The sequence below is a fragment of the Pipistrellus kuhlii genome, unplaced genomic scaffold (assembly GCF_014108245.1).
Source record: "Pipistrellus kuhlii isolate mPipKuh1 unplaced genomic scaffold, mPipKuh1.p scaffold_m20_p_24, whole genome shotgun sequence".
Classification (NCBI taxonomy): Eukaryota; Metazoa; Chordata; class Mammalia; order Chiroptera; family Vespertilionidae; genus Pipistrellus; species Pipistrellus kuhlii.
Window position 1 is genome coordinate 8426177 of NW_023425523.1, and position 70011 is coordinate 8496187.

Consider the following 70011-nt stretch of genomic DNA (forward strand, 5'->3'; position numbering starts at 1 on the left):
CAGCTGCAGTCCTACTGTGTGTTAATTTAAATTCTGGTCGCTGGGTGTCAGTGCAGTCCAACCTGGAACAGGGCCCGTCTCATGGCAGAGAGGAGAAAGAACGTGCTAGACCAGGGCTCTTCCCATTTACATTTATGGGCAAAGCAAGTCATAGGCCAGCGCTGCCATCATCAACTGGGCAGGGAAGGGTACTTCCTGGGGGAGAAGGCCACAGGCAGCAAAAGCTTTATGAACGCAACACAATCTGCCTCACTCACCTAAGGGAGTCTTGGAAAGCTACCCCCTAGAATTATTGATCCCCATGTTGTCTTCTTTTGAACAACCCAACCAACCTTTATCAAGTCCTCTACACAAAGGACTGCTAAGGCCCATAGTAAGAGGAACAACCACAGGAAGAAAAGCATGGGCTGCAAACAAAGCACACAGAGGCCCTATTTGACCGAGGCCAACAGAGAGCAAGGAAACCCATCAGGAAGAGGACTCCTAAAAGAAGAAAGTTAATAAATACTTGTCCATCTCATAAGATACTCTTCTTAGGGGTGCTTACACAGAGCAATCTCTGTTTCATACCATTAGTCTCATGTCCCCAATTGGACTTTCTTTGCTCTATTAAACCAGACCCTGCTTCCCAAAATTACCCATCAGCCAGCCAGCTAACCAGTCAGTCAGTCAGTTGACCAACCACTAAACTAGTCAGTCAGTCGTTTAGAAAACTAGCCAATCAGTCAGCTTGTTTGTTAGCTCATTTCTTATTTATACATTCACTTACTCCTTCCTTCTTTCACTCACTCTCTGACTCACTCACTCAGCAACATCCTTTAGTAATTGGACCACCCACTCACTGATTAGCTAGTCTATCAGCTGGTCAAACATCGATTTTTACAAGGATATAAGTTCTGTCCTGAACATCCTTCCTCCCCTAAGGAATCTAGCAGTTTGGGTACATAGACACACACACACACACACACACACACACACACACACACACACCAGTACCAAGTGCTCCTCTATGGGTAATGGTTGATTTCAACACAGGTTTTCAAGTTTGAGAAATATAAAGACAATGGGTGTGGTTGGGATAAACTGGAAGAGCTAATTGGAGAGGGCAAGCATCAACTTGAACTTGAAAAGATAGATTTGCCAAGAAAAATTCTTGGTACTTCATTGGTTCTGATTATAAAGCCAAAATGTCTAACAGTAGGTTTACCATTCGATTCAACTCATTCATTTATAAATCATTCACCATTTGATTTTTGTTTATTGTTTTTATTTTTTTTTAATGTTTGAAGTATTACACATGTCTCCTTTTTCCCTCAATGACCCCCACCCTTCAGGCACTCTCACTCCCCAGGATAAGCCCCCACCGCCCCAGTGTCTGTGTCCATTGGTTATGCTAATATGCATGCATACAAGTCCTTTGGTTGATCTCTAACCACCTCTACCACCTCACCTGCCTCTCTCTGAGGTTGACTGTCTTTTCAGTGTTACTTGATCTCTGGATCTATTTTTGTTCATCAGTTTATGCTGTTAATTATATCCCACATATGAGTGAGATCATGTGCTATTTATCTTTATCTGACTGGCTTATTTCACTTAGCATAATGCTCTCTTTTTCCATCCATGCTGTTGCAAATGGTAAAGGTTTCTTCTTTTTTACAGCAGTGTAGTATTCCATGTGTAGATGTACCAGTTTTTTAATCCACTTATCTGCTGAAGGGCACTTAGGCTGTTTCCAAATCTTAGCTTTGTATTATTTATTTATTTATTTATTTATTTATTTATTTATTTATTTTTAAAATATATATTTTATTGATTTTTCGCAGAGAGGAAGAGAGAGGAATAGAGAGTTAGAAACATCGATGAGAGAGAATCATTGATCAGCTGCCTCTTGCACACCCACTACTGGGGATGTGCCCGCAATCAAGGTACATGCCCTTGACCAGAATCAAACCTGGGACCTTTCAGTCCGCAGGCCGAAGCTCTATCCACTGAGCCAAACCGGTCCCAGCCAAATCTTAGCTATTGTAAATTGTACTGCTATGAACATAGGGGTGCATATATCCTTTCTGATTAGTATTTCTAGTTTCTTGGGATATAGTCCTAAAAGTGGGATTACTGGGAGTTCCATTTTTAACTTTTTGAGGAAACTCCATACTGTTTTCCAAGTGGCTGCACCAGTCTGTATTCCCACCAGCAGTGCAAGAGGGTTCCTTTTTCTCTGCATCCTCGCCAGCATTTGTCATTTGTTGATTTGTTGATGATAGCCTTTCTGACAGGTGTGAGATGGTACCTCATTGTTGTTTTGATTTGTATCTCTCTGATGATTAGTGACTTTGAGCATGTTTTCATGTATGCCTCTTGGCCTTCCTTATGTCCTCTTTCAAAAAGTGTCTATTTAGGTCCTTTGCCCATTTTTTGATTGGATTGTTTATCTTCCTTTTGTTAAGTTGTATGAGTTTGCTGTAGATTTTGGAGAATAAATCCTTATCTGAGATAGCATTGGCAAATATTCTCCCATGCAGAGGACTTTCTTGTTTTGTTAATTGTTTCTTTTACTGTGCAGATTTTTATTTTGATGTAGTCCCACTCATTTATTTTCTCTTTAGTTTCCATTGCTCTAGGAGCTGTATCTGTAAAAACATTGCAAAATATTGTAAAAATACAAAATATGTCTGATATTTTGCTGCCTACAGAGTCATCTAAGATTTTTATGGTTGTCCATCTTACATTTAAGTCCTTTAACCATTTTTAGTTCATTTTTGTGTATGGTTTAAGTTGATAATCTAGATTCATTTTTTTTTAGCATGTATTTGACCAATTTTCCCAGCACCATTTATTGAAGAGACTATCTTGACTCCATTGTATGCTCTTGCTTCCTTTGTGAAATATTAATTGAGCATAATGAGTTGTGTCTATTTCTGGGTTCTCTGTTCTATTCCATTGGTCTATATGTCTGCTTTTGTGCCAGTACCAGGCAGTTTTGAGAACCGTGGCCTTGTAATATAGCTTGATATCTGATATTGTGATCCCTCCAACTTTGTTTCACCCATTTGTTTTTTGCATTCATTTGTTCATATTAATTGAATGAATATAGTATATCTTTGGCTAGTATGGCTAGATAAATAATAAGCACATGAATATATATGATAAAGGTTTAATAGCTCCTACCATCATGGAACTTATATTTAATGCTAAAATAAATAAATAAATAGATAGATAGATAGATAGATATTTTATCATTTATATGTATACCAAGTAACTCAGAGCTCTCGTTTTTGTCTTTTTTTGTATCATTCTTGAAAATAGCATAATAAACATATTCCATATGTTTCCAGATGAAGCCATCAACAACCCTTTTCCCCTGCCCCCAATGCCCAGAGAAAAGGTGCTCTGGCAGGGATGTGTCTAAGTGGGGAGATAGATGATTCCTCCCATTGTCTCTGGCAGGGTCCCCTCCCAATGTCAGGTCTCTGTTGCCCCGTCACCCCATTGTGAGTATGTAGGGTGGGGCTGAGGTTTCTCAAGCTTTGATTCACCCTCAGAAATGAGTCTTGCCTGTTCCCTCCCTTCCCTGATGGAGTCACGGGAACACACCTGCTCTCAGGTGTCTGCTTCCTAGGGATGGACGATGCAGAGCCTGGCCTTCTGGTTTTAATACACCATGGCCCTCAGAAAATGAGAGAGCAGGTGCAAGACTCAAGATGGCCAGGTGACAATCCTGAGGACAGACTGGGCGTTGGGGGTGTGAGCAGGGACTAGAGTCACCATTCCATACCTGCAGGAGTTGTTTACATGTGGTGATTGACTCCAGGAGTACCAAGAAGTCTTCCCTTTTTCGTCCTTCTTTTAAAGAACAGTCCACTCTGTCTGGAAATCAGTCATGGCAGATTTAAAAGACTTGACTTGGTTCTATGGAAGAAACAAATAGCTTTCTTCATAGAGTATTGTGAAAACTGTATATGGAGGTGTTTTATGAGGTTTAATGACTAATAAAAATGCACCTGTGCCTGACAGTGTGAGGACCAGGGATCCGTTTGGGTGTCTTAGAGCAGGGAGGGAAGACAAACTTGATAGGAAAGAGAGCACCTGAGTGCCAGGGAAGAGGGCATGAGGGAGACTTGTATAAGAGATGGGAACCACTAGAACCAACGCCTTAATTTTGTCATTAACTTAACCTCTGCTATGAAGCAGTCCAGTGGTTCAGTCACTTCAGCTAACTGAAAATAGCTGTGAAGTCAGGAGACCAATGAGCCAACCCTGGCTTTGACATTAGTCTCTCTGTGACGTTGAGCAGAGCATATCTCCATTCCAACTCTCAGTTTCCCCCTCTATAAAATGGGGATCATGTAGCCAACAGGAAAGCTGAGTGCCAGCTTTGAAAAGTTGAATGTGTTGGATGCAGACCAACTTGATGTTGTCTTAGATATTTATGACCTAGAGGACACTGCCTCTTCGAGGCCAGCCATGTTTAGGTCTCTATCCCAGCCACCCCTGGAGTAACCTCTGAGATGATAGTTGTGTTATAAGCCAATTTGTATCACTAGCTCGAATTCTTAAAATTAAACAGGGGTTGTTTACTGATCAAGTAAGAGGCCAATGAGCAGATTGGGAAGAATAAAGACTCGAGTGTATTCCAGAGAAGCTATGAGATGACTGAGATATGAGGGAATGGCACCATTTATTCACTCATACCCAGCACACCTCCACTCATGCATTCTAGAGGCCAGGCACGTGAAAATGCCTTGATTTATGTCCACATCAGATCTGTCTTGCTGCATGTTTTCCTTTTGGAGATTCTGAGTGAGGATGAACATAATAGTGTGGGAGCATGGAAGTGAGGGGCACAGGCAGAGAGGGTGTTCATTTCCAAGATGGAATAGAGATCCTGGAATCTGGAGCCATTCTTAAAGTTGATAGGCCTGGGAGGAGGTAAAAGAGGAGGCATGGCCTGGAAGGGGAATTAAGGCTTAACCTCAAAGGTTTAACTGGCCCTGAAAAATGAGCAATATCCGGTCTGTATATGACAGAAAGCTCAGGCAAGATCATTAGTCTTGGTCCCCATCCAGTGACAGTCTCTTGTCCACCAAGGAGATGCTAGCCACTGTGATACTGTGGAAACAATCTTGGAGCAAAGGTTCCCCACTCAACTCTGCCCATTGGTTGAGCAGTCAGTTAACTTTCCTGGGTCTACTTTTTTAAACTGTAAAATCTAATTTAAGCTACCTAACAGAACTGCTATGAAAATTTGGAAATGGTTTAAAAATTACTTTCTATCATTTCTCAGGCAGCCTTACGCTTTGCTCAACAATAATGGAAAAGAGCACATTGGTCTTTAGTCGGCAGGATCCTGAGGCTCTGGGCAGTGGTCCAAAGGGGATCAGCCTTCTAGAGCACAGGGAGTAGGAGGTCAACTGGAGGATCAGAGCTCTTTTTTCCCATCTGAATATGGTTGCCAGATTTAGCAGGTAAAAATACAATCTGCCCTGTTACAGGTGATAAACAACAAGTGCTTTTGTCATATATTTCATGCAATATTTGGGATATACTTATACTAAAATCAAAATCTGTTGTTTATCTAAAATTGAACTTGCGTACTCTGTATTTTATCTGGCAGCCCTAACCCAAAGGTCAAACTCTATCCCACCTTCTTTGACCACCATTGATACCCATCAGTCCCTGATTCCAGTCGGGGACACAGCACCACGATGTTTAAGCATAGGGGCACCACTCACATTCTTCTGCTTGTGCTCAGTGAGAAGATGAATAGAAGCTTATGCAAAAGGTCCTTGCTAGATTGGGAAGCCCACAACATTGTGCAGTGGGGCAGGGCTGGGGGACTTCTCCCTCTATAATGTTTAAAACTATAGATCTTCCCATCTGAGTTCAAATCCCACCTCTGCTGCTTACTACTTAAGGGATCCTTCCCAGCCTCACTTTTCTCACCTGTAAAATGGGAACAATGACATTTGCCTTAGAGGGGCAATAAAGACAAATTGAAGCAACAGCTTGAGGGTTGATCTCAGCACAAGGCACCAGGGAGTGCTCAATGAATGGCAGCAAGGATGATGTTCATATTTTAGTAAAAGGTGCCCCAAGGCACTCCTCTTTCTCCTTCTTTCTTGATGTTTCTTACAAACCCTCACATTTGTTCTATTTTCAAAAGATCTTGAGTCACTGAGTTTGAGCAAAGGCCTTACGTGGGTGACGTCAGCTCTGGAAGACGGGGACCCACAATGCTAAAATATCTGGTGGGTGTTTTCCGTCAAAACAGTCTAGTCTAGTAAAGCAAGTCCCTAGAGGAAGTGCAGGTGGGAGAAGTGGGTGAGGAATTGCCTGGGAGGTGGTGATCAGGGCCACGCCAAGTGCCTGGGGCAGCTTGGGGGCCTTTATAAGGTTGCCAGGAGTGGCTGGCCATGAACTTCACTCAGCCTTCTCTCCTAGGGTCCAGCTTGCGGCTCCGGTAAGTGGGAATGCATTTATCCTCCTGGGATCTTCGGGGTCCTTTCCTCCTTCTTGAACTATTGGGAGCCGTTAGGCCACTCTCCTCTTCTTTCTCAGGTAGTCAGAGAAGCGGCCTGAGCCTTGTGACAGTTAAGGAAATGTCACTCTAATTATTGCTTAGGAAATTCAGTCTCCATTCTCCATTCTATTATATTCTGATGCTAGGTGCGGCTAATTTTCTGATTCTGGGTTTTAACTCCCTGGCAAGAGGATTTTTCCCATTGAGGGGATATATTTAGGGCTGTAGCATTTTTGTGCCAGTTCTGGTTTGTCTTCAAAGCTTTCTCCTGCTCTTTTGGCACTATCAAGCTTTGCTTTTGGTTTTACAGAAATCATATTTTATATATCATATTTTATACTATGAGCTCCCTTGTCTCACTATCATGTTTGCCTGCTGGGATCTATATTTCCCATTTCTCACTGATCTCAAATTCAGAAGATGAGGATTGCTGCCTACAGAGAAAACCAAAGATGCATGTCAACACCACGAAGGCCTCAGAGGCCTTTCTGGTCAGCATCTTCCAGATAAAGGCATGGGGTCCAGGTTGCCCAGAGATGTGCCTGGCCAGTGAGGAGCCAATGCTTTTTCCTCTGAACCAGCTGCCTCTTGGTGAAATATCTTCCTTTTAAGTCTCTTATCTATTTGGCCTTAAATAACCAAGTTTTCCTTGAAGGGCTAGAACCACAATCCCACAGCCAAGTTAAGTGGGGAGTCAGGGATGGAGCTGCGATTAGAACTCTGTCCTCTGAGTACTTGGAACAGGGTTTGTCCAGTCCATCATGTACACACATTTCCCTCTGAGACCAAGACTGCCTTTTCTTTCTGCCCATCTATCTTGCCCACATTCATTGCCCACTACCCAAGGCAACCAGCTGACATTACCAACCCATCAGCTAAGAGTTCATGCCTTGATCTTACAAAATGTCTAGGCTACCTTCTGATCATCAGTTGAGCACCCGAACATATTTTCTGGTAAGACTTAGGAATATACTATGTATTCCATTAAGTCAAGAACCCATGGAGAGATGAAGGAAGATAAGATATCAAAACAACATAGAAGAGAAAGAAAAGGAAAGAGGAGGATGGCAACAATGGGTGCATGCGAATAAATCCACTAACCAATTTGAGGCTGTTAATCACTTATCACATTCTTGGCTGGTGGATAAAACACTCTTCTCCATGTCAGAAGGGAGAAGAGATAGGGGGAGTGCTTCTCATGGTACCCCGTGCCCGGGTTTCTTTCAGGTTCACCTGTTCCTGCAGCAATGTCTTCCCAGCAGCAGCAACAGCAGCAGCTGCCCCAGAAGACCCAGCAACACCAGGTGAAACAGCCCTGTCAGCCACCGCCTGTCAAATGTCAAGAAACATGTGCTCCCCAAACCAAGGATCCATGTGCTCCACAGGCCAAGAAGCAATGCTCGCCTAAGGGCACGGCCACCCCTGCCCAGCAGAAGTGCCCCATGGCCCAGCAAGTCCCCCAGTGTAAACAGAAGTAAGGATCAACTGGAATACCACCTGCTTGACATCTAGGCTACCAGATGGGGCCCTCTTTCTTCCAGCTCCTCCCCCGGGTTCCAGGATTTCCCCTTCTCTCCCACTTCCTCCTACCCTGGGTCAAATGAAGCAACTGTTGGAAGTTCTTCCCACTGAGATCTTCACACACCTCACCTTGCCTCCAAGTTTTCTACCTATCACCCTGATACGCTCTCAGGTGGATATGAGAAGGCCTCTTTCTCTCCAACCTCCGGCTTGACCACAGCCATGGTACATCCATGGGCCAAAGCAAAGAGTGTATCTGGGCTTCTTCCAAGCTTCCAACCTGATTAGTGTGGATACCAGAGGCCAATGCACAGCTTCGGCCTCCTTTTCCTTCCCAGCTCTCCTTCCCCTAGTTTTTTTCTTATTTCCTCCCCTAATAAAACTGTGTTTCATGTCATTATCTGTTTCCTGATCTTTCATTTATTCAGAGGGGATATTTGGGGGAAGTGAATGTGTGAGCAGACTCATGCCTAGACATGCATCCTAATGGGCAGAGTTGCTCTCCAATGACTAATGACAGGAAGGTCAGATCTTGATGCAGCTCAGGTACAGAGAGAAAGCCCAGAGACTAGCTGACAAGAGTCTGGGACACTTGCCCTGACTGGGTAGCTTAGTTTGGTTAGAGCATCATCCCAATATGACATATATGTGTGATATCATGTGATATTTGTCTTTCTCAGACTGGCTTATTTTGCTTAGCATAATAATGTGATAAGGGGGTAATTTAAAAAATATATATATAAAGAATTCATACAACTCAACAAAAAGAAGACAATTCAATAAAAAATGGGCAAAGGACCTGAATAGACACTTCACCAAAGAGGACATACAAGTGGCCGATAGACATGAAAAAATGCTCAATGTCACTAATCATCAGAGACATGCAAATTAAAATCTCAGTGAGATATCACTTCACACCTACCGGAATGGTTATCATCAATAAATCAACAAACAAGTGCTGGTGAGCATGTGGAGATAAGGGAACCCTAGTACATTGCTGGTTGGAATGAAGACTGGTGCAGCCACTATGCAAAACAGTATAAACTTTTCTCAAAAAATTAAAAATGGAACTGCTGTTTGATCCAGCAATCCCACTTCTGAGAATATATTCTAAGAATCCTGAAACATCAATCAGAAAGAATATATGTTCACAGCAGCATTATTTACAACTAAAAGCCCAGTGCACGAATTCGTGCATGGGTCCCTCTGGGTGGCCTGCAGGGATCAGGCTGAAACCGCAGTCCAATGCTGCCTGCAGCTCCTACCTGCTGCTCCTGCTCATCCTGGCCCCACTGTGCCTGCTGATGGCTTGTGCCCAATCAGTCCCAATCAGGAGAGGCTGGTGCTGCTGTAGCAGCGGCCAGCCATGAGCCCCAAGTCTGGCGCCCTCCCAAAGGGAATGGCCTGCAGGATGGGGCTGAAACCAGCTCTTAGACATCCCCCGAGGGATCCTGGATTGCAAGAGGGCACAGGCCAGGCTAAGGGACCCCACCAGTGCATGATCAGGCCCAGGAAGGACCACAGGAGGGTTCCAGGGCATGTCGAGCCCATCTCTCTCAGTCCCTATGGGCCCGGATCCCAGGAGCAAGCTAACCTACAAATTGGAGCATTTGCTCTCTGATGGTCAGTGCATGTCATAGCAACTGATCAACCAGTTGACTGTCTGCCCCCTGGTGATCAGTGTACATCATAGTGAGTGGTTGAGCAGCCTAAGCATATCATTAGCATATTTTGCTTTGATTGGTTGTTTGGTTAAGATCTGAAAACAGCCCAAGTGCCCATCAGCAGGTAAGTAGATAAAAAAGGGCTGCAATACTTTTATACAATGCAGCTATAGTTTTAACCAGCATCTCAAGTGATTCTTATGCTTAGGTCAGTCGGAGAAAAGCTCGTCACCAATGGGTATTGGGTCTCAGAAACTCACCAATTGCTTCCTATTTCTCTGCCAGACTTCAAGCTTAACATTTGGTTGTCACTCAGCAACATGTGTTAGACAAATGACTGACTACTTCACAAACCAAGGAAATGAGTTTTTAATAATTCATGCATTTCTGATCCTAAAGAGATGAAATGCACTGACATCTTGTATCCATCGAGTATGCTCTAATCACTGTAGTAGTTACTTCACATATGTAAACCCATTGAATAATGACCTGGAAGCCAATATTATCATTTCTAATGTATGGGCAAGATAAACTGAGATGCATAAAGGCCTTGGAGTTATAGTACTGAATTTGCATCTTGAACATGACACCTATTTGCCACATAAACTTGAGCAGGTGTCTTATTTGTGCTTCAACTTCCACATCTGGAGAGCTATTGGTGGTTGAAATGAAGACTGGTGCTTAATGATCTATTTCTAGCACTGCTCTTGTGACAATTAGCATCAAGTGTTCAGAACAAAGTCTAACACCTGTGGGTATCAATCAAATGGGAGCTATTGTTATTTAAAAACTTTTCCAATATCATACACACACTGCTAGGAAGGATCAGGGGCAGAATTTGAACCCAGGGCTTTATGTTTCCACACCTGTGATCTATAGAGGCCATGCTGTACTCTGGAGGTGCTAGCTCTCACAGGTGGATCAGGGGAGCTGGCACAGCTGAACAAACAAAGGCCAGACCAGCACCTACAAAGCGTAGTTACCTACAATAGGGTTCTGAACTCTCTGTGGGAAATGCTTAACTGTGTGCTTGCCACTGTGGCCTTCCAACAGCCCAAGAGGCAATGAATGATTGAGGGGGAGCACACCTATTATATAGCCTAAACCATCCCAAATTCCATTTCAAACTCAATATCCTCCACTAAAAAATAGTTGTCTACCTGTGTCTTTCAATCATTCATACCCAGGGAAACTTTATGTCTAATTGTTAATAGATAAGCAATTGATCACTTCAGCTGTGCGGGACCATCAGGACCCAGTCAATGTCTCTTCTGAGAATAGTCCCTCGGCCTATAGAATGGCCCATGCTTTACTAGGATTGAGAAGCAATGTGGCAGAGTTGCTCAGGGACTGTATCCTGGTTCATTCTATCTTTGTAACCTCTTGGGAGAGTTACTTAACATTTTTCTGACTCAGTTTCTTTATCTAGAGCATGTTCAGGCCATTGTATAATCACCAGAAACTTTAGCCACTCATATAATGGACTTTGCAGTCATTGCCACTATCCAATAACTCACGGTAAAATCTGACCAATATGTACTCCTAAAAGTTTAGTGGTAAAAGAGAAGGTAATTATAAAGCGCTCTTTTCTCTCTTTCTCTCTCTGTCTCTCTCTCTGTCACACTCTCTCTCTCTCCTCTGTCACTCTCTTTCTCATACACATACACACAGCTGAGCAACCCTGGGAGATGGCCTTCCCATTAGAGGCCATTGCTTCCCCCTCCCTTTTTTTATTTTATTTTATTTTTTTTATTTTTTAATGTGGGGAGTTTGTAGGACTGGATTCACCAGCTTGGCCAACCCTGATAGTGAATCAAAGCTTATCAGAAGAGGAGAACAGACTTAACACCAGCCACTGAGTGCATGTCAGACAAACAAATGGAGGTCAAGGGAAAGTTCCAAAGTCAGAGCCGGAGCCAGAGCAGTGTGGAGTGGAGAGAAGGAAGCCCTGGTGGGGACAGGAGAGCTTGGCCAGTGCGGGTACTGGGTGACTGGAAAACTTTTATCCAGAGCCAAGGCCAAAGAGGGTACAGGGGACCCAGCTTCAGAGCAGGTTCTGATCCTCAGGGCTGAGACAGCTGGGTGGGGACAGCAGAGGAGCAGAAAGCAGCTTCTTTGGGGCTGAGAATTACGCCAGGCTTTTCCGGCTGCTCCTCTGATAACAGATAAGCAGTTGACCATTTCACCTTATAACCCAGGTGTGTGGACAGTTCCTCCTCCTCATTCCTCTCCACTGTCACACTTACATATTTGGGGATCACCTGCTGGCTGCCCAGCTGAGTCACCTCTTGTTAACTGCAGTCATGGGCCAGCCTCCCACTGTGTCCCCACAATCATTGGTCCACATCCATCCGTACACATGGTGCCCAGTGGGCAGTAGCTGCACAGTGAACTTGTGATTACAGAATGACTGACTGACTGAATGAATAATTGAACAAATAAATTAATGAATGAGGCTCCTGGGGGGCTGTTGGGTGGAGAGAGGGCCTGGCTCATGTCCAGAGAGGAGCTAATGTGAGGGGAGAGGCTTGGAGCTCTGTGTGGCCATGGTGCTGGTGGAAGCCTAGAGAGAGGCGGGTTGTGAAACCAATGGACAGTGAAGCAGATGTCTGAGGAAAGCAGTGGAAGGGCTGTCCTTGTCTGAGACCCCTTTTCTCAGCTCATCCCTGAAGATGAGACTTTCCAGCCGTCTCTGGGCCTCTCTTTACAAATAATGTCATTCATTAATTTATTCATTCAATCATTCATTCAGTCAGTCAGTCATTCTGTAATCACAAGCTCACTGTGCAGCTACTGCCCACCGGGCACCATGTGTACGGATGGACGTGGACCAATGGTTGTGGGGACACAGTGGGAGGCTGGCCCACCACTGCAGTTAACAAGAGGTGACTCAGCTGGGCAGCCAGCAGGTGCTCCCCAAATATGTAAGTGTGACAGTGGAGAGGAATGAGGAGGAGGAACTGTCCACACACCTGGGTTATAAGGTGATTTGGATTTTCCTAAGACCACACCTAGTAATACATTGTGTTTTGAAGGCAGCTCTGAACTTCCATTTTAGTTTGTGTTGATCAAAGGAAATTGCTGGTGTAAGGTCTCAAGGAATCCCCATTCTTATGGCCTCAGAAAAGAGATCATGGCAAAAAATCTTCTGGACTTGCCCCGAGTGAAGGGAAGTTGCACCTGGGCAGGTGCTCAGAGGCTGCTCACCTTCTGCCACCCTCAGTGTCACTGTGGTCAGGGCACCCGGCCCCTGTCACTATGCCACCCTGGGACCTCCTACAGAGTGAAAGCAACTCTGATTCAAAACAGGCATTTTAGCCCTTTTGTTCCTCTCAGACCCTCACCCATGAGTGGGGAGGAACTTCATTAGTACCTTATTTCCATCTCTGTTCATTCATGTCCCCTCCCAGTTTTAGCAGAGCTAGAAATGCCTTCTATTTATCCCCACAGTCACTTCAAACATTAAGCAGATTTATGACTACTTAAGCGCATTCGTCCTGGCAACGATTAAGGGCTTACCCAAATTCTGGAAGCCTCTTTATGTCTTTTCACATTGCCACACACGCAGACTTTCCCAGGACTCTGAGTGGGCCCAGGTCCAACCCAGAAGTCTGGGCTCCCCCTGACCTCCTTCAATCATGTTCCTGCTTCATTCCCTCTGTAGGCATGAGGAGGGGTTAAGGCAAAGGAGAACAGAGGATTTCTGTGTAGAAGTCTTTTTCTCATGGGGTTTGTTGTTTGGATTTGGAGGAGTTACTTCACTTCCTGTGGCCTCTAACTCTCCATCACCAGGTGAGGAGTGTAGCCTAAGGATCCCTGAAATCCATTACACCAGAGGCTGTGTCTCTCACCCCAGGGAGTTCCCGATCTGATGAGGAAAAGTGGTCTTTCTATAGCGAACTCCTAGAATGAGCCAGGACTGATGTGTACTCAGGATTCTGAATGAATGAATATTTATTGAATTACTATCGTTTTGAGCAGGCACAATTCCTACACTCAGAAAGCCCCCAGGAGATACGGAGCCAGAGGGAGGCGAGGGAAGCATTGCAGCCGGCAAGAGCTCCAGGAATTGAGGCTGGAGTTGAAAGGGAGCAAGAGTTGAGGGGAGGGTATTCATCACTGAGGGCTCCATGGATGGGCTTGGGGTGCAGGCAGTTAGGAAGTGCTTCCAGATTTTCAGGTGGGGGATAGGGGTGATGTATAGTTGGGTAAGGAAGGAGGAAAGGGCCATGGCCAGAAGACTGGGTGGAGTAGAGGGGAAGTTATCCCAGAAGATGATTAGCCCTTGAAAATCTCTTAAATAGGAAAGAGGTGAAGGTGTGGTTGGTGAAAGCAAAGCAGGTTTACCCAGGTTAGCAACCAGTCCGGGACGGGTGGGGCTGGGGGAAATAATCATTAAGTAATTCTGAATGGGTGTGGCTCAGTGAAGTTAGGAAAAAGATGGGAGACAGGGATGTAATGGTCTTAAATCCTCCAGACAAGGGGTCTTCCCTTCAGTCAAGTCTATAATCTCTAGCATCCATCTACCTTTATAAGACAGGCAACTGGTGCCCACCTCCACTCCTCTGTTCCTCCACTCCCCTTCCCTTTTCCACTTGTTCATGTGCCCAAATGGATTCTATCCCACAGAACATGAGAAGCAACCATCTCAAGAAAAAAGAGAGCTGAAAGGTGGCAAGATCACAGAAGCACTCAGATATCCTTCCAGGGTTAACTTATAAAACTCCTCAGGAAACCTATGGCTCACCCCACACCAACACGAGTCCTATACTTGGGTACACGGGGGAGGGTGGCCTTGGGAACTAGGCCCAGGTGACATTGTTGGCAGGCAGCCAGTGCCAAAAATTACCAAGTGGGTGGTTTTCATCACAAAAGATGAGCCAACTGGTAATTGAGGGGAGTGGGGTGAATCATCGTTGACAAGTAAGGAATGAAAACATAGGGGCCTGGGATGATCCTATTTTCCAAAGGCAGGGCTCAGTCATCTTATAAAAAGCCAGCTGGCCATCGATTTTACACCAGATCAAAGGGACCAGGAAACCGAACCTGTTCTTCACTGTACCAGGTGAGTCTCTGATTGGAACCAATGTGAAATTCTTGGTTCTTTTTTCATTATTAGAAACTGGGCATAGGCAAATGTGTAAGAGGGCTGGTACAGGGTATTGAATAGCGAGTGAGGTATTTGTATTTGTATTTACTATTGGGGTATTTGTATTTTAAATTAAAGCATTAGCCCTTGAAAATCTAGTTTGAGTTTGAAGAGGACTTAATAGGTGGTTAAGTCAGTCATTTCAGTGGGCAGCTTTGAAACGGGGCTCAGGGTAGGGGACAGACCAGTGTGAGATTCCATCATAGTTAAAAGCAGGTTTACAACTAGAACTCAGGCCCAGAGACTCAGAAACACCACTGTCCTCTCTGTTCATGAAACTTATTATAACATTTTGATTCATATTATAGACCTCTACAGAGCCTTAATTATATTTAAGCACTTCGGGTAACACATACCCATAAGAAATTACTCAACAAACTCACAATCTAGTGGGGGGGGGTGGATAAGATAGATAGATAGATAGATAGATAGATAGATAGATAGATAGATAGTGACTGGTATGAGGAGGGGACAGGGAAGGGCTGTGGCAGTTGGGAAACTCCACTCATGAAGAACTCCAAGTGATGGCACATGATATGAGCTACAATGGAGTAGCATTTGGACAGCAAAGATGGGAAGGAAAGAATTTCAGAGAGGGCTGTGTAAGCAAAGGCCAAAGTCAGGTTGCAGGAGCTAGAATTCATATAGAGTCATCCTATGAGTGACAGTGCTGTGTAGTACTAGGAATGGGTAGATTTCAGTCATTTCTAAGATATCATTTTCCAAAAGACCCACTTGTCAGTAGGAGTGTGACAAATCCTGGGGAAGAAAGGGAGCTGAGGAAGGAATTCCACCGAAATGGAACCAACAAACTGCCTTTAAGCTCCTCCCCCCGAGAAGGTCCTGACATTGCCAAAGCATATTTTACTCTCAAATGTAAGAGGGCAGCCAGGGGAGAGATGAGGCTCACTCTTGTAAAATTAATCCTACTTGGCATTGAATTTGACTTGTTCTCTAACTAATCCCTTTTTAAACCAACTATTCTGTCTCTAGGTCCAGCCTCCTTTGAACCATGAGTTCCCACCAGCAGAAGCAGCCCTGCACTACACCTTCCCAGCTCCAGCAGCAGCAGGTGAAACAGCCCTGCCAGCCTCCACCCCAGGAACCATGTGTCTCCAAAACCAAGGAGCCATGCCACACCAAGGTTCCTGAGCCATGCCACACCAAGGTGCCTGAGCCATGCCATACCAAGGTGCCTGAGCCATGCCATACCAAGGTGCCTGAGCCATGCCATACCAAGGTGCCTGAGCCATGCCACACCAAGGTGCCTGAGCCGTGCCACACCAAGGTGCCTGAGCCCTGCCACACCAAGGTGCCTGAGCCCTGCCACACCAAGGTGCCTGAGCCATGCCATACCAAGGTGCCTGAGCCATGCCATACCAAGGTGCCTGAGCCATGCCATACCAAGGTGCCTGAGCCATGCCACACCAAGGTGCCTGAGCCGTGCCACACCAAGGTGCCTGAGCCCTGCCACACCAAGGTGCCTGAGCCATGCCACACCAAGGTTACTCCAGCACCAGTTCAGCAGACCAAGCAGAAGTAATGTGGTCCATGTCCTTGAAGAACCAACCGCTGAATGCTGAATCCCCTCTCCCATTCTGTTTATTTGTCCCACTTGCCATTAGCATGCTGTCATAATCCCCCCCCTCTTTGTACCCTCCAGAAGGATGTCCCTCACACTCAGTTTGGAGGGCTCCTGAGCCCAGGGCTCATCTGAAGAGTGATTTTTTTTGGAGGGAGGAGAAATCAAGTGACTCTTCCCTGCTCTGCCCCCATTAAATCGTTTGTAACAATATAGCTGGCTACGTGTGTCATTGGCTTACTCAGCTTTTTACACTGGCCTCCCAACATGAAGTCAGAACTGTACACAGTAGGGCTGGTGAGGAGGGGTGTCAGAAGGTGCCTGATGTAAGCACTGAGAACATGCAGATGTGTGTGTGTGGCTGTTGTATTCACCAGATGTTCCTGTGCTGCCAATGGGAGAGCGGTAAAGGCCACCCAGAGTCTATTTGGGCAGCCTCAGCCAGAGTAGGGCTTTCTTTTTGTCCCTGAGTGCATCATATCTGAATATAGATGGTGACAAGCCCTCTCTGCCTCTCAATCCTTGTTGCCAAATAGCCTTCATTTTGTTCACTTTATTCTATTATTTATTATTATTATTGTTATTATTATTCCAAAGAAATAGTGCTTGCATGTATTCCAACATGATTATCTGTTCTCCACTCATCCTCCCTTCCTCATACCACAACTCATGGAAGGCAAGCACTTAAACACTCACTCTCAGGCACACACACACACACACACACCCCTACCCATACTCTCATGACAGAGAAACACATTCAGGTAGACTCCTATACACACACACACACACACACACACACACACACACACTACACAGCACACAAATGCCCCAAATCACACAACACACACATATGCATGCTGATTATCTTTCACTGAATGCCCAATATGAAGACCTCAGAGCTGCAGGAGAGTGGACTCCACAGTGCCTGCTCTCTCTCTCTCTCTCTCTCTCTCTCTCTCTCTCTCTCTCTCCCCCCCCCCACCCACACACAGATATAGGTACCTCACAGAGTAGAACATAAAAGCAAACGAATCATAGGAAAAAAAAAAAGAAAATAAGCATTTAGGAAGGTTTCAGAGGTTAATACAGATAAGACAAAAAGTCACCATAAAGTTGAGGGAGACCAGGTCATTAAGATGTAAAATGAAAGGCTTAAAGAGCATCTGTCACAGCTCATTCATGTTCCAAATCAACAAACGGATATCCAGGGGTCAACATTAGTGCCTGCATGATGGACAGCCCTCGGGTAGGTTTGGGAAGAAGTACAGATTTGGAGATGATAAGAGAAAAGGTGTTCAACAGAGCTCTGCAGGTTCAGGAGTCATTATCAGACTGGCAGGAGAGGACAACATCATCTGGGTTTGTGAGGTTTGCACATGTTCAGGTGACTTCAAATTATTATACATTGACATGATGGAAAATGTCACTAATATCTACAGGAACAGTCAACCTTAAATGGGCTGACCACAGTCGAAGACACTGACTGGTGATACGCAGTTGGAAGGGTATAAAATCAAGGAACCATCATAGGAAGAGTTGAGCAAAATGAATCAAAATCCTTAAACATTTGCATACCCTCTGTATTCCACTGGAAAATATGCATTGATGAGCACAAAGATTTATTTATAAGGAGAATTATTTCAACAATGTATTATAATAACAAAAAAAGGGAAATAAAAGGATGGAAGGAAAACAAAATAAGTTCCCCCAAAGAGAAAATTAATTGAACAAGTTATTGTGTATCTATGTCATGGAATATACTAAGGTCATAAAGTAATATTTAGTCATATGGAAAAATGTGCAGACAATGTCAAGGTCATTTAAAATATAATGGCATGTAACACATAATTACATAGTTTTACCTTTGTTAAAATGTATGTCTCCATGCATATCTTTTGAAATCTGCCAGTATAAATAGAGCAAAATATCAACAGTGGCTATGTTAGGCTGGACAGTAAAAGGAATTGTTTATTTTATTCTTTGAACACCCCTATATTTTAATCATTTTCAATACCATAAATTGAAAATGTTTTTATTGTTGACACTTGTTTTAAATTTTAAAAAAATTAAAGAACTCCAAGATGTTGATAAAGTAGAGGAAACATTTATTCCAGAAACTTCATGAGTCCTATAGCAAGTTTCTATGCCAGCAACCCCAAAGGATGGGGAGAGGATCACATCTTTTAAAAAATGATATCTCATATAAACCCCAATACAATCCTAAACCTTTTTTGTGAAAAATCCCCAGAACACCACTCCCTCCACCACACTCACAACCAAGGATTCTAGTCTTGCCCATTGCCTTGAACCTGTGACCTCAAGGTTACTTGGCAGAGGTAGAGTTCTCTGACCGGTCTGAGCTCCTCCTCTTCCCTTGCTCCTTCCTCTCCATCTGTAGAATGCCATTCACCCAGCTAACAGGAGAAGGTAGGATACTGTGTCTGTGTGAGGAATTTGAGGTACAAACTACACACAGGAGATAAACTGCATGTTTCTGGCTTGGATGCAGATGTCACCTGTGCAGATAAAGACATGTACATTTGGGTCTCTGCATGGGAAGGTCTTGGTTTCCTCTGTCCCAGCAGCATCTTGAGTCTCCATGTATGTGAAAGAAAACAGAAGACAGTATCTGGTTTAGATGAGAACTGTTCAGGAAGGGAGTTTCTATTGGGCTGCAGGCGGTTGCTATGCTGGAACCTAGGCTCAAGAAAAAAAGAAAAGAAAAAAAGAATCCAAGGAATTATGTGGGAACAGTCTACACAATCATGATAAAAAAGCAAGGCCCAGAGACTTTTAAAGTTACCCAATATTGTCCACATTCAGGTCTCAAGCAAGGCCTAGCCCACCGATATGGGGAAAGCAGCAGCTTCTGAATGCCAGCAAAGGGGCCAGGAAAGGTCAACGTCCCTCTGGAAGCAGGACTCTCCATCAGAAGTGATGGAACTCACACTCTGCAGTGGGGGTCAGTCTCCTTAGTGCATGCACACTGGTGAACAAACCAAGCTTCTCTGAAGGGCAGAAAGAGCCTTAACACCCAGACACTGAGTATGTTGTCCAAACAAACAGGAACAACAGGATTGGGTAAAATTAGAAGTCCTAGAGGCTGAAGCCAGAGAGGCTTTTATAAGAGTGAACAAGATATCAGGACAGGGCAGGAGAAATCCCACTCAGGAAAGAAAAATAGAAAATGAGAAAGGCATTTCTTCTAGAACCAAAGTCCAGAATCAAGATAGGACACAAGAAAGACCCAGATTCATACAGAGGAGTAGGTACTTCAGGACATAAAAATCCCAGGTGAAACAGCAGAGCCTGATCAAGCTCCTTCTGTCAGAGGTTCCTGAGACCCAACCCCAGAGGAGAGCTAATGTGATACCAGGAAGTGGAGTTTAGGTATCATGGTGGCACTGGCACTATCCCAGAGGTAGGTGACTAGTCCAACACTAGCAGAGAGAAGATGGGTGGGAAAGGAAGCAGGGAAGAGGACGATGAGCCCTCACCTTCTTCTCAGGTTATATCATGAGACCTGTCATAAGAAAGTGAGTCATTTTCAAGTAGTTGCTTTATGATTATCAAAGCAATTTATAGACATCTCTCTAAAACAATGACTTTTCCTTCCTTCCTCCCTCCCTCCCTTCCTTCCTTCCTTCCTTCCTTCCTTCCTTCCTTCCTTCCTTCCATGAAACTACACATCCATCAGGGAAAATGACAATTTTCCATTGACTTAGCATCCATCAGACTAGTGTGAGGATAAATAGACCTTTGGATAACTGATGGAAGGACCTCATAGTATTGGCTCTGCCTGAAGGTTCAAGTTCATGGTAAGTAACATAGGAGTAAAGAAGTGGGAAGGGAGGTGCCATCTACATACTTGAGTTTTAAGGATGTTTGGATTTCTCCAGGGGCACACCTAGCAAAAGATTTCATGTTGAGGTCAACTCTGGGTTAGTGACCTCTGTTTCATCTTACCATGATCTGAGAACATGACTGGTGTATGAGAAAAGATAACCCATGAGAGGCAAGGTCTTCAGAACTGTGCATCATGTTGAACAGACCCAGTTCATCCTGGCTCTCCATCCCCAATGACATCTACTGTCCTTGGTCAACATGGCGTCGTAAGGAACTCTCTCTTACAATTCACTTCTAAAGCAGGATTTTTAGCCTTTCCTTTCCTCCAAAGGGCTGGATCTGCTAAGAAATGGAACAGCATATTGTTCACTTATTGTCCCTTACTGAATAGTCACTTACGTGAAGATCAGGTGATTCACCTACTACTCTTCAGAGCCTCCCAGAAGAACCAGTAGTACCTATTATTCATCTCCACATCCGCTTAGAAAATTAAACAGAATTAATCTGAGCTAAAGACTAGGTTTCTGTCCAGGAAACACACTTGTTCCTGGTCCCAGAATCCACAACTTCCCCCTGACATAACTCATCACAGCCCAGGAATCCTGTTATCCATACCAACCTCATCACAAAGGGTAGACAGTGGGACCAAGCCCAGGGTAAAAACTTTGTCAAAGAGTAAGTGCCCAAAAATGTTAAGCCAGAGATTTTCATCACAAAAGCTGGAATAAAGGTAGAGAAGTCCAAAAACAGGTCTACTTCCTTAAGGCAAGGCTCATACTCTGTATAAAAATACTAGCTGGCCAGAGACTCCCCACCAGACCCAAGAGGCCAGACAGCTTGAACTTTTCTCTGCACCAGGTGAGTCTCTCTACTTGTAATTTCTTAATATGTGCCCAATTGCATTTTATTTGTTTGGAGTCTGTTTGTCATGCTAAAAAAATATTTACTTCAAATGCAATGGTAATTTGTGTTTAAGGTGATATTCAGGTCTGTGGACTTCCCACTCAGATTGTTAACTATGAAACTTGGGATTTAAAAAAGGGGAATGGTTTCTGTAATGACGATTTGTTCAGTTACAGGATAGAGACTAAACCATGCTCAGGTTACTTTTAGTGACTTTTAATACTTCAAATCATTACTGAGTATTTGAAATATTGTGACACTGATGATTTGGATATTCAAATGATAGGATTTCTTTACTCCATGAACTTATTATCCATCAAAGAATGTAGAACATGGGCATAATTTACAAACATACTTCAAGAAAAGTAATTAACAGAGAGGACAAAGCAGGTATTTTGCTGTGGCAAATGAGGAAGGTGACTTGGATTTGGCAAAGAGTGTCTGGGAGGATGGGTGAGCATGTGTGAAAATAGAAACAGGATGGAAAGCCTTCCATAAAGTATGCACAGAGGGGACAATGTGGACAGAGAGTCAGAGTTGGAATCATGTGGCTCAGGGCAGGTTGGTGTGCAGTTTTCTTAGGAGAGTTATATGGTGGACTTGAGAGGGTAGAGCTTAGACTTTTGACTTTATCATCTTCCCAAATTATTAAAATTCTGGGGACTCAATCAATCCTGGGAGCCAATGTTGTGTTATGCTTCCAATGTAGATTTTCAGAATCACCAGGATGAAAGGAAGGATAGGCCTGGAGTCCACGCATATGGAGCAGAATAAAGCACCTTTAAGCTTCTCTCCTTGAAAGGGCATAGGGATCAACAAAGTTTCCATTCATTCAGGAGAGAGAGAAAGAGAAGAGAGGCTCTCACATCTGAAGGGACATGCTAGCAGATACATTGAGTGTTAAATTTGTTCTTTTTCCTTGTTTTACCAAATCACTGGGTCAACTTTTCTGTCTCTAGGTCCAGCCTCCTTTGAACCATGAGTTCCTACCAGCAGAAGCAGCCCTCCAACCCACCTCCCCAGCTTCAACAGCAGCAGGTGAAACAGCCCTCCCAGCCTCCACCTCAAGAAACATTTGTTCCTATAACCAAGGAGCCATTCCCCACCAAGGTTCCACAACCTGGCCCCACCAAGGTTCCAGAGCCACACTACCCCCAGCATCCTCAACCTGGCCCAACCAAGGTTCCAGAGCCACACTACCCCCAGCATCCTCAACCAGGCCAAACCAAAGTTCCAGAGCCATACTACCCTCAGCATCCTCAACCAGGCAACCCTGTGTTTCCTGAGAAGGGTCACACCAAGCTTCCTGAGCAAGTCCACCCTAAAGTCCCTCAGCCTGGCCAGCAGAAGAACCCTGAGCCAGTTCCTTCAAAGGTTATCCCTGGCCCAGCCCACCAGAAGACCAAGCAGAAGTAATGTGGACCACGGTCGTGCCCTTGAGGAGTTGATCGCCAGATGCTGAATACCTTCTTTCCTTCTGCTTCTGTGTCTTGATTATCTGTAGACCTTGTAATCAGTATGTTCTCACCACCAGTCAGACTCTTTCTCTAATTTGCATCCTAAAAAAAATATTTGCTATGAGACTTTTCCTTGCACACTCTGAAGAGTCCTCTGAGCCTCTGGATTATGCAGAAGGCCTGAGTGGCTCTGCTGGTCCTAAGTTGCTCAGGGCTCATCTGAAAAGTCAGTCTGGATGAAGAACGATGCCTGTTTCCTGATCTGTGCATATTAAAGCATTTTAATCCCACTCTTGGCTGCTTGTCTTAGTGAGTAAATCTGCCCCTTCTTGTTCCATCATGAGTAGGACCTGCAATTAGAGAGGAGTTGGTGTAGACATCATCTACCTGTCCTGTTACTCTGTGTTTCCATGAGTGTGTGTGTGTGTGTGTGTGTGTGTGTGTGTGTGTGTGTGTGATTACATTTAAGGGGCATCTCAAGAATGACAATGGCTATTGTGTAATGGAATCCAAAGCCTGTCATTTTGGGCATTCACACCTGGAGCAGGGCTCTCCTCTGGCACTGGAATGAGTCATGCCTCAGTCCCACGGTGCCTGCTCCAAGCCAACTCTGATCCTGAGGACTCTTCCCCCAAGTCTCCTGCTTATTCCCCAAAACATCACTGCTACATACTTGAACAATTATTCTGGTATTCTTCATTCATTTTACCTTCCAGACATCCAACACATACAGACACACACTCGCAAAGAGGTACATTTATTTAGCCCCACACACCTCATTATCCATACAGCTTGGTCCTCATTAGCTCAGACAATGTTATCTTTTGCTGGGTACCCATCATGTGCAGGGAGGCCTGATACTATCTATACCAGGAAGAAGGAGGGGAAGATACAGTGTCTTCCCCTCAGAGAATTTGTAGGCTTCTCTGGGAGATACAATATTCAGGTCCTCATATAAACCTACATACAACCGCATCGCCCACTTCAGATAGTGTTTCTCCCAAAATAAACCACGGACAGCTACTTATCAAGAGATTAGAAAAAGGAGCTGAGTTTGAAGAAGAGATTACAGGGAAGAGTATGTGATCCAAGTGAGGTGGATAACTAGCCATGAACTGATGGAAAGCAGGTCATTAAGCTGTAAAATGTCAGGAGAGTTAAATAGCACCTAGTACAGCCCCTGAATTTCCAGATGAAGAAACTAATATCCAGAAAGGAAAATAAGACTGAGGCCAACCAGAAATTGTTTCTGAATCACACCCAGAACCCAGTTCTCTAAATATCTAGACCCTCACTTTCTCCTGCAGCCACTTTTTTTAAAGATATGTTTTATTAATTTTTTACAGAGAGGAAGAGAGTGACAGAGTTAGAAACATCGATATGAGAGAATCATTGATCAGCTGCCTCTTGCATACCCCCTACTGGGGATGTGCCCGCAACCAAAGTACATACATGCCCTTGACTGGAATCTAACCTGGGACCTTTCAGTCCGCAGGCCTATGCTCTATCCACTGAGCCAAACCAGTTTCGGCTCCAATAGATTTTCAGGCCTTTGTTGAGTGGGTTATGGATTTTAGGGAGATTTTTTCCCAAAACCAGTAAAGCCAACATAAAATTTCAGAATGGCTGCAGTGGTCACTGGGAAGAGAAGCCCATTTCTTGACAAAGTTGATGGTTCATAACACCAAGCAGGTGTGAGGCGGGTGACAGATAGTATCTGAGTGACGTGAGGCACAAGTACTCCAAACAGAGTTGGCAAGAACTCAGAGACCTTTGGAAACTGTAAGACAGAAACTGTCCAACAAGTTTTTACAAGGTGGTGAGTAGTTGTCACCCTGGCAGAAGGGAATGACGTGTCTTGGGTCTGCCTCGTATGCACATTTGAAGTAGCTTCATATTACTTCTGATTTCAATACTGGAAGAGTCTAGAGATAACTACAGACCACTCACAGCTAAATAGGCTGATTATTCATGGAGAAATGAACTCTGTAATATACAGATTTTATAAATATAGTTTAAATATCATAAAGAAGAATTTGGAAGGAAAGAATCAAAAGGTTTCAAGATCTACCTGACTCTTGAATGATCATTTTATTCCAGAATTTTATTTTTAGGAAATATTCACGCATGTACCCAATTATTTTATACATGAGGATATTTGTTTCAGCACTGTATCTAATATAAAAAAAGTTGATGACGCTTAAATGCATATCAATAGATAATGCAACAGCGAATAAGATGTCTATGCTGGGATTATACTACAGGCATTAAAAAGATTGTTGTAGAAAAATGATTAGTCTTATTGGGAAAAGTTCAGATTATATTATTACAAAAGCAGGTACTAAACAATATAAGCAAAAACATATTTTTAATAATGGGTCCTTGTGTCTGGGTTTACAGGAAAAAACCACATGCACCCACTTCAGTAGTAAAGCAAAAATATACCAACAATGAATAAAGCAAAATGTAACTATGGCTATTTCTGGCTGCTTGTATGTTAGTGTTCATTTTTTAAATAGTTCTGTTTTCCACATTATGCATTATACAATGTTATTTGATTTTTTTTAGAACTTTTAATTCTCATTAGAAAATACAAAAGTCAGTGAAGATGTTGCTAGAATAATTCTATGTTCTGCCAATCAAAAACATTCCCGAGGCTCTGCAATGGGTCCCAGGTCAGCAGCCCAAGGATGGGATGCCACATCCTGATTTGGGTAGCCCATATGTCTCATCTCTCCCCACAGCTCCATCCCAATTTTGATCTGGTGGGTACACTGGAGTTAACAATCCACTCACACTGACAGCCCAAGGACCTCGAATCCTGCCCCCAAACCAATAGCTGAAGCCACCAAGATTTAAATGAGGTTCCTCAACTTATCTATGCCAAGTATAAGAGCTGAGTCACACTAAGGTTCCAGGTTACTATGGGCCCATCCCAGCAAAAGATCAAGTAAAGCCATGTGGTCCACAGCCATGCCCTTGAGGAGCTGACCACAGGTTACTGAACATGTTCCCTTCTGTTTCTGTGTCTTAACTGTCTGTAAATTTATAGTCAGTATGTTTTCACCCTGAGTCACCATGCCTTTCTTAATTGCTTCTAAAAATTAGTGCCATGAAACCATCCTTACACTTGCTGTAGAGGTCCCATGCACCTCTAAATTAAGCAGGGGTCTTAGTGGTTTTGTTGGTCTCAGCTGCTCAGGGCTCAGCTGTGGAAGGAATCTGAATGGGAAGAAATGCCTGTTTCCTGCTCTCCCTCCATTAAATCACTTTTGTGTCCACTCCTGATTGTGTGTGTCATCGGGTGACTCTGCCCCGTTTGCTGCCATTCCATCATGACAGAACCTGTCATCAGAGAGGAGTTGGTGTAGACATCATCTATCTGTCCTGGTACTGTGTGTGTTTCCATGAGTATGTGATTACATTTAGGGGGTATCTCAACAATGACAATGGCTATTGTGTAATGGAACCCAGAGCCTGTCACTTTGGGCAGCCATGCCTAGAGCAGGACTCTCCTTGGGCACTGGATTGAGTCATGCCTCAGTCCCACTGTGCCTGCTTCAAGCCAACTCTGATCCTGAGGACTCTTCCCCCATTAACTCTCCCTGGATTATGCACTCAATAGTGCATTTTCTATAGGTATCCTGCACTGTAGCATCATAGATGACTTAGATCAGGAAGGGACTGGAGGATCTTGCATAAATCCCATTCGAGCTTCCATTGAAAGGGCCATGGGCAGTGTGTGGATACAAAGTAGGGCAGAGAGAATTTGTAGAGATGCCCAAAAGGTGTCTAGTACAGTTACTAGTAAGACTAAGAAAGATCAGGCTTTGGGAATTAAGAACATTAGCAGCATCCAGACAAAAGCATTAAAATGTCAGAGGCATTTGGGGAGATGCTAGTTGCAATCAGAAGCCATATGGCTTCCAGCAAATTCATTGGCTAATTCAGCACTGCTGGTGGAGAAATTGAGCTTCCATTTATAGTATAAAAAGGTGTGGTATTCAACTATTGACTGTACTTTAGACAGAAGGGCAGTAGGGTAAAGAGGAAATTCAGATGCTAGAAGGAAAAGGTGTTGTCTAGGGGAAAGCACACACAAGTCAGATAGGTGTATCAGGTCAAACCTAGAGAATATTAATGACAGTCCCTCCCCCTGCCCCTTGGCAACCAAAGATGTGGGTCCAGGAAAGACGTGAGGCAGGGCATGCTTGAAATTTCCTTTGCCGGGTCCTTAGATATAGAGTTTAGGGGAGGAGAGGCTTGTATGCAAGCCTAAAGCAGAGCTGAATTGATGCATTGATGCAAGAGGTCTTAATCTCAGGTCTGGTTGAGTGGTCGCAGTGCTCCAACCCAAAGTGAAATAGCTATTTCAACTCTAGAAGGGAAATAGGAGGGTGGGGATGGTAGTAGAAACAGCTGCCTCTTGCTGAACCCTTACTCCTATTCTCAGCTCATACAGTGTGGCTTGTGACTTTTATAAGAAACTGCCTAGTGCCCTTCCTTGTGACTTAGTTGGTTGAGCATTGCTCCATGCACCAGAAGGTCGCTGGTTCAATTTCTAATCAGGACGCATGCCCAGGATACAAGTTTTATTCCCAGTAGGGGGCATGCAGGAAGTAGCCAATGGATGCTTCTCTTCCTCTCCCTTTCTCTCTCGCTCTCAAATCAATAAAAATATTTTTTCTTTAAAAAAGAAAAGAAACTTTTTAGCTGTTCTCAAAGCAGCCTCCTGGTATCTCATAAAAGTAATGACATTCATTCATCCACCTATTCTATAATGTCAATCTATCAAGCACCTTGTGGGGATGAAGAACAGAATAATCACTAGGAGATGAGTGGGAAAAGCTCCTGGTGGTGGCTGGCTGGTCCTGGGCTCCAGTTCAGGGGAAGTGACACAGCAGCAGAGCCAGCAGATACTCCACAAAACATAGGTGGGCAGAGTAAAGAAAGGAGGGAGCACACAAACACCTGGGTTTGAAGAACAACTTGGATTTTCCAAATACTCCAGCTTGTTACAGATTGAGTATGAAAGGCAGCCTGGATAGGTCACCTCACTTTCATTTTATCTTAAGCAGAGGGGACTCTGATATAAAGGGTCCAGGAATCGCAGGCCCCATGTTCCTGGGTTGCTCCCAGGAAGGAGTCCTACTGGGAGGCAGCATCTTCAGGGTCCACTAGCATATTAGCCAGAACAAGTGGGTGGGTAAAAGGACCAGGTTTCTCTGGGGCTGCTGAACATGGCTATTTTCTCCAGGTTTTCACTGATCAGCATCCCCATCACTGATCGGGGTTCCCATACCCCTGTCTACTATTGACTCTGAGGGTCTCTCTTGGAGTGAAGGAATTTTAGGGCCAAACGAATCATTTGAGCCTCGCCTTTCCCCTCCCAGACCTGGGTACACTTAGGAATGGGTGAAGAGAATGATTTTTTTTTTCCACCTGGGAAAGTTCATGGGACCATGCTCTTGGCCTCCCAGCAGAACCAGGAACAACTGCTTATCTCCACATCCACTTCCAATACCAAGCAGTTCAATAAACCTGGACTGTGTCAGGGATTCAGGCCTCCATGAAACAGGCATCTGGCAGCCCTAGAACTTCTCTCTCTTCTTGCCTTTCAGCCCACACCACCCTCACTGTAAACATTCCACTTGGGTGGAAAGGACCCTCCTTGGGGACAAGGCCCAAGTGACATCATTGCCAGACAGCAAGTGCCAAAAAAATGTCAAGTAGGTGGTTTCATCATAAAGACTGAACCAACAGGTAGATGAGGGGACTGGCGTGAATCATGCTTGATAGGCAAAGGATGAAGACATAGCAGTCAAAAAAAAAAAAATCCCATTTCCTTGAGAAGGGTTTCCATCTATAAAAAGCCAGCTGGCTGGGGATAGTACATCAGACCCGAGAGACCACGCAGCCTGCTCTTCTCTGCACACCAGGTAGCTCTCCTTCCTCCGAACACTTACCATCTGCTCCAGGTATTTTCTTTTTATTGGAACCTCCTTGGCACTATTGAAGTTCTGTTGTCAGAGTTATAACCTCTAGGAATAGCTTTGTTGTAAATGCAATCAGAGTTTGCTCTTGAAGTGACTTAAGATGCTATCAAGGCTGCCCCATCAGCTCTTGAGGTGACAGAGAGGAGAGGGCTGGCTTGTGTGAGACCCTCCATTAGCAGGATAAACCCTGCTAACGTAGGGTTGGTTGGTAGAACTTGTAGTGACATACCTCTTTCTTTATTGATAACCTTAATGCAGATAATTTTATTCTTTCGCCAAAGTGTTTTATGAGAATGCATTATGTTGGTACTTTTGTCTGCTAAAAAGAACAATTTAGACAGCAGAGAATTTATTCCAAGAAACTACAACTTATACAGGAAAATAAGACATGGGCAATAGAAAGTCAAGGTAGAACATCACCTGCATAAAGCAATAAGGACAAGCAAAGTGCTGTGCAATTTGGGAAGGAGAAGGCTTGCTCTAGAAATGCCTTCTAAGGCATCAGATGAGGATCATAGGGGCCATCTGTGACCCATGATGTTCAGGTAGTACTTGAACGAGCAGACTGGAGGAAACACTTGAGGCAGAGTAGGGTGTGAGCGGGGCTAGAGGGGGATTAAGTGGGGTTCTGTAGGTGATAAATCATTCTGTTTTCAGAAATGTGTGGGTAGGATGAAGTTACTGGGTGGTTGTTTTTTCCCCCCAAAATCATATCACATTTCCATGTGACCCAATACTGTGCTGTCATATTTCTGCCAGGAGCCTGCGGCTGTGTTGCATTGCTAATTGGGTTTTAAGTGGTGCCAGGAAGAGAGCACTGGGAGAGGCCCTAAACAAAAGTGGAGCTGAACAAATTGCCTTTTGGTTCCCTCTGTTCAAAGGTTCAGAAATCGCCAGGGTGTTCTTAGTCGTAGATGGAGGAAGGGGAACATTTGCTTCTTAGGAGACCTGAACTGGCATTGAATGTGGCTCCTTCCCTAGTTATTCCCTGTGTAAACCATCTGTTCTGTCTCTAGGTCCAGCCTCTTGTGTACCATGAGTTCCCACCAGCAGAAGCAGCCCTGCACCACACACCCCCAGCTTCAGCAGCAGCAGGTGAAACAGCCCTGCCAGCCTCCACCCCAGGAACCATGTGTTCCTCAAACCAAGGAGCCGTGCCACACCAAGGTTCCTGAGCCATGCCACACCAAGGTGCCTGAGCCCTGCCACACCAAGGTGCCAGAGCCCTGCCACACCAAGGTTCCTGAGCCATGCCACACCAAGGTTCCTGAGCCCTGCCACACCAAGGTGCCTGAGCCATGCCACACCAAGGTGCCAGAGCCCTGCCACACCAAGGTGCCAGAGCCTTGTCCCTCAACCGTCATCCCAGCACCAACTCAGCAGACCAAGCAGAAGTAATGTGACCCATGCCCTTGAGGAACCAACCACCAAGTGCTGCATCCCCTCTCCCATTCTGCTTGAGTGCCACTTTCCTTGTAATTAGTATGCTGTCACCCCGAGTTACAGTCCTCCCTCAGTCGCCCCCTTAAACATATGTGCTATGAAACCTTCCTTCCCAAACACTCTGGGCCTCTGAGCTTCTGAATGAGGCTGAGGGTCTTGGTACCTTAGAACCTTAGTTTCAGCTGCCCAGGATTCATCTGAAGAGGGGCTTAAGGTGCAAACATGCGGATCAGCTCTGTTCTGCCCCCATTAAATGCACTTTCCATTTCACTCCTGACTGTGTGTGTGTGTGTCGTGATCTGACTCAATGTCTTTATTCCCTTCCCTTGTGAAATAGGACCTGTTCCCAGACAGGTTCGTGAGAAAGGGCAACTTTCAGAGTCTTTGGGTCCTGCTAGTAGGTGGGTGGTGGGTCTCCCCACCCCCACCCCACCGCTGACTTTTCTTGGGCTGGCATTGGGAGGTTGTGTAATGCCACCCAGAAGCTGTTCCTTGGGCAACCAAGGCTGGAGCAGGGCTCGCCTCCTGCGACTCAGTGAGTCACACTGGAGTCTAGTTCGTGCCCGTCCGCGCTGACGCTGACTGTCTAACCCTGAATGCCCTGCCCCTGGCCTTCAGATTGCTCACTTATCTAGCCAATTTCTATTTATTTCAAAGGATGCTGTTCCTACATATGTGAGGCTGCTCCTCCTCACTCATTTCTTTCTGATACCTGTGACTGTATTTCTCAAACATACACCAGGACTCACAGCCTCCATGTTGAAATCGATCAATCCTCTCCCATTCACTGAGTGCCCACTCTGCCAGGAAGGGAATGAGGATTCTTAGGGCATTTCCATTCATCTAGACTAGAGGGATTTACTTCCCTCCCCACCCAACCCCTCACACAAACACATACACACCCATGCAAGCTAGATCGGGGGCTTCCCAGAGTAACACACCAAAGCTGATCTACTGTATCCTCAGGATGCAAACTGATTACTTCACTTCACACACAGTGTGGCAGGAAGCACAGGCAGTGAGGACTGGAAAGCCCACCACCCCATCTTCCTAGAATATAAAAATGTTTACAGATGCCAAAACCAGTTTGGCTCAGTGGATAGAGAATCGGTCTGTGGACTGAAGAGTCCCAGGTTCAATTCCGGTCAAGGGCATGTACATTGGTTGTGGGCACATCCCCGGTGGGGGGTGTGCAGGAGGTAGCTGGTCAATGTTTCTCTTTCATCGATGTTTCTAGCTCTCTATCCCTTTCTCTTTCTCTCTGTAAAAAATTAATAAAATATATTTTTTATAAAATGTTTACAGAGAAATGAAGCATGGTAGAATTGTCAGCCATGCATTTATATATATATATATATATATATATATATATATATATATATATATATGTGTGTGTGTGTGTGTGTGTGTGTGTGTGTGTGTGTGTACATATTCATATTTACATCAAGCATGAATATTTCTATGTTTCTTTTTATATTCCTGGGGAGCACAGCAAATTTTCCTGCAGAAGTATAAAGAGATGTATTTTTCCTTAGGTTGTAAATGAAATAATGAAAAAACCATGAGCAAACAATTGTGATAGTTTTGATCATCATGTTTTTACCTGACCACATTCTTTAAAACCTATTTGAAAAATGTTCATCCTAAAAGTTTTATTAATCTGTCTTCTTGTTTTATCAGTAGGTAAGGTCTACTATCATATCAGAGTAAACAGTGCCACCTAGCATCAAAATAAAGTAGTCAAACAAACAAAGAAATGTGTCATAATCATATAATTTATTAGCATAGGCTAGCTGCTATAACAAACACCCCCTAAATTGTTGTGGCTTGGTCCAGTAGAAATAATTTCTTACTTGTGTCCAAGTCTAGCATTATTTGGGAAGGCTCTTGCTCCATGCAGTCATAAAAGAATCTAGGCTCCTTTCCTAAAATGATCTCACCATCATTGAGTGCCTTGTTTCCCTCTGAATTCTTTCAACCCTTTTTATTTCTATAAGGTCAGTAATGATTTCTTCTCTTTGCTAATTTCAGTAACTTGAGTCTTTTCTCTTTTTGGTCAGTCTACCTATAAAATTGTCAAGTGTATTGATCTTTTCAAAGAACCAACTTTCAGTTTATTAATTCATTTTTTCTTACTTTTTATTCATTTATTTCTTTATTATTTTCATTTTTATCTTTACTTAAAATAGAGTTTATCTTATTTAGTTTAAAATATACAATTTCATTTATCAATTTTACATTGGTAAAGCTGGGGGTTGGGAGACGATGGAAGAAAATAACCATCATTCAAAAGAATAGCAAAGTATAAGAATTTCTGTATTCAGTCTCCTCTTTGCCTTTATTGGGTTTGCTATATTCTCCGGGAGAGAATCCTTTATTCATTGTTCTCTGGGTCTTATATATACCTCATGAAATTATTCCTCTTAAGTGAGCTGCATTGCCTACACATGAAATGGGTAGCGTGGGAAGTAAGAAAGGAGGGACACCAAGTTGTTTGTATTCTTGAAATAGCAAAGTCTTTTAATCTAAGCTCACATTTTCTTCATTAATACCCTCAAGAACTGCCCCAGCTGAGCCCTGGCTGGGTGGCTTGGTTGTTCAGAGCATCATTCTATAGACCAAAAGGGGAGCAGGTTCTATTCCTTGTCAGAGCACATACCTAGGTTGAGGGTACGATTCCCAGTTGGGCCATGTTCAGAAGGCAATCAATCAATGTTTCTCACATCCATGTTCTCTCTCTCTTTCTTTCTCTCTCTCTCTCTCTAAAATTATAAAAACATGTTCTTGAGCGAGGATTAAAAAAATATTTAAAGACAAAAAGCTGCCCTATCTGAATGGTTCCGTTGATTGAAACATGGTTGCAGGTTTCCTCTCCAGTCAGGGCTCATACAGGAAGCAACCGTGAATGCATGAACAGGTGGAGCAGCGGAGCCATCTCTCTCTACTTCGCAGGGCATCTCTCAAAGTAGGTGTCAAAATGACATACTTTGACCTCTTTTCTGTGCTGTTATAGTAAATGGAAAGTGAATTTAAAGTTTAAAAGAAGAAAAAAACATATAATCCCATCACAAATATGCTTTATTCAGGAAATGGAAGAATAGGTACAGTTGCTCAGGTGGTAGGAGCCCTCTGCCCAGATCACAAGATCAAAGACACAGAAGCCATTGAGGGAACCCTCTGTGGCCCTCCCTCCCCCTCAGGAGGACAGCTGCTGCTCTTCCTTCTGAAGCTGGGGAACGGAACACAGGTGCAGTGGAGGACTGCCCTTTCTCAGCTTCCTTTCCTTCCAGAGGAGACTCAGGAAGAAAACCAATCACCATCAGGAATCGTTATGGGCACATCAGGCTGAAGGGAGGAAGAGCCTCTTCTGCATCCATGATGGGCTCTGAAGAGAAGATGAAGGAGGGGCTGGGGAACGAGGTGAGCCAGCTGTCCTTATTCTTCTCTGTCCCTGCTGTTAGTTGCTCTTGGGTGGGCACTTCTGCTGGCATGGCGGAGGAGGTTGCACAGGTGGGCATTGCTGCTGGCACAGCTGAGGTGGGCATGGCTCAGGGCACTTTGGTGGTGGGCATGGCTCTGGGCACTTTGGGGGTGGGCATGGCTCAGGGCACTTTGGGGGTGGGCATGGCTCTGGGCACTTTGGGGGTGGGCATGGCTCAGGGCACTTTGGGGGTGGGCATGGCTCCATGCACTTCGGTGGGCACACAGGAGGTGGCTGGCAGGGCTGCTTGCACTGTTGCTGCTGATAAGACATCTTTCTGGAGTCTTAAAACCTGAACGAAAGTATATGACAGTGATCACAAGAAGGCATTCCTGGAGAGAGAGAACCTTATCTAATACCTTGAGATTCATCTCTCCAGTCTCAAAGAATTATGCTTTTATCTCTTAAGTTCACTTTAAGACTCTCTGGCTGTTCCTTCATCTTTATAAAATCATTTCATCAGCCCTGAGAAAGACTTGTCTTTCCGCTTACAATTTTTCCAAAGAACACATTGCTGAAAGAATAAAGTCATATGTTTTGTATGAAAATAACATCTTCATGAAAAGTCCATCACAAGTTCTAATAACCTTACATACGAGGAATTCCTGTCGTCATTATCTCTTGTGAGGTCCCAATAGGCTGACTTAGGCACCCAACGAAGGGCTGTTTGGGAGCAAGGCAAAGAGCCTTTGAATTCACACGAGAATGAAAGGGACACCAAAATATATATATTAAAACAACAACAACAACAACAACAACAAATACTTTTGTCTTTCCTCTCCTTTATATCAAAGTTTTCCCAATTATTTATTGTTGTTGTTTTGGTGTTTTTTTTGTACAGGAAATCCAATTACCTAAAAACAAGTGAAAACAGTCTATCAATGCACCCCATTCTAAGGTTTCCTCGAATGAGTAGCATCAAACCCAGGATCATGATGTAGGACATGCCAAACTTGCTGTCTTTAGGTAAATGCAACAGTTGAAAGCACCAGAAAAGCAGTTGAACTCTTTAGAAATAGACTCACCGCGTTCTCCGCGTATATCAGAACTCGCCGCCGGGAGGATGGCAGTGGCACTGGAGGATGGCAGTGCCACCGCAGGCAGCCTCTTTATAGGGCCTGTGCTCGCTCCACCCAGGGGTGAGTGGAGCCCTAAACTGACCTAGTCCAATCATTTCCAACCCAAAATGCAAATCATCCACACAGGCTTGACAGGGACGCTGAAAACAGAATGCATCCTCTGCAGACTTTCCTCACTGAGCTCCATGCTCATGACTCACGGAGGCCCTGACTCAGGTCTCAGCCAGTGACCTGGGGCTGTGGGAGAACTTGGGGGATTCTCTAAATGGGGCCCAAAGGCTCTCCTTTTTGATTAGGGGAGAAGACCCTTTCCCATGGTTCACCTTCCTTGAGTCATAAAACTCTCTGCCCTGTTCCACTTCAGCTGGTTGTCATTTTGTTGTACGTGCTGGGTTGATAAAAGCCTTTCTCTTTACCCCAAATGTCCTTTCGTGCATTTGGCTTTGATCTTATGACCTGCTGACCCAAGTCCTCTTTTCTCCTTCTAAAACGGGCTGGGGTAAGGTTTCAGATCATCTCAGTAGATTCCCCGTCATGATACTAGGGACATTCAGTAAAAGGTGACCTCCCTGGTCCTATCTGCACTGTTTTGGTTCTGCAAATAGAGGACACAGAGCCAATTCCTTTGTTCTTGATGAATCAGTACCCCCTTTGCCACATGGAATCTCCTGGGACCACACTTTGGCTATTGTTATTCAAATACTCTGGCAGATTTCAGTGTGGGAATCAGTCTCCTCAGCACTTTTCCTCCTCACTGCCCTCACGGTTGTACATTTGAGCTCATATTTTATTTTATTTATTTTTAAAGGAACTCTTAATCATCATTTAATGAAATGCAGAGAAGCGAACCAAAATCACAAACATTCATTAAAGTCTATTTGCTGAACCACACCCAGGTGTCTCCCTCAGATGTTGCCTACGGTAGAGAGAACAAGATGCAGTCCTTCCTTGTTCTCAGGTTAATGGGCACTACAGACCGACACACCAGCTCTCAGGGTGCACTGTTTTGGTGGTGCCCACCTAGTGGGGGTAGTTGAATCTCCTGAGAAATGTGCCCTCCGCTCTTTTCCTTCCATCAGGAAGTACCTGAGGTACCAGCCAGGGTCTTTTCAGGATCACACACTCCCTGTCCTGAGATCTTCTGTGCCTCAAATGAGAAGTGACCACACAACGAGGCACTGAAGTTATTTATAAAAAGCCTTTTGAAAATGTTTCATCTGCCTACAGGGGAAATTTTTTAGTCCTCAATTCCTAACAGCATCTCCAAAAGCAGGAATACCATTTGTGTTATGGGAGATGGCCTTAGATGGGAACAGAATAACTCAAACATGGACTGTATGTCTATGTTAATTCTGCATTAAATACATAACTTGAATATTTCATCTGACATTTCATGGCCATAATTTCCTATGACCAGTGAAGTCAGAAACTCAAAAAGTTGGTATATAAAGTGATTTTAAATATAAAAATATGAAGAAGGTTATATGAAACATGTGAGGAATCAGTATACTGGGCCTTAAGAGAATAACTAGAGTTTGGGAAACAATGTTCTGGTATGTTCTCCAATCTTGGATACAGGTTTAACTTCTGCTTTTTCAGAGTAAACTCTCAAAAGTCTTTTCACCGTTTCTCTACTAGATCTTGGACCTGAACTAGCCTCTTTTCCTGACTGCCCCATCAGGTACTGTAACATTTCGTTTTGAACTATGGCTGATGAGAAGGCCCAATCTGAGATAGGAATCAAGTGACAGCACTGAATTTATGTTACTGTGTAATGTGGGAACACACTTGTTATAGGATCAGCATCTCTCCCTCCCACCTGACCCAACACAGCCCCAGCCTGCTGATACTTCAAGAAATTCTTACAATTTCCTTATCAGAAAATAAAGCCTTTTTTATTCCATACATAAATACCAGTTTTTAAATTGCAAGAAGCAAATGTACAATAAATAAAAATACCATTTAACACTCACTCCATCACATGTAAGGATTGAGAGGAAGAGTTAGGTCAGAACACTAAAAGTCAGAAATGGAGGTGAAACTATGACCTTAAGCTGATCATATATATTTGCTTTCTCTTACTCTACAAACAGGTTTTAGGTTTTTAAAGACAGTCATTTCTAAAATATTTTTTCTGGTTGTTGCCTGTCCTCCTTAAGGCCTCCAGACCCCTCCACCTGCCACATTATCTTCTCTTATCTGTCCAGTTGGTGTACATCAGTCACTGGATACCTGATGACCGGGCCATTTGTGGTTACTCCTCCTTTCATATCTTTACAAAATCTACCTGCCGTCAGTAGGGCAGACTCACTCTTGTGTATTAACATTTTAAAGCGATGTTGCTGCAGCTTCCTTGTCTTGGCCAATAATCAGGAAACTTTCCAAGAACTTGGTTTCATCATTTCAAAAGGAGGAAGAAGAGGAAGAAGAGGGAGAGAAAGATGAAGAGGAGGCATAGGAAGTCAAGGATCACTGAATCAACCCAGCAGCACACCCCTTCAGTTAATAGTCCAGGTTCCCAGAAACTGCTCTTGTACTTGTCAGTCAGGAAGGGGTTTGGACCAAGATTACCATTAACCATAACCATTAACCATGACCATTAACCAGAGACATCATTTCAGCACCTTAAGGCCAGGTGTCGACGGTGTCATCACCAAATGTTTCCTATAGACTGAACCACACTTAAGTGGTTCCCTCAGATATTTATTGTAGTATTTGCTTTATTGCGGTCTAGAACCAAACCCACAATATATCTGAGGTATGTCTATACTTCCCTTTTATCAGAGTATTTAAAGGAGTGATTTCAAGAGCCAATAAAAAATATGAACTTAGCCAGTATAGTATGTGCTAGTAAGACCGAGGATGTCAGGCCAGAAATTGAATGAATCAGACACTTCTTATAAGAGTCTTTCTGAGATAAGAAAAGTACATGGGCTATTAGGTCCCTCCACAAAAAAAAAAAAAAAATCATAAAAGAAAATAAAGAAACCTGGGTAAAAATTGTGAAAATCTCTAGGGAGAAAAGCTCTTCGGATTTCCTGGGAGGAAGTGGATGACTGTTGCCTGGACAGAGAGGGCTGACAGACTTCTAAGAGGATAAGTCAGAGAAAAAATTTAGTGAGATATAAAAATTCCTCAAAATAGCTAGCTTATCAAAACTGACTCAAGATCTTGCAGAACTAAATTTTACCATAAGATCTAATAACACCACCCCTGGAAATTCATCCAACTGGTTTCAAAATACATCCACACCAAAACCTGCATACACATCTGTAGAGCAGTTTTGTTCACACGATGTCCTTCAACAGATGATTGGATAAGCTGTAGAATTAACCATGGACGAACAATAAGGACCAACCCATCCCTCTTGCAGTGCCCAGTTGAAATGTACATCCCCCGCCTTTCATGTCTACTTCTCAGATGTAAGATGGCCCTATTTGAACTTCTTGATCTAGTGAGATCGTCGAAAATCTTTCCTAGAATGTAATTTTTCAAAGAGAGAAGAAAGAAACAAAGAAAGAACACCTTTCTACCCATGCTCCTCAGATAAGGTGAAGGCAAGGCAGAAACACTGAATCATCTAAGCTTCTAACTCAGGGGCAGATACCTAACACCTGCCAGGAAACAGGCAATTTGATGTGAGATCAGCAATGGTCATGACTGCCAGGAATAAGGCTGCCACCCCCAACAGCTTAAGAACAAGGTATCTGCAAATTGTTTCATCACCCCTGAGTCCAAGGTAGTTGGGACACAGACTCAGGCATGCCAAGGGACTTCTCCTAACACAAAATGACTCCTTGTATCCTCATAACACACCCAAAACATGATTTCTTAAAGCAAGATTTGACTTCCATAACCCAGACAACTGGAGTCAAGGGTCAGAGATCACAGGTCAAATGTGAAAGGTCACTGTTCAAGTATGTAGGTCTAGGTTCTATGGTCCAGGGTCTAGGGTTAGGTTTTGGGTTAAGGCTATTAAGGGTGTTAAGGGTATTAGAGTTGTCAAGGGTTAGATTAAAGGTCAAAGATCAGGAGTTAAAGCTCATGAAAAAAGTGTCAGGTGTGAAGGGTCAGTGTTCAAGGAACTAGGGTCAAGGTTTTAGGGTCCAGGGTCTAGGGTTAGGTTTTAGGTTAAAGTTAGGTTGTTACGCTTCTCAAGGGTTAAGTTAAAGGGTCAAGCATTAGAAATAGGATCAATGGTCAGAGGGAAGGGGTCAAACATCAGAGGTCAAGAATCAGGACACCAATAAAAGGTCAAGGGTCTAAGGTCACAGAAAGGGATCAAGTCTCAAAAATCCATGACCCTGGAGCACCCTGGGTAGGTTAAAAAAAAATGTGGACTTCACACATCAGCTACAGAGACTGTCCTGGTTCCCAGTCCAGCTCTGCCCCATCCCAGGGGAGGGAAGCGCACATTTCTGATTCTGACCTGTGGAATGGGAATGATGTGCTGGGCTGGCTCCTAGTGGGCACAGGCTAGGTGGCAGGGTGACTTTCTGCAGTAACAGGAATTGGCCAGCAGAGGGCGACCGCCTCTGTGGCCTCCCAAGACAGGCAGCTGGGCTGGAGGAAACCACAGCTGCCTGTCTTGAGAAGAGTCAAGGGGGAGCAGCAGAAGGATGGCTTTGGGGCCAGGTGGGCACCCAGCTGCCCTGGGAGGCTGTTCTACCACCACCCTGCAGACAGGCCCCCTCTGGTGGCCGCTCTGCGCAGGCTGAGCCCTCCAGGAGCTGATGTCTGCACAGACTAAGTGTTCTCAGCATTTCCTCCAGGGGAGTCAGGGCGGAGGGGGGAGGGGGAGCGCAAAGGGGAAATGGAGAGCGGAGTGCCCACCTGGTGTCTGCGCCCCTCTGCCTAAGAGGTCAGCCTCCCTCCCAGCCCCTCCAGACTGGTTTGAGGGCCTGGGGCTGCAGGCAGGACCTGGGGAACTGGTGACTGGCTGGGACCCAGGTTCAGCAGGTCCCTGGGGCTGCAGGGGAGCGCAGGCCTTCCCTGAGCTTGTCAGGTTAGTATGTGGCCTTTTCTGTCACAGTATGAATTCAGCAATTACATCACTTCTCTTTTGTGAAACTCAAGCGAAATTAAATTGTATTTTTTTTAAATGAAAGAAAAAGAAAACTGAGTTCTCTGGCTTTTCCCATTTTATGAAAAAATATAAAGACTTTGGAAAGCTCAACAGTTCCGAAGTTGATAAGAACTATCTTAAGTCACTTGAAATCTCCCCAGAATTCCAGAACTTTGTCATCTCACATTCAGCGAAGAAGATGGGTCCCAGTCTTTTGCTACCTGCACAGGGATTGTGCATGCCCTGCAGAAGGCAGCCCAGCACTCTGAGGGGTTTTCCTCATCTGTGCTCTCTCCTTAAGAACACCTGTCCCAGTGATACCCAGACGGTCAGTGGGTTCTCTCTCGTGGGGAGCTGGGAATGGGTTAGAGGTGCAGGAGCACAGGAAACAGAAGTTGGCTGGAAAGCATTCAGAAGAGCCGAGGAGACTATGGGTCACAGCCGAGGGAGCTAGGGGCTTCACTCAAAAGACCACCCACCTACCCACTGCCTCCCAGCCCCCATGTGCAGCTGCGGCCCTTCCGAGTTCACCTGTTCCCATTACTCCTGAAGAAGGCCTCCCCAGTCAGGGAATTTGTGTTGGAGGTTGGGTAGGGTGCAGGGGGGGGGGGGGCAGTTCATGGCAAGGGATACATTACCTCCAGGGAAGGAGAGGTTGGGTATCAAGGCAGAGCCTGCTATGTGTGCCCATGTCTCTGTGGAAACATGGACCAGATGAGGGCCGTCTCCCTGACAAATCTAGATGGACTGGGATTTCAGCCATAAGGCCCAAAGCTGCCTGACCTGAGCTCTCATTCATACCCCACAGCACTGAATCAGTCTCGGGGCTGATTCAGGTATATGGATGGTGGACGCTGACTTTTGGAGATAGATCCCCTTGGTACCATCTCCATCTGCATAAAGTCAGTTCTCCCTCCTTTGGCAGGTAGTTACCATCCCTACTAGATTTTGTCTCTTACATTCATTCATTTATTTCCCAAGCATTCACTGAGAATCTATTATATATCAAGTCCTGGGCCAGCACTAAAGATGCAAAGAAGACTCAGAAGGCCTTCCTCTGGAGCAGGGCACCGTATGTGCAGGGGCCAGAAGTGTGCCCACCCACGAGCTCCCAGCAGAACAGCAGAGGGCATGGGCTGTGGGGAGTGCCTGAGGGTGTTCACAGGTGGCAACTGGACTCCCACAGGGACGGGAGCCAAGGGGGTCTGCATGGAAGGCAGGCTTTCAAGATGCGTCTGGGAGGTGAAAATGAAATCAGTATGAATCCAACCACAATGAGGACGACGTTGCAGTTTGAGAGGAGAGCAACGGCAAAGCTACTGAAATAATACTATGGCAGCTGTTCACCGATGATAGGCGTTCATTACTGAGTGACTAAGACATGCTGGGCCCTGTGTGTGCTGGGGACTAGGGTTACAGAGACAGCAATAAGTGACTCCAAAAAGAAATGAACAAACCAAATAGAAACACATTCGTAGACGCAGAGCAGACTGATGGTTGCCAGAGAGAAGAGGTGTTGGGGCTCTGGGTGAAAACAGTGAAGGGATGAAGAAGTGCAAATTGGTAGCTACAGAATGGTCACGAGGATGTCAAGTCCAGCACAGAGAATAGTCAATGATATGTAATAACTATGTACGATGCCGAGTGGGTACTAGATTGACCAAGCTGATCACTGTGCATGTTCTATAAGTATCTAATGATTGGGTTGTAGACCTGAAGGTAACATAATATTGTATGTCAACTGTAATTGAAAAATAAAATTTTAAAAATGGCTCCTGATCACTAGGCTAGCCCATCATGTGAGGATGAGAAATCTGGATAGGCAAAACTACAAAATACAGAGATAAAAATCTCAGAATGAGCCTGGCTTAGGCAATGAATAGCCTGAGAGGGGATCAGTCATGCCCAGGGCATAACTCCTATGAGTTCAAGGTGGGAGGAGGGAAGACTTGACCAGCAGAGAAAAAGCCCAGCACGTCTTAAGGAAAGGTAAGGGATTCAGCCCAGTATCTATGGTAAAAGTAGAAGCCTGAGCTGAAAGAATCTTGTCGACTCAACTAACAACTTTGGGCCTCATCTTAAATTTGACGGTAAAATTAGACTTTTATAAAAATTCATGTGGCAGTGCTGTGGGGTAGGAATGAGAGCCGGGTACTCGGGGAGACGTGTGACAATGACAACCTTAATGAAGGCTACGGCAGTGGCTGGGAGGGTGATGACACTGACTTGAGAGATGCTCACTGGGGCCCCCAAATCGAGCCTGTGGACTCGGAAACAGAACTAGCAGATCCTCGTGGCACATTTGGCTGGGCTAACCCTGGGTTTCTGACTTAGAGGTCTGGGTGAACTGGGGCACTACCCACAGAGTTGGAGCCCACAAGACGAGCTTGTTGGAAAAGATGTGAAAGGTGACAAGTTCTGATGGTTTTTATGGCAGTTTGAGGTGCCAAAGTACTTTGGACTTCGTTAACATTTGGACTTCAACATGGTAGTTATGAGAAGAGTGGGGAATGAGATCAAAAGCCAGGGTGTAGCGTGAAATGGGCCAGGTGAGGTTGAAGGATTGAGCAGGAGGGGGAGAGGGCACGGGGGAAGGTAGATGAGGCCAGAGAAATGGGACTCCATCAAGGCAACAGAGGAAGCCAAGAGGAGAAGGGTAGAAAAGAGGACACAACAATATCAAATACTGCAGCAAAGTCCGATGGGAAAAATACTGACCCTTGTGCCTAAAGAAGTCTAGAATTTCCCTCACCTAATACATAACGAAGGAGCAAAAACACATACACCTCAGAAGACATCACCAGGAGTAACTGATGGACAATGAAAGGGGAAGGCTGTAAGCGTTTCCCATGGACCAGGTGTGACCCACAGAAGAGGCAGAGCTGGCCCTCTGGGCCATGTCAAGTCCCATCCAAGAGGGCCCCCTGGCGGTGAGGTGATCAGCCGTGAGAACTGAGAGATCTGCCAAATGCCTAGGAGCTGCAGAAGCCCTGGGCAGCCAGCCTAGATGTTTGCTGATATTGAGGAACTGATCAAAACCTCAGCTAGGGGATGGGAGTCCCCTGAAGTACACCTCCAAGTTTCCCCCCTGCTGGGTCTCAGGAGATCAGAAGGGCATCAGTTAAGTAAGACCTTCCTGCCCCTTCTATCTCCTCCCTCTGCAGCCCCCATCCTGGAACCAGGGACACCTGGGTGAGTGAAGAAAGAGGAAGAGAAACGCCAGATAGAGAGGATGCTCTTTCTGTCCCCGGTGGGAAAGAGAAGGAAATCCAGGGTTCATGGAAACAAGCCTTCCGACGACTGAAATAGGAGTCTTTGTATAAACAGAAGGAACCAGAGAATTTGTTACTGCCCAAGATTTATCCTAAAAGCTAATGGCATCTGCCACAGACCTCATCCCAGGGGAAAGGGAAGAGCCAGCCCTACAGAGAGTGTGAAGAGGCATCCTGGGAAGGAAGAGAGTTATTTTCTGACTTTATCTGTGAGTCTTGCCTACTCAACAAGAATGACACAGAGAGATTAAAAAAAAAAAAGAGTAAAAAAAGAACTTCATCTAAAAAAACAAAAACAGAGTGGGGATCCAAGTGAAGTTAAAGTTGCTGACACCTGGGCTTCCCTGGCCCAGTCCAATATATGGACATACGGGGCCTGCAAGGCCACCTGGAGGAAACTTACATAGGCTTCTGACTTTGTTGGCATTAGTAAATGTCTAATTACCATATTTTCTCAATAAAATTTGTATCAGCTCTCCTTACTCAAAACCAAAATCATTCGTTAATAGGTAATATTGAAATTTCTAATCTTCCTATGAATACCACCAGGAACTTTGGCTGGAAGGCAAGAAAAATATATGAAGTGAGATTTCAGTGCCAAAATCAGAAAATGAGAGAGAGAGAGAGAGAGAGAGAGAGAGAGAGAGAGAGAGAGAGAGAAGTCAAGGGGTAACAAAGCCAGGAACCACTGATAAAAATAATAACTCATATGCAAGGCAAACATTTATTGGGGGCTCTTAATATATAGACTCTCCTTTGCTCTTCACAACAACCCATTACTATAGTGGACAGTATGACAAATAAGAGTGTAGGCTTCCCACTTGCAAATGTGCCGGTCATGTTATAAGTACTCAGCATAAGTTACATATTAACATAGGTGCTATTAACATAGGTGCTAACATGGGTGCTATTATTTCACCTTGTACAGGTGAGGGAATGGAGACTTAGAAAGGTTAAATAAATTATTAGGCATCTTTCGGCAAGTAAGGATGAAGGCACGACTTGAATCTAAGGATCTGACATTCTAAGAATGAGTGTTCTCATTTTTTTAAATATATTGATTTTTTACAGAGAGTAAGGGAGAGGGATAGAGAGCCAGAAACATCGATGAGAGAGAAACATCAATCAGCTGCCTCCTGCACACCCCTCACCGGGGATGTGCCCACAACCAATGTACATACCCTTGACCGGAATCGAACCTGAGAACTTTCAGTCCGCAGGCTGACTCTCTATCCATTTTGGTGTTCTCATTTTTAACCTGGGGAGTTTGACACCCACTCATTTCCCCTTCCAGCGTATCTCTTTCTGAGACCTGGTCACCCAAGAAGCCCGTTCTGTATTTCATCTAGGTAGTGCCTTGCTGCCAGCCAGCTGCCAACCAAACCCTAAGCCAAAGCTGAGGCCGATAGCTGGGAGACTACATGTAATACTGCCAGGAGCCTGGCCCTTTAAAGGAGGGCTGTAAGAGCTAAAAAGATGATGGACAAATGCCCCAGTCCAATGAATAGAATGGTTCGTCCATTTGGTGGGGATTTCTTGCCCAAGAAATGGGAGATGGAAAAAAAGAAAGATGACAACAGCTAGTAGAAATGACCACATCGTTGGACACATTTTTTCATATCCAGATTGCTAGCTTTGGTCCAGAGCTGAACAGCAGGTGGAGCTAGTTCTCCGGAGGTGGCTGTGGGAGCTGCTTCTTAACAGCTTTGGATAGAGCTTAACATTAGGGAGGAAAGGAAATGGGCAGAGAGGAGTGGGCTACACCAAGACAATGGGTCTAACACCAATTAATTCTCATGGCAGGGTGTTAAATTTTTACCCCTCCCCTTCAATCTTTACTTTGTGAATACCAAATAAACCCTATATTAGGATTGGCTATCCTCCCCAATATCCTTTCTCTCCCCCAAGCTCCTCTTTAAAACAGCTCAACTTCATCCACTTAGTAAACACGTGTTGGACTGAAATGAATGCAAGATCTCGGGTCTGCCCAGCAGTAGGATGGCCAGAGCCATATCTCCAACAACCATTCAAGATGCTACACTGCAATCACACTCAACATTTTGAGACTCAAACCCATCTTCTAACACAAACTCTGCTCCCATAAGCACCCGAGATAACTGGGAGTCATCTTTCTTAATTTTCCATTAACCAGATCTCATAAATTTGCCTCTCTGATAATGTTCTTCCCATTGGAACACTCTTTCTACCAACACCACTGCCTTCCTTCAGACTTGGAGATTTTTACAATTTATTTGAAACAAGCTAATTCAACTTTTGGGCTCTGTGATTTTTTTTTTTTTTTCCATTCAGGGAGTAGACATCCCTTGATACACATTGAGACATAGAGAAAAAGAGCTAAGCCCAGCCTGGCCAGTGTGGCTCATTGACTGAGCATTGACCCATAAACCAAGAGGTCACCAAGTCAATTCCCAGTCAGGGCACAGGGTTGCGAGCTCCATCTTCAATAGGGGGTGTGCAGGAGGCAACTAATCAATGATTCTCATCATTGATGTTTTTAGCTCTCTCTCCCTCTCTAAAAATCAATAAAAACATGTTTTTAAAAATTGTTTTTTAAAGAGCTCATATCAGGCCAGGTGGTTCAGTTGGTTGAAGTGTCATCATTTAGTTGGAGCACCAAAGGTTGTGGGTTCAATCCTAGTCAGGGGGTATCCAGGAGGCAACTCATCAATGTTTCAATGCTTTCTCTCACATCAATGCTTCTCTCTCTCTCTCTCTCTCTCTCTCTCTCTCTCTCTCTCTCATTCAAGTCAATTTTAAAAAAACATACCCTTGTGTGAGAATTTGAGAGAGAGAGAGAGAATAATCCTTGGACTTGGGCCAGACAATAGGGTAACAAAAAGAGGCTCCAGAATCTCATATTAAAAAAAGAGAGGAAAGAAAAGTTGAAACCGGCAACCCAGGGAGGCTGTCCTAGAAAGGGGGAGAAGAGGCAAGTGCAAAGGAGTTAAAATTGGGGAGGCTGGGGAAGCAAAAAGACATCACGTGTAAACGGAGCTTTTCTGTTGCTAGCAACAATGATCTTCCCGGTCCTTAGAATTCAGTGGTCTTCACCATACCCTGATTTCACCCAAACAAATTTTGAAGAACCTAGGGAGAGGACATGAAAACAAATGGAGTGATTAATCACAGTCCATCCTCCTGTTCAAGGGCTTGAGGTGAGTTGGAGTCTCAGTAGTCACACAACAATCACTACTTGATGATGCAGTGCTGAGGTCACAAGTGGGACTCCCCTCCCCCGCTCCCCCGCTTCCTCATTGCTGAGCAGAGGAACCAGAGGGGAAAGCCACCTTCCCAAGCACAGCCAAACCATCTACCTCACTCGACTACTTGTCAAGTTCAGTACCAACACAAAGGGGTGAGTTGCATGTACAACCTGAAATGCCCCCCCTCCCTCGTTTTGATCTCCTTTCCTGGGAGTCACCTAACTCATCCCCAGCAGTAAACAAGGTTGAGATAGTGGCCATACCCAAGTGCAAGTTTCCTTTTACTTTCAGTATTCAGGAATACGCATCATCTGAAAGAGAGATTCTTAACAATTTTTTGGAGTTAAATTTCGTGATCTCTATCTCCAGAGAGCAATACTGATTTGAAGACCAAGTTAGATAAAGTTGTACTTTTATATTGTTAAATCAAAGTGTGCCAATGAAATCCAAACTGAAAGTCTTCTCGGAGACTAAAAACCCCTGTTGTATCTAGAAGCCAACATGTCCATGGAGGAAGACCCAGCTCAAGGCAAAACTCAACAAAGGGAAAAGGAATTCCTCCTCACCATTGTATTTTGTGGTCCTAACATTTATGGTTTCAGAGAAATTAGAATTTTCCAGTTCATCACATCCTCTCTTGATTTCTTCACTGTAGGAGGGTTCCTAGAGTGGTCCAGCCATGGTAGGGATGCAACCATCTTCTGTTGCCAGCACTTGAGTGAAAAAAAAAAAATTCTCAAGGTTTGGAGGAATTAAACTGGACACAGGATTGAAAGAAGTTCCTGGGTCCAGAAGCCCATAAACTAATACACCCTCTCATTCCACCTCCAGAGGGATGGGGAGTGGCTTTACAGGAGCCTCTTAGCAGTCTGATCAAACTTACAGAATCTTTGGGATGCTTTTAAATTAATTAATTTTAAATTAATGTTTTAAAATGCATGAGGTTACAGGTGATACTGAGTATATTGATAAATACATGGTTAAATACAGTTCTTATGATTTGGGGGGTGCAGGTGGGGGGGGGGTTCCAGGACCCTAAGTTAAGAACTCCTACTAAGAGCTGTGAAATGGGGACAAGAGTGAAATGAAAGCAAAGAAAGGAGAGATCAAGAAACATAGTCACCAATCCACCAAAACAAGAGCAACCTAAGAGTTTAGTCTAGAGCCTGAACACACTTGGGAGAGCTTTCTTAGGAGCAGGACGGGCGGGAGGTATGGGTAGGCTGTACTGGCCCCCTCTCACTTTGCAGAGTGGCCTCCCATATACAGTCTGTCACACATTTCTTTGCAGGGCCCGGGAAGTCAAGAAAGAATGTCGAGTGATGATAAAAATAAGCCGAGCGAGCCCAAGAATGAGCCCAAGACCTGTGACCCAAAGTGTGAACCAAAAGTTGAGACCAAATGCCAGCCCAGCTGTTTAAAGAAGCTGCTGCAACGGTGCTCTGAAAAGTGCCCACGGGAAAAGTGCCCACCACCGCCCAAGTGCCCCCCATGCCCTCCGCCATGTCCCCCGCCACCATGTCCCAAGCCATGCCCCCCATGTCCTAAGCCATGCCCCCCGTGTCCTAAGCCATGCCCATGCCCATCACCATGCCCTCCCAAAGTGTGTACCAAGCCCTGTCCTCCTAAATGCCCACAACCCCAGTGCCCACCCCCCCAGTGCCCACCCCCAGAGTGAGGTATCAAGGGCATCACCCAGCCCCATATCACCATCATCTCCGCATGCTCACCACCTTGGGGCTGAGAACTGAAACCATGAACTGACAAGTAAATGTGTCCCTCTGCTGTGCAAAAGACTTGCTTCTCCTGGGGTGTTGTTTTGTTTTTTTTTGTGGGGTATTTTTGGCAGTTCTTGATTTATCTGTTGTTTTCCAGCACCAAACCACCCAGCAGCTATCCCTGAGGAGTGAGGCCAAGACCCCGGCCTTCCACCATCAACCACCTTTTAAGACGGTGTCTCCTCTGGCCCCACCTGCTATATATAGAGAGATGGCATCTTCTGAGGGTGCACTCAGGGTACAGTTCCCTGTAAGCGCACAGCCTGAGAGCCATAAAGATGGCTGTTCAAGTGTCTAATGCCAGGGACCACGTGGGCATGAGGGAGGAAGAGAGCATGAGGATGAAGAGAAGGGGATCTTAGGAAAGGTCCCGGAAGGCTCAGGACAAGAACCCTACCTGTTGCTTTGAGACCCATTGCCCAATGCTTGGACAGAGCACTCTGAACCAGGCTGCATGGATTTTTAAAAATATTATTATTATTATTATTATTTTAATATATTTTATTTATTTTTCACAGAGAGGAAGGGAGAGGATAGAGAGCTAGAAACATCAATGAGAGAGAAACATCAACCAGCCACCTCCTGCAAACACCCCATCGGGGACATATCCGCAACTAATGTACATGCCCCTGACCATAATTGAACCCAGGACCCTTCAGTTCACAGACCGACACTCTATCCACTGAGCCAAACCAGTTTTTGGCAGGCTGCATGGGTTTAAACTCCAGCTCTGCTCTCTACTTTGTGACCATAAGCAAGTGGCTTAATTTCTCTGAGCCTTAGCTTCCTCCTCTCTGTACAAGTAATGATGATGCTAATGGTGCTGGTGATACAGGGTTGTTGTGTGGCTTAAGGAGTTCAAGGCCAAGTGCCTGACTCCCTGGGACATAGCCCGTGTTTAGTGAGGGGAGCACAGTGCACCTGCCCAGGTGTGACACATTGCACCTGAACTTAATTGCACAGCGGGCCTTAATTGCCCTGGGCTGCTCTTCATCAGCCTGCGAGTCTCCTGGATGCAATAGTTAGGCTCTAGCTTACACCTGTAAGCATGATGAGATGTTCCTTTAAAAAATGAAACAGGCGTTGTGGACGACATTCAAGTCAGTTGGCTGACTTTGACCCTGAACTACCATTATCTAACAGATTACCATTGCTAGAGTTCCAGGGAATGGTAAAGTGGGCTCTCCATTTTTGCAGCCTTCTGTGACTCCATAAAATTTCAAAAGAAAAACTTAAGTACAGGAAAGAGTAAACTGGGAGGACCTCTACTGGAGATGAACAGGAAAAGCATTCTCAGCTGATATGTTAGTGGGGATTAGTTACAGGTGGCTAAAGATAGTGCACACCAAACAGCTTAACTCATAAAAGGAAATTTATCATTTCAAGTGGCTGGAAAGGGTATTGGGATGATGTGGGGGGAGGCACAGAATTAAAGAGAGAACTGTAGGAACCAGGACTTCAGGAGCGTGGACTCACTGCCACCCTGTCAGTCTTCCTCATCTCTCTCCATCAGTCTCCACTCCTTTCCAGGGTGGGTCCTCCCACTCTGCCCTAGGGCCCCTCCGTGTGGGAAGGTCCTTGGCTCAGTGCAGACCCATCGTGTTGATGGATTGGGCATGAGGTCTCCTATTATTTCCAGGGGGCAGGGGAAGTAATTGTTGGAAGGTCATGAGCAACCCCTCTGACCGAATGAGAAGGAGCTTTGCCACCCCGTCACAGTCCACAACACTCAAGTGAAAGGAGGGTTAGGCTTCTCTGCTGTCCCGGTAAGAGGGATTGGGAGGCCAAACGTGGGGGCTCCCTGTGAAGTCTGGGCACATAAACAGCTGTCCTTCCTCCTGAATCTAGAAGGTAGTTCAGGACAACCCAGGGTGCAGAGAGTACAGAGTCCAAAGTGGGCCCAAGGAAAGGCACCTGCGGTCCCCACCAGACCAAGGTCATTGCAGAAGCAGACTTTTAGGACAAAAGAGCTGACAAGGCCTTTAGGGGAATCACTTCATTCTCCAGATGTGAAAACAGACAGTTACTTTCTCGGACAGGCGGAGGCCTTGGGGTCTTGGTCTCCTGGCAAGAATGGGAGCCTGGCACCCACACTCCGGGGCGTGCAGAGAGTGCCTCCGGGACAGGGGAACCTCTGGAAGCCTAGTTCAGGACATTAGGGGGCCTGTGGCCCACTGTTGATGACAGGTTGAAAATTATTCTGCCCTCATCTCCCAAAAAAGGAGGAGGGAGAGCCCTGGTCGGTGTGGCTCAGTTGGTTGAGTGTCCTCACATGCACTGAGAGGTGCCTGGTTTGATTCCCAGAAGGTACAGGCCCGGGTTGCAGACTACATCCCCAGTAAGCCAATGTTTCTCTCTCCCTCTCCTTTTCTTTCTCTCTAAAATCAATAAGTTTTTATTTTTTTAGAGCCCTAGTCAGTTTGGCTCAGTGGATAGATCATAGGCCTGCAGACTCAAGGGTCCCCAGTTTGATTCCTGTCAAGGGCATGTACCTTGGTTGTGAGCACATCCCCAGTAGGAGGTGTGCAGGAGGCAGTTGATCAATGTTTCTCTCTCATTGATGTTTCTAACTCTCTATCCCTTTCCCTTCCTCTCTGTAAAAAATCAATAAAATATATTTAAAAAAAAAAAAAAGGAAAAGAGGGGGGAAAGACATAGAACAACGTGATGTGATGTCCTCCATCTATTTAAATATCACTCTTAAGTAACAAAGCCCACAGTCCCAGTGTTAGAGAGTGTTGGTGAAAGTGCAAATAGACAAAAAATCCTTTAAGGAAAGCATTTGAGAAATATGGGAATAAGAATCAAAAGGATAAAATGGTTCAACTTTTTGGCCCAGTTGTTTCATGTCTTGAAATCTGTGTAAAGAAATCAAGTTCTGAATGGGTTGGGGGAGGTTATATAAAGTTGATTACCATAATGTGCCAGAAAAATTTAAATACCTAACAGGGGTCTGATTAAATTTGGACTATTACTTGGTAGAATATTACATGTTCATTAAAATGTATAAAGCAACTATGTTTAACCAAAAACTTCTATAAATAATGATAATAATAATAGGGGGAAAATTTGTCAGCATTCTAGTTATTTTAGGACAATGGAGTTATAGGTAACCAGTAGAATATGTTTATTTTTTCGCTAGTTTCTGGATTTCCCGTCAAAGGTTATTTTATAAAAGGTTATTTTATAAATTATTTTATATTATTTATAAAAAATAATATAATTGTGTATAGTTGAGAAACCCCCAAAATCCTTTCATTTGCTCAAAGAACAAAAAAAAAGGGGGGGTGGGGGATGGTAAGGAGAAAGAATGTCTTCTCACACCTGTGCACACCATGTGGAAGATGCCCTCCTCCTGGGTGCCTGCCTTGGAGATGTAGGAGCTCCCTCCCTCCTGGCCTCCCAATGGCTCCATGGCAGAGTCAGGCAGGGGCTGTGCCCTCCCGGATGGCTCTGAGGACTCCGGACACAGACTGGGTGGCAGCCAGCCCTGAGCACATGAAACCATCCATTTGCCAATGTGTTTTCTTTTCTCCCATGTAGCCACAGATACACATCTCTTAATGGCTACTTTCCCAGCAAAAAGCTGGATCAAAGGCAATTCTGGGAAAGATGGCTAGAACGTGATGAGTGTGCCACCTCCCTGCAGAATGCCATAATTACTCCCAGCCCCAGCAGCAGTGCCCATCCAGGTCCTGCCCCAAGTGGAAGAGGGGTGTATATGTAAGTAAGCTGGGCCTGAGGAGTGGCAGCTGGGAACCTGCAGTGCCAGGCTTGAGGGCTCACAGGTAATGTGATGGAGTGGCACCAAGCCCTCTCCTTTCATGGAAAAACAATTCTGAGGGTCATGAGGATGGTGATGAGATGAGACTACCATAGACCCCTTGCAGTATTCCTTTCTTGAGAATTGCAAAGGACTTCTAAGACCCCCCAAACCAGGCTAACAAGGGCGACTGGCTGTGAGGTGGGCCAGTGCTATGAAAGGGCTGCCCAGAACCACACAGATTTCTTAGGAAACCAGGAACTGGAGAGGTCATTTTCATGCATTCCCCCCCCCCCACACACACACAAATGACAACTAGGGAGCTATCAGGAAGGAACCAGTGACCAATCCTGTCTTGTTTTCCTGTCCTGCGTCCACATGGTCAGACCTGGGTACACATCTGCTTACACTGGACTGCAAGCTCCTTGATAACAAAGCCTGCCCAGCACAGCGGACATTCAATTAATGAATGCCTGCTCAGCGGCTTTGGAGTCACTTTTTCAAGAGCCTCATCCAACTTTGCTCCTTACCCTCACCACTTGTCATTCCCAGAGTTCGGAGGTGGGGGTAGGGTGAACAGGCTGAATATGGGTGGCTGGGGGCTGAGAGAGAGGCATCCCTGACCTTGGTCATTTTCCCCTTAGGTCACAAGATGTAGATCCTTCCTGTCCTTTCTCTGGGCAGTGCAACCTGGAGCAGCTTCTCTCTCTCTCTCTCTCTCTCTCTCTCTCTCTCTCTCTCTCTCTCTCTCTCTCTCTCTCTCTCACCTAATATATTTCTGATAAACCAGATATTGAAAAGAAAACAAAGCCATACACATGATACAAATGTGGAAGAATATTGGTGTTTTTTTAATCCTCATCCAAGGACATGTTTATTGATTTTAAGGAGAGGATAGGGGAAGGGAGGAGAAGGGACCAAACCCACAGCCTAGGTGTGTTCCCTGACTAGGAATAGAACTTATGACCTTTTTGTGTACAAAGTGATGCTCCAACCAACTGAGCCACACTGGCCAGGCTCTGAAGGCAGGTAAACGTAAGGGTCATCCCCTCGACTTCATTCCCAGGCTGGGCCCCCAGAGAGACCACAAATCACAGTAGAAGACAAGGTGACTTGCGCTTCGATGAATGTGAGAGCCAGGAGTGGCATTTAAGAGACCTCAGTGTCCAGGTGAGGAAACTAAACTCCAGGGAGGGAAATAGCTCAACCAAAGCAGCTGTGATTTCTAACTGAGTCTAGGATTTCTAACTTTGATTAAGGCCAGGATGAGCCAGCACCCAATGCAAACAGGAATAGGATTAAAGGCCAACATCAAATTGGAATAATTTGGGAACATCATTTGGCCCCACATTTTGTCAGGGTCTTTGGCCTGGGGATCATGAACCCAATCCCAAAGGTCAAGGTGTGAACATATGCATATTTTCTTATCAACCCCAAACTATTAGGAACCATTGGCTAGTCTGCATTTTTGTCACCTCCTTGAGGTTTTGTAAAGAAGCTCCTAAATGTTTTCAAAATAGACCATTGCCTAGTCTCACCACATGATCACGAACAAGGCCCTTCACACATTTGCTCCTAACTCTACTCACCTGAAAACAATGCAGCCAATGTAATAACGTTGTGCGTCCTGTTGAAAGCATGAGCGCGTGCTGGACTAAAACCAGGAAGTAGAATCAGGTGTCCTCTCCTGTCCCCGCTGGGTCCAGTGGCCTGGGATCCACAGCCCCTCCCACAAACTCTGACTCAGACTCTCTCTGGGGGTGTCACAGGAGGGAAGGAGGTGAGGGGAGTGGCGGACTCTCCCCCAGGAACCCACAAGCTCAGTAAGCTCTCCAGAGGCACCTGACCCCCAGGAAACCAGATGAGCCACATTCTGCAGCATTTAGCTTTATCGCAGCCTTTGCCCTATAATATGCAGACATCGCCAGCCCAGTGAATCAGAGGAGTCTGGGAACTTTTATGATCTGAGCAAAGGAGATAGTTATTTGTTGGGGATGGGAAGGAAAAATAAGCAATGTCCTGCACACAGCTGACTCTTCTGCTGACCCTGTGTAATTACATCCTGGCTCCCAATAATGACAGCTGCAGAAATCTAAAATCTTAACTCTCAGGTGACGTTACATCAGATTATTCCCAAACTTGCTGAAGGGCTGTGGATGGTTAGAGAAGCTACTTAATCATCTTATCTTAAGATGTGGGTTGGGACAAATTCCCCATAGCTATCCAAGTCACAGGCCCTGATACTGGGCCACTAGGGTTGATTTTCGAAGGCTCAGACCCCAAATAATCGCACTCTGCACCTAGGAAAAATTAGGTCACCTAAAGTCATTCAGCCAACTGGCTGGGCCACACACAGAAGACAGAAGACTGGGTCTTCTTGTGGGTGGTTTATACCTTAATCAAGGAGGAAGACATCCGTACACATGCATCTATTCACTTAGAAAGTCATAGAGATACCCCAGCTCATCATTCATGATCACCTTTATAGTATCCCAGAATGTCAAAGCTGGAATGAACCCGGCTGATTTCCTAGTCAAACTTTCCTATTTTAAAGATGATAAAAGTAAGGTCAGAGAGGACCAGAGACTTACTGCACATCTTTAATATATTTTCTACTGCATCACAGTGAGTTAAAAAGTTTAAGTTGGGACAAAACTGGTTTGGCTCAGTGGATAGAGCGTCGGCCTACAGATTGAAAGGTCCCAGGTTCTATTCCGGTCAAGGGCATGTACCTTGGTTGCGGGCACATCCCCAGTAGGGGTGTGCAGGAGGCAGCTGGTCGATGTTTCTCTCTCATCGATGTTTCTAACTCTCTATCCCTCCCAATTCCTCTCTGTAAAAATCAATAATATATATATATATTTTAAAAGTTTAAGTTGGAGAATGAATGCTGGGGGACAGAGTGAAGAAGCTGGAACCAGCAGAACTGGGGGGAATCAGGGAGGCTTCATGAAGGTGAGTCCTGAACAGGTTTGGATTGTACTACGTTCCTGGAGCACCCTAATGGCCTGAAGTTTGGTGCGTATGTTCTCTAATTTATTCCTCACCATAACTCTGCAAAATAGTGTTACTCCTTCTCAACAGGAGGAAATTGAAGCTGTGAGAGACTAAGTAACTTACCCAACATTACACACACTCTACATGCAATAGGTCAGTGGGATCCCGAGTCCAGTTCCTTTTTTATGCATTACCAAAGGCTAGTCTTGGACTGAGAGGATGACATGATAAGCAAGTATGTACTTAAATGAAGGAGCACTCACCTGGGATTTTACTTCATATGACACTTCCCTCCTCCAGAGTTCCCAAGAGCTTCAGACATTGGGAAGGTGTATAAATTTTCTGCTGCTGCTGTAACAAGTTACCACAACTTTAATGACTTAAAGCAATAGAAATTTATTGTCCTATAGTTCTGGAAGTCAGACGTCTGGCATAGATCTCTTTGGGCTAAAACAAAGCTGTATTTCTTTCTGGAGGCTCTAGGGAACAATCTGTTTCCTTGCCTTTTGCAGCTTCTAGAGATTGTTCACATTTCTGGCATGGGGTTTTCTTCTATCTTAAAAACTATCAGTGGCCTATCAAGGTTTCACTCTGACATTGACCCGACTCTTTTGCCTCTTTTTCCATGGTGAAGGATCTTTGGTTTTACATGGGCCCACTTCAATGTAATCAGCTCCATGTCAGGCAGCGTCCTCTCAGAACAGTTGAACTCTGGGCTCTTCTTAGCTGTGCTCACTCCCCTCCAGGAGAGCATGACCCGGTGTCTCCAGTGTTCTGCACTTCCCTATTTGGTCTCCTTCTTCTTAGGCTTGACCAAAGACACAGAAATGCATGTGGCATGAGCAAGATCATCTCCTGCATCTCATCAGAAACCGGAAAAATCTCAATCAAACAGGTCTCCTTCTCCAATTGCTCAGCCTCAGGTTCTCCCCTCAACCCAGGCAAAGAGGGTGAAATACCCTTACCCACCCTCATTGCCTGGGTAATTTCCACACAGCACAGATATCTCCCAGGACCTTATAGAAACATTCCACCCAAGAATACTGAAAGGGTCTTTGTCTAGGACCTGAGAGCTTACCTCTGTCTATCTTCTCAATGAGACTGTAAACCCTTGAAAGCAGGGCTATGGATGATTGAAATAATAAATGAATAAACCTAGTGTTGGAGAATTTCTCGCCTCCTTAAGCTCTGGAGAATTGCTTTGTCTCATTGACAACATTCCACAGAAAAGATGGAATAATTGAGGAGGAAGAAGAAGAAAAGAAAAGAGGGGGAGGAGAGTCCCCCATTCTACACCTGCTCCCAGATTCCTCAAATGCCCTTGTCTCTCCAGATTCACCTATTTGTCTTTCATCGCATTAGCCCCACTCCTGCCCCAGCCTCCAGAAAATCATGTCCCTCAGAGGTGTATTAATTTTCTATTTCTGACTCCTCTGGGTTAGCTTCTGACGCCTCTCTAGTTAGGCATCTACTTCTTACCAAGACACAAAGGGCTCATACAGGTGCTATCAGCCAAAAGTTCACATGGTCTCCTTCAACTCACCTTTTTAAAACTTTTTAGGGAGCAAGCATCCAAAAACTCTATAAAACTTTGAAGCAATTTCTAATTTTAGCCAAATACCTCTCTTAGGAAATGATCTAAACAGACTTCTTCAAGTTATGAGGACCATCATCATCTTTAAAGTCCCCAGAATTTGGTCAACTGTATAGCGAACAAGCTCAAGGCCACCACTTATGGCCTAAGGCCGTGGTTGGCAAACTGTGGCTCATGAGCCACATGGCAGTTCTTTGGCCCTTTGAGTGTGGCTCTTCCACAAAATACCACGGCCTGGGCTGGTCTATTTTGAAGAAATGGCATTAGAAGAAGTTTAAGTTTAAAAAATTTGGCTCTCAAAGGAAATTTCAATCGTCATGCTATTGATATTTGGCTCTGTTGACTAATGAGTTTGCCGACCACTGGTCCAAGGATTTCTTTCATACAGAATCATTTCCCATTCTGTATTACATGGGATCGTCCTCCACTTCCAGTTGTCTCCTACATCCACCTTCTTTATTCCTTAATTAATGCAGTTACTGCATCAATAATCATTTGTCTTCTACTTTCTATATCTATGGCACAGCCCCTACCCTCTTGGAACCTACAACCCAGAACAATGATAGGATTTTGTACATAAATAACTGGAATTCCTAATAACAATAGTAAATGTTACATAAATAGCAGGGATAATAGAGACTATGGAAGTTCAGAAAGGGGTGAAGTCATTTCTGGCTTAGAATAACAAGGAAAGGCTCTTGGAAGGTTGTAGACTTCAACAAATACTTAGGATTTCAACAGATACAGAGAGGGAGGACACACCAGGTAGAAGTGACAGCTCAAACAGAAACTTAGCAGCAGAAAAAAATTGGGTGTGTTTGCTTTGAAACTTTTCCTTTCATCCTCTTGGCTTTTATTGTATTCTAAGAAAAGGTTTTCCAGAAGGCAAAGAGGCAGACCAACCTTGTTCTAGCCTGTTTTCTTGGTCCCTATGAAACTTCTGTGATGCCAGTTTTAGAAATGTCATAAATCAAGGCTGAGAAGATGAAGATTACCTGCTTTTCCCCTCCTCTCCCTTCTCCTCCGCCTTACTTCACACCCTAAGAGCAACAAATGACTCCAATTTCCCTCAAGACAAGAAAATCATTCTCTCTAGGAGGCTGTGGGTCCTTTGTTAGCTTGGGGCCCTGGGATAGTCTGCCTTCCTTGGATCTGAAAGTGTGGCTTTCCAGGCTCAGGGAAGACACATTCATTCTGAAAGAGACCATATGCGCCCTTGACCCAGACAGACCCCAGGCTTCAGGCACAAAGTCTTCCCACGGGTGAAGACAAGAGAAGCAAGGTGGATCTTATCTCTCACCATGTCCTGAACCAGTTTGGGCTGACTGAGATAACGTTTTATGAACATTCTTTTGCTGCTGCTTCTAATGAAAGACCTGAGAGGAGCCCCTCCCTGCTGAGGTCTGCTCAGGACCCAGAGGCCAAAATGGAGGCTGATTAACAGGCATCCCAAGCAGTGACTCAAACCATGGGCAGTTTCAGAGGAAGCTCGTTATGGTGACTCCACAATTAGGACCTCAGCCCACGTGGCCAGTCATGCCCGGGGAAGGCTGGACCAAGCACTGTATAAAAGTCCCTATCTGGCTGGACTCTGCCATTCACATTCATTGTCGAGTTTTGTTGAAGATCAGGTAAGTGGGGGCATCTGTGTCCTCTCTCCCTAGCTGCTCTGTCTCTGGGAGGTTGTTCTCTTACTGGTCTGTACTTTCTACTGATTTTTGAAATGGTTGGCCATTTCTTGGGCCTCTCAAACCATTCTGCATTTTTATCTAGTCTTTTGCAGCTGGTTTTCAATAAGATTCATCAAATAGAAGAGGTGAAAAGGGCCTGTGATAGGGCTTGGGGGTAGGACTGGGCTATTGATATCCAGACAAGAGCTATGAGAATATTTCTATCTAGGGGATGGGCATCAAAGGGAGCTGAAGTCGGGACAGAAAAGAGAAAAGAATAAAAGGGAAATGAGTTCTTGGGGTTAACAATAATTCATTTCCCATTTCCTTCTATCAACATTTCCTTTCTCAGTCCCAGCCTGGTACTGTTAAAACAGATAATTTTAAATTTTGTGTTTGTTTCAGGTTCTGCAAATTGCCCTAAGATGTCCTTTAATGAGCAGCAGTGCAAGCAGCCATGTGTGCCTCCTCCATGTCTTCAACAGACCCAAGAGCAATGCCAGGCAAAGGCTGAGGAGGTTTGCCTCCCCCCATGCCAGGACACCTGCCAAGAGAAGTGCCCATTGCAAGCTCAGGAGGTGTGTCTTCCTCAGTGCCAGGAGTTAAACCTAGAAAAATGCCCACAGCAAAGCCAAGATCCATGCCTACCTCCATGCCAAGACCAATGCCCACCTCAGTGTGTGGAGCCATGCCAAGAGATATCTCAGGCAAAATGTGTGGAAGTTTGCCCACCAAAAGTCCAGGAGAAGTGCTTACCTCCTGGCAAGGGAAAGTAGCTGCTTTCATAATGCTGTTGAGGATCAAGAAGATGGCCAACAGATGAAGACCCAATCCCAACTTTGCTATGGTGACCTTCTCCTTTGGGTACCTCTGTGCTCACCTGTTCTTGCCACCTGGCTTTTTCAATATTCCAGGACTTGGTCTGTGTCCCTAAAGACAGTTCTCTCTGTATTTCATCAGCCTCTGTGAATAAGTCTTTTTTTTTTTCTTTAGCAGTTTAGTACAAGGACTCAACTATAGGAATAGTGTGCCTGTCAGGGGAGACCACAGAAGCCTGCTTCAGCTCCATTAGGGCAAAAATTCCCCCAGCCCTGAGTGTGTAACAGCCAAGGATGCCTGCATTCATTTTTAGAGCATCAGCCGCTCACTGGAGCCTCAAAAACAAACTGAATTTGATGGACTGTGTCCTTGATTACCACCATCCAGGGTGTGAAGAAGAAGTTGGTGGTATTTCAAAATAAAAAATTGGGTAATTTATTCACTGGATTCTAAAAATGGACAGCAAATAATTGGATGTTGGAATGTTTGTTGTGTTGTTGTTGCTGTTGTTTTAATGGAACATGTATGTAAATGGTTGAACTCAAGCAGTCAATAAGGAAAGGCGAGATGGGAAGTTTGGAGTTCTGGTTAATATTTGTGCTTCAACGGCTGGTCTGCTCTGGGCCTTTGATTTCCACCATGTACATTCTTTACTGACATGATGTGTGTTTGTGTGATGCAGGCTTGTCTGCTCTCCAGCTGCTTTGACTTCTTCTCCCTTGTGAAGGTAAAATACAGAATAAAGCTGACCCTATGCTGATATCTGACCTGTGTGCTCTTTGCTCTTTCCTCCCCACCACACGCATTCTAAATTCCTGCTGTCCTTGTCATGATATGTTCTCCTCCTCCTCCTTCTTCTTTTGAGAATCTGGAGTAGGAATAAAAAACAGACCTCACAGAAAGGCTGAAAGAGGCCTCCTTAAGGGGCACCTGGACCACCCACACCCACCTACAACCTTCATAGGCTCACTCATGCACACAATTTACACTTGAGAAAATCCAGCAGGGTCTGGGACCTGCTCGCATTCCCAAGTTCAGGCCCAGGAGTCTTTCCTATACAGCATATTTTTTCTCTGGTTTTTACTTTCCAGAGAAAAGGGTCAAAATGGGGTGAGTGGAGAGTTGTATAGGAGGATGGATCCCCAGTCAATCCGTGACACCTCCAAACATAGCATTCCTGTCAGAAGTAAGGACTAAGCATACCTCTGAAATGAACAGAGACTGGGGACCAAAATTGTCTGCCTAGCCATCTTACCAGATTTCAGGAAAGCCAGGCATCCTGCTTCTCCTCCCTCTACCCTGTTGCCCTCCAGGCTGGGGGCCCTCGGGTTGTGTGAAACCACAGAGAGGAGCAAGACTTACAGGAAAGGATCAATATTAACTTCCTCCACTGTGCCCTGGCCCCAAAGGCTGATGTCAAGCACCAGCCTCTTGAGGGGTGAAGGGACTTCCATTCATTCTCCTGGGTCCCTCTTCCCACTCTGGCTATGCCCCAGTGGAGGACTATTTGGCTAACCTTTGGCCATCCAGCACTGAGAGTGCCTGAGTCTCTCAATCTTGGATATTTCCAAGGTGAGAAAGAGACAGAACCAGGGGATGACATGGGGGAAGGTCTCAAGTGGAGACACGGAGCCCTCACGCACTCTCAGAGCCTGCAGATGGCCAGTGCTGGGCTCTGAGCTCTATGAACTTTCCAAGGGAATCCTGATGGCAGCCACAGGCAGATGATATGCTGCTCTTTGCTAAGGACCTGGCCTGGCCTCAAACAGCCAGTAAGTGGTGAAGTCAGGGCACTAACTGGCATCCCTATGGACTCCAGCATGAGCTCTAACTTGCATGAGGAAGTGCCCATGGCACAGAGGAAAGATTTCCAGACACTGTCTTCTCGGTCATTCGTTTACCATCTCACAAGTGCTCACTGGTCATCTGCCAAGTACCAGGTATGGCACAGGTGCTGAGAGAGAGACCAGTGAACCAGGTAGGCAGGGTCCCTGTGCAGAGCATGAGAGAGCTTCCTTCCACAGGCCACACCAAACCTTTCCTAAAGTTCTGTGCATCTCAAGTCCCTGAACATCTTCAGGGGCCACGATCACAGTTCTCTTGCCTCCCTGTCTGGTTGAAATGTTTTTCATCTTACCACTTTGGAATAAGCCAGCTGCACCCCAGGGTCCCAGCCTGCAAAGGAGACAGGAGCTTCTGGCAGGGCTGAGGGAGGCTCAAGGACATGTCTCCATCTTGGCACAAGCCCAAGGAATGGCTTTGTTCTCAGCACCAAAGGCGTGCACAGATCGGAGTCCAAGATCAGACACTCAGATACTGAGAGGAAGCATAGGGCTGGCGAGCAGAAGGAATTCAACCATATCAGAAAAAGGACAACCCACAATTGCAGGGGAGGCCTCACCGAGGGGAATGAGACACACCTGCAGATTACAGATAGGGGGACAGACGTCAAGAAGCCAGCAGGCCTTCGAGTTCTGTCCTGGGAACTGCCACACTTTCCTGGAGCTCACGGGGCTCTGACCCAGCCCCTGCCTGCTGAGGCTGGAGCCAGGGCCCTAATGACATAGACTGGGCCATGGGAACAGCGAGGACCAAGCACAGGGCAGCCAAGCACATGCCCCCAGCTGTGTGTGTCTGTGCTGAAGCCTTTCAGAAAGAGGGGGAAGGGCATTGCCAAAAAGAAAGGTAGAAGCTAGAAGTTCTAGTTGACAATTATTAAAGAAACACACACACACAAAACGGGGAGATCGAGGAAGATGGAACTAAGATCTGTGATTGCGACAGGAGCTGCTTTTGGATGTGCCATGTGCCATGTCCCATGAACTGGAGGTACACAACTAAGTGGGGGGGAAATAGTGTGAGCTCTAAGCTCTCTTCCAACCTCTCTGGCACTAAGATGCAGCTTGCTCGTCTAACTCTCCTTGGCAGGATTGGGACCCAGGGACAGAGGAGCCTAGTAGGACAGGGAGATTCAGAAGACCTGACCTTGAGGTCAGGTGACAGAGAAAATTATTGTGGCCTCTAGAACATTCCTGGGAGGCCCTTTGGGGGCCCAAACTCTTGGGGCCTTGAAGCTAAAGGAGGGGGTGGGGATAGGGAAGCCATGGGAAGTAGCTCCCCACATTTGAGAGTTTTGATATGTTTTTTAAGCCCAAACACTTGAGCTCTGAGTACCACTTTACAGGGATTCCTCACACCTTCTAAATCCAACCTTCCCAGTCAGGGATTAGCCCATGTTTCTCCCCTTTGTTCTTTGTGTCTTTGTCTTTGGACCTCTTTTCTCTCCTGGGCTAGAGTGGTTTATCTGTTCCATGCACACGGACACCTGACAGCCTATCACCATCTCCTTTCTACCTGCACCTGCCTTTCTCCAACCCAGGACTCTCCCCCTGCTGATGTCTGCTAACCCACAGGTTTCAGACTCACCTCCTCAGGGAAGCCTTCCATGATGTCAAGCCCATTTTCTAAGGACACTTCGACCTGGGCTCCATTATGCTGCCCTGGTCCTGGTCCCTTGGAGTCTGTGGACCCCTTGGAGCTACTTGTATGTGAATAACCTGGGTCTCCTGCCAGCATGAGAACCCCAGATGACAACCCTGGGACCTTGCTGGGTTCTTTGCCTGTCTTCAGGGGACAAACCACATTGAGTCTTAGACACTCTCAGAATTGGCCAACCAGCATGCTCTCTGAGGCAGAGACTAAGGAGGCTTCTTCTACTGATGGGGTGACCAACCTTCCTGGTTCGCCTGGAACTAAGGGAGTTTCCAGGATGCAAGACTTGGTTTTTAATCTTCACCAGAGAATATGCTTAGAGAGAGGGGGAGGGAGAGAGAGAGTAGCTTCCGTTTGAGAGAGAAACTGATTGGTTGCCTTGGGTTGCCCATCCTACGCACCCTGACCTGGGACGGAGCCCACAACCTAGATATATGCCCTGTCTGGGAATTGAACCACAACCTTTTTGGTGCACAGGATGACACTCCAATCAACTGAGCCACCCGGCCGGGATGATGCAGGTCTTTTGATGCTAACATTGAGACAGTCCCAGGCACCCAAAACGAGTTAGTCATCCCTAAGTGGGTACCCTTGTGTTTAGAATGATGTTTGGTGTTGTGGGAGCAGAGAGGGAAAGCAGATGAGGCTCTCATGCTGAAGGAATCTGTAGCCCAGGTTGGAAGAGGAAGAACTGGAAAACTATGAGCCCACTGCCTACTGCCCTCCATAGTCCCAGTGGTGTGTGTGTGTATGTGTGTGTGTGTGTGTGTGTGTGTGTGTGCTGGGTGAGGGACAGTAGATCAATAGTCAAGTGCTCAGGCTAGCCCTGCTTAAGCATGAACTGGCAGGTCCTGGCCCAAAGAGTATAGTGGGGGATATCCCCATGTCCTCCCACTCTATCCCCACTGCCATCACTAGCCTCAGAACACCTAGGCCCGTGGTTGGCAAACTGTGGCTCACAAGCCACATGAGGCTCTTTGGCCTCTTGAGTGTGGCTCTTCCACAAAATACCATGGCCTTAGCAAGTCTGTTTTAAAGAAGTGGCCTTAGAAGAAATTTAAGTTTAAAAAAAATTGGCTCTCAAGAGAAATTTCAATCATTGTACTGATGATATTTGGCTCTGTTAACTAATGAGTTTGCCGACTACTGGCTTAGGCCAATAGGCAACAGATCTAGACTCACCCGCTCCTGCTCTTTCTTCTCTCCCACAGATGCTTGTCTGGCACCTGGAAATGGCTGGAGGAGGCAGGCGGGCTGGCAGAGCCATCTAACCTCAAGCTGTCCACCTCCCTACTCCCCAGCCAGTGTCAAAACCAAAGTGCCTCCTTTAAAAGTCCTGTTGTCTTCCCAACAGCACCATCTACTGGCCATAGAGGCACTGGGCTTTCAGTGGGCAGCCCAGGAGTGAGCTCATCAACACAGAAAAGTATGCAAGAAGAGGCCAAATGACTAGCCAACGTTATAGGAAGTTTGGACTGGATTTTCTTTGAACCTTTGAAGTCCCACCCACCCTTGCACTTGAATTACTTACAGGTTTCTCTGAATGTAGTGAAAAGAGCCTTTGCCAGACAATCACTGAGAGACAGCTGCCCCAGAGCACTGGGACCACAAACACACCATGTCAGGGCAGATAACTGGGTGTCGGGATACAAGAAGCTGTCTTGTCGTGTATTCCAATCCTGGCAAAGAAGAGAAATGAATGCCCTCACTTCCCCTCTCTGTCTGTAGCCTGCCTGAGTTGTACAGAAGGGTCAAAAACATGGAGAGAGGCTACACCATGACTTAAATATTTACTGTGCTTGCTGGCCTGCTGGGGGCTCTAACAGTGTTTGCCTGACTGTTTTCAGATGAGCACAGCAGAAAGATTAGGGAAACGGCCTGAAACCACCCCAGAGTTATTGAAGCTGCTTGAGGATCCTCAGCAGTGACTCCAGTGGGAAGTTTTCTCATGATGTCCTCATTTTAATACTGAAACCTCCAACCCAAGGTGGACTTTATTCTCCATGTTCTGTGCTTGCACTGTATGCATAGGGGTGTTCATGTACTGCACGTGCTCGCCCCCAAACCTACCTCAACATGCTATGATGCCAGCAGCTAGCCCTATGAAACCCAAAGGAACATGTTGGACCCATGGAGGTTGGGGGAGAGTGGTGTGCTTGAAGTGGGCATGGAAGCTCCCGCCCTTTCCCCACACCTTACCCTACACACCTCTTCCATCTGGATGTTCCTGAGTTAGATCCTTTCATAATAAACCAGTAAATGTAGGAAGTAAAGTATTTCTCTGAGTTCTCTGAGCCGCTGTACCAAATTAATGGAACCCAATTGTGGGCACCTCTGATTTACAGTCAGTCGGTCAAAGGTATAGGTAAAGTGTGAACGACTGGCTAGCATCTGAAATGTGTGTGTGAGGGTAGGGGCAATCATGTGGGACTGATCCCTCACCTGTGCAATCTGATGCTAGTGTTAAGGAAGGGGAGGGGTCCTCTCTCCTCGGTTGCTTATGGGGGTGGGTTTCTTGCAACATCCCAAGAAAAAGACTTTTCTGAGACTCACATGGGAGGATGAGGATGCGATGTGGTGCAAAGCTTTATTTTTGTGGAATTACATCCCTGAGTTTTCAACGTTTTATTTCCCTCAGTCCTGCCAAAGAAGAAGTCCCATTATGCCTTTAGTGGGGCTCACATCAGAACTAGTGTCCACAGTTTACTTTCCACATCTGCACAGTAATTTGTGTTTCCCCAGCACAGTCCATCAGCCCATTGCATGGGGGTCCGCATGTCCACCTGGCTATGGAGGACACATGAGCGAATGCAAGGATGCCAAGAGTGAGCCAAGACCACAAGAGCAACGAGAGAGAAAACTTCATTTAGGAGACTGTGAATGTTGGAGAGTGGGAATTTTTGAGGATGCTTCCAGAAAGGCCGTGGACTATGACCAGGATAGAGTTGTCAGTGCTGACACCAGGCCAGGCCTTGAGATTCAGTCTCATGGCCCCTTCCCAGCACATAGGCCTTCTTTCATAGATCACTGTCAGCTTTCTGAAGAACAGGATGACCCTGTGAACAACATGGTTGTCAATGGCATGACTCTGACGTTGCTTGGGAAAAACTGTTTTCTCTTGGGTTGCTTGCTCTATAAGAACAGGATGTGGTAAATGTGCTTAAAAGCGGTCCTACACAAAGGGTCACTGCTGCTCTCTGATCTCCCTGCGTGGAGAATGGCAGAGCAGCCGCCTGGCTAGTCACTCACCCGGCCAGCTAATAAAGGCTCATAGCTTTTGCAATAGACTTGGCTCCCTGGTGGTCCTTGGGGATCTTGAAATCTGGGCATAACATGTATTCCCAAATTTCCACCAGCTTGCAGTGGCCACATCCATTCTGAACAATGACCTGTGCTTCCAGGTGCGACTTACCTTCCCTATGTCACCCCAACTTTACTGGGCATGGGTCTCTCTCCTCTTTGTTGGATCCCATCCTCCCCCCACCCCAGTGTTCTGCAGGGAATAGGTCTGTGGTTCCTTGGAGAGTGCAAAGCTGCAGTTTCCTTGTGAAGCTGCTCAAACAACATGCCCATAAGGTCTGACTTCCCCCTTTGCTATTATTAATAACTAGATAATCACAATGATATCAGTATTTTCAGGTAGATAGTGTCAGAATTGAGTTGAGATGTTAGGACATTTAACTGCTGTCAGAGAAACCCCCTCCCACACACACACACACATTAGAATTGGGTCTCAGATCATCCTTTCATTACCTCAGCAGAGAGCTACTATTATCATAGTTCCATGCTAACGAAGGAGGCCCATCCTACAAGAAAGAGCTTGGAATGCTGTGAGAAGTAGCTCAAGATTTCAGGGACAGCATTCCCTATCACGAGAATTGCAAAACTACCTGCCGGGAATGTTGCAGTCATTCCTGCACTAGGTAGAGCAGAGGTGCTAAAAATTAACAATCATAGCAATCACCACAAGAAGGAGGCCGCCTTGTTACCACTGTTTTATAGACAAGAGACTAAGGCTCAAAGGAGTTCAGATAATCGAGAAAGCTGAGCTTCAAATTGGACACCGGGCTCCAGAGTCGCTACTCTACTTAAAGTAGGTGTTCTCCGTATTACCTCTAAAGCTGATGCTAACATGAATCATCTCTTGCCATGCAGCAGAGCTCAGACAGATATCGATTGAACTTCCTTCATTTACCTATCATTCAGCATGTATTTATGAACACTAATTACTATCCTCCCTATTGGGTATGCCAGGCACTGGTGGGTCCCAGCCACCTAACAGTCAGGCTATCTTGGGGTGGGAACATAAAGCCAGGGTGAATTATCACACACACATGTGTATGTCTGTATATATGAATAAACATGTTTCCCACCAGATCTCAAACAACATGTACATGTTAGGGTCTTATCCAAAGTGCAGTGGGAAGACCCTGGAGGGTTTTAAGCAGAAAAGAGATATTTTATTTGACTCCAGGTTTTAAATGATGATCCCCTGGCCCCCATTCTATCCTGGCTTCTAGATGATGCAATGCGGATAAAGGATGAAAGATAGATCAAGCAAGAAAGAGTGTGTTGCTTGTAGTTATGGATAAAGATGACAGATGGTAAAAGTGGAGACAAAGGAGGCTGGTTCTGAGAAATGTTTTGTAGGAAAAATTAACAGGTGAATTCAGTGTGTGGAGTGAAGGGAAGAAAAAAAAATTTGTAGAAATACCTCCGGGTTTGTGAATGGTGGAGCATTCACAGAGAGGTGAAGACTAGGGGATATCTGGATATTTCTGACCCCTCAGAGATATTGGGGTCAGCAATATAAAGATGGGAATGCCAGCAATCACCCAGAAAGAAGAGAAGCAGCCCGTTGAGCGGAGACACCACATACTCTCCAGGCTGGACAGTGGAGGAGCCTGTGACCAGCTGATGGAGCATCCAATGAACAAGGACAGGGACTAGGGAGACCCAAGAAGAGGGGAGTCCAGGAAAGCCAGGAGAATTGACAGTCAACACGCAACGAAGATCACTGGTGCCCTTGACGAGAGTCATCTGTGTGATGGCCTAGAAGTCAGCATAGAATGGGGGCTGGGGACTGGAGAACCAAAGGGAGGTGCCAAGGCAAGGTGTGGACTGATCTTTCAAGATGCTTGGCTGAGAACATGAACAGAAAAATGGAGTGATAGCTGGAGGGAAACTATTAAAGTTTTGCTGCTTTTTTCCCCCTTTAGAATAAGTAGCACTATGAAATGATCCAGTAGAGAGTAGAAGATGGCAGGTAGAAAGGAAGGAGGAAAGCAACCAAGAACTGGCTTAAAAAAAAAAGAACATACTTAAAAAAAAATATGTCTTGCTTCGCCAGTGTGGCTCAGTGGTGGAGCACTGACCCATGGGCCAGGAGGTCATGGTTGGATTCCCAGTCAGGGCACATGCCTCGCTTGCAGGCTCGATCCTCCATAAGGGGTGTGCAGGAGGCAGCCGATCAATGATTCTCTCTCATCATTAATGTTCCTATCTCTCTCCCTCTCCTTCCCTCTCTCTCTAAAAATCAATAAAAACATACATTAAAAAACTGGGTCTGGCTGCCTCACTGTTTAGATCTCAGCTCACACGCTAATTCTTCAGAGAGGTCTTCCATGGCCTCCCCCACTGCACATGATGTTGGGCTGCAGGTGTCAGATGGGGGCCAGCTGGAGAGCAGGAGCAGGGCTGAGCAGGGAGAAGCCAACACTGAAGCCTGGGCTCCCATTTATAGGGCTTCCTTGGGTGGACCTGGAACTCCATGCCTGGGTACAGAGGCAGCCCCGCCTGAGCCTTTAACATCAGCGGCTGAATCAGGTCCAAATGGTTCCCGTGCTTCAGGCCAGAGTCAGATTCCACGTGGGCCTGCACCACAGAGCTCACCCCACCCAACCACCTCTCTGCCCCACATTGCCCTCCTGGAACAGGGGATCCTCCTCCTTTTCCTCCTCTTCCTCCTCCTCCTCACCCTCTAGAGCCTCACACATGTATGAGGTTTGCAGACTCCTCCCATGTGCCACTCCAGGACACACCACACACATATATACACATGACATACAAAAGACATTTGCACATGCATTTAAAATACACACACACACACATACACACACACATATACACACACAAATACACACACACACACACACATCACTAGCCCTCCCTAAGGGCTGGTGCAGCTGGCTCTGGGTGCTGGGACCATGCCTACTCTTTGCCCTTGGCCTACTGCCTGAATCTGACCCACAGTTCATACTGACCACAGAGGCAGAGGGAAGTGACAATTCTGCCAGTTGGGAATGCACCTCCACCGTTTTTGTCCATCACAGGGTCCTTAGTCTAAAGCCTGAGTGGCCACAAATTTCATCTGGCGTTGGAGAGCTCATCCTGTTTGGTGATTCAGCTCTTACCATCAGGACTCCCACTTGGAGATGCGGCTCCGCTAATCTCAGGGAGACCCAACCCTCTGGGGCCTCCAGAGTGAGTGGGAACACACAGTTCTGGCCCTAAGGCCACCCCCTTTTAGAGGGGCAAAGAAAAGAGCCCCAATTTTAGCCTCAGAAGCCCCAAACTGCTAATGGTCCTACAAAGTATTAGAATATGCATCTCATACACCTTCATCCTCATCCCCTCCAAACTGTGATCTTTAAGAAGATGTGGTTGAAAAAAATAAATAAAACCTGACAAACTTCATATACCCCTTTACAGAGACCTGTCCAAAATAAGGCAAGTGTTTTTCCACCCATATACTGAAGACTTGACTGACGGCTAACTCAGGCTGGGGTTAACACATTGATTCTGACCTTCCCAATTCTTACATCGTTGCAGCTTCATATTCCTACCACCAATACTATCACCTGTATTTACCTTGACCCAATTTTAATGCAAGAATTTTGGTGTCAGGGGTGGGGCAGGGGTCAAGAACCTGGGATGATGCCAGACTTCCAGGAATGTGGGCCTGTCTTGTGTTCCCACATCCCTGGTAAAGTCCTCATCAGGGCCACCGCACTTTAGTGCCCCACCCTCGTCCCCAGCTTCCCAGACCCCAGGTGACACTGCTGAAGACATCCAATTGCGTGATGACACCACTCAGTGGAGCTGACTCATGCAAAGAGTTGCCCCAAGTCCATTGGGGAAACGAGGGCAGTTGTGCAAGGTGTTTTTTGACAGGCTCTGAGGAGGGGCCGGATGTGAGGCAGCAAGAAGGAGGTCCAGCTGACAATTATCATTGCTTCTACTAAAATATCCAGGTGACAAATCTACCTGGGGGCTCATTAGCCCCAGGTGTTGCTAAAGCCAAAAGTGGGTGAGTCTCCATGACCATCCCACTCAATAGTATAAAAGGAGCACTCCGTTCCAGCTTTATATGAATCAAGTTGTCAGTCCCACCTGCCTGTCCTCTGGGTTCCACTCCGGGACAGGCACAAGAACTGGGGACATGGAGTCCATTCAGCCTCCTTGTCTATGAAAGGATGGGACCGTACTTGATACCTTTTCTGGTCCCCTCTAACATCTACTTGCTTTCAGTAAGAGTCAGGATTTGAAAAATCACCCTTTCACAGATGACATAATGGGGGACTTCAGCCAGAACATCTAGATACAAGGATAGGAAGGCCTGAGTCCCCAGCTAGGAAGATAGGAAGGCCTGAGTCCCCAGCTCCACACTGCTACCTAGTGGCAAATCTGGGTATAA

General features: G+C 45.4%; 6 protein-coding genes across 36 annotated transcripts; 5 read left to right on the plus strand and 1 right to left on the minus strand.

Moving 5' to 3' along the window:
* The first annotated feature begins 3583 nt into the window (after positions 1-3583).
* Positions 3584-8429, plus strand: SPRR4 (small proline rich protein 4). The gene is made up of 2 exons (XM_036453080.2): positions 3584-3709; positions 7748-8429. The coding sequence occupies exons 1-2, from the start codon at positions 3622-3624 to the stop codon at positions 7996-7998; spliced, it is 339 nt and encodes a 112-aa protein (XP_036308973.1). The 5' UTR covers positions 3584-3621; the 3' UTR covers positions 7999-8429.
* Positions 8430-14559: 6130 nt separating this feature from the next.
* On the plus strand, positions 14560-30351 carry LOC118727296 (cornifin-B-like). 30 transcript variants are annotated; one of them, XM_045586765.1, is made up of 6 exons: positions 14588-14770; positions 15848-16022; positions 16095-16214; positions 16311-16407; positions 17755-17756; positions 30071-30351. In XM_045586765.1, exons 2-4 carry the CDS (start codon positions 15867-15869, stop codon positions 16395-16397), a joined length of 363 nt encoding a protein of 120 aa, XP_045442721.1. In that variant the 5' UTR covers positions 14588-14770; positions 15848-15866; the 3' UTR covers positions 16398-16407; positions 17755-17756; positions 30071-30351. The 30 variants fall into 30 exon arrangements, with proteins under 30 accessions (XP_036308950.1, XP_045442721.1, XP_045442723.1 ...); XM_045586767.1 differs by having other exon boundaries at positions 14597-14770; positions 16095-16166; XM_045586766.1 differs by having other exon boundaries at positions 14598-14770; positions 16095-16190.
* LOC118727301 (small proline-rich protein 3) lies at positions 20997-22932 on the plus strand. Its single transcript, XM_036453069.2, has 2 exons — positions 20997-21140; positions 22145-22932. Exon 2 carries the CDS (start codon positions 22164-22166, stop codon positions 22599-22601), a length of 438 nt encoding a protein of 145 aa, XP_036308962.1. The 5' UTR covers positions 20997-21140; positions 22145-22163; the 3' UTR covers positions 22602-22932.
* Positions 30352-33143: 2792 nt separating the features above from the next.
* On the minus strand, positions 33144-34795 carry LOC118727313 (small proline-rich protein 2H-like). Its single transcript, XM_036453089.2, has 2 exons — positions 34588-34795; positions 33144-33854 (listed from the first exon to the last, which is right to left on the minus strand). Exon 2 carries the CDS (start codon positions 33833-33835, stop codon positions 33539-33541), a length of 297 nt encoding a protein of 98 aa, XP_036308982.1. The 5' UTR covers positions 33836-33854; positions 34588-34795; the 3' UTR covers positions 33144-33538.
* A 12603-nt stretch (positions 34796-47398) lies between these two features.
* On the plus strand, positions 47399-48411 carry LELP1 (late cornified envelope like proline rich 1). Its single transcript, XM_036453076.2, has one exon. The coding sequence runs from the start codon at positions 47515-47517 to the stop codon at positions 47878-47880; it is 366 nt and encodes a 121-aa protein (XP_036308969.1). The 5' UTR covers positions 47399-47514; the 3' UTR covers positions 47881-48411.
* A 9336-nt stretch (positions 48412-57747) lies between these two features.
* On the plus strand, positions 57748-59325 carry PRR9 (proline rich 9). 2 transcript variants are annotated; one of them, XM_036453078.2, is made up of 2 exons: positions 57748-57965; positions 58410-59325. In XM_036453078.2, the coding sequence occupies exon 2, from the start codon at positions 58430-58432 to the stop codon at positions 58778-58780; it is 351 nt and encodes a 116-aa protein (XP_036308971.1). In that variant the 5' UTR covers positions 57748-57965; positions 58410-58429; the 3' UTR covers positions 58781-59325. The 2 variants fall into 2 exon arrangements, with proteins under 2 accessions (XP_036308971.1, XP_036308972.1); XM_036453079.2 differs by having other exon boundaries at positions 57913-58031.
* The last annotated feature ends 10686 nt before the right edge of the window (positions 59326-70011 follow it).

Excerpts from the sequence above, each read along its gene's own strand:
- SPRR4 (XM_036453080.2), top strand. The coding sequence starts at position 3,622 with ATGGACGATGCAGAGCCTGGCCTTCTGGTTTTAATACACCATGGCCCT. Across the intron at positions 3,710-7,747 it reads GCAAGACTCAAGATGGCCAG|GTTCACCTGTTCCTGCAGCA; the intron begins GTGACAATCCTG and ends GGTTTCTTTCAG.
- LOC118727296 (XM_045586739.1), top strand. The coding sequence starts at position 15,867 with ATGAGTTCCCACCAGCAGAAGCAGCCCTGCACTACACCTTCCCAGCTC. Across the intron at positions 16,023-16,094 it reads CTGAGCCATGCCACACCAAG|GTGCCTGAGCCATGCCACAC; the intron begins GTGCCTGAGCCA and ends TGCCATACCAAG. Across the intron at positions 16,215-16,310 it reads CTGAGCCATGCCATACCAAG|GTGCCTGAGCCCTGCCACAC; the intron begins GTGCCTGAGCCA and ends TGCCACACCAAG.
- LOC118727301 (XM_036453069.2), top strand. The coding sequence starts at position 22,164 with ATGAGTTCCTACCAGCAGAAGCAGCCCTCCAACCCACCTCCCCAGCTT.
- LOC118727313 (XM_036453089.2), bottom strand. The coding sequence starts at position 33,835 with ATGTCTTATCAGCAGCAACAGTGCAAGCAGCCCTGCCAGCCACCTCCT.
- LELP1 (XM_036453076.2), top strand. The coding sequence starts at position 47,515 with ATGTCGAGTGATGATAAAAATAAGCCGAGCGAGCCCAAGAATGAGCCC.
- PRR9 (XM_036453078.2), top strand. The coding sequence starts at position 58,430 with ATGTCCTTTAATGAGCAGCAGTGCAAGCAGCCATGTGTGCCTCCTCCA.